Source organism: Siphateles boraxobius, unplaced genomic scaffold (assembly GCF_051911475.1).
Source record: "Siphateles boraxobius isolate OS27281-9 unplaced genomic scaffold, OSU_SipBor_1 31, whole genome shotgun sequence".
Taxonomy (NCBI): domain Eukaryota; kingdom Metazoa; phylum Chordata; class Actinopteri; order Cypriniformes; family Leuciscidae; genus Siphateles; species Siphateles boraxobius.
The window spans coordinates 13,571,310-13,643,398 of NW_027508931.1; the positions used below are offsets into that span (position 1 = coordinate 13,571,310).

General features: G+C 44.0%; 1 protein-coding gene across 1 annotated transcript; it reads left to right on the forward strand.

The window, feature by feature from the left end:
• Positions 1-12,871: 12,871 nt before the first annotated feature.
• On the forward strand, positions 12,872-20,260 carry LOC143697068 (uncharacterized). The gene is made up of 8 exons (XM_077194005.1): positions 12,872-13,015; positions 13,105-13,175; positions 13,269-13,445; positions 13,509-13,561; positions 13,641-13,706; positions 13,787-13,837; positions 13,923-14,045; positions 18,066-20,260. The coding sequence occupies exons 1-8, from the start codon at positions 12,876-12,878 to the stop codon at positions 18,069-18,071; spliced, it is 687 nt and encodes a 228-aa protein (XP_077050120.1). The 5' UTR covers positions 12,872-12,875; the 3' UTR covers positions 18,072-20,260.
• The last annotated feature ends 51,829 nt before the right edge of the window (positions 20,261-72,089 follow it).

Sequence of the window (72,089 nt, forward strand, 5' to 3'; positions counted from 1 at the left end):
GTCCGGTATTGGGAGCTCTTTGCCATCATGTTACGATCTCGACAGATGCTTCCCTCACCGGCTGAGGAGCGGTAATGGAAGGCCGCTCGGTTCAGGGTCTGTGGAAAAGTCATCATCTTTCGTGGCACATCAATTGCCTGGAGATGATGGCTGTCTTCAATGCGTTGAGACAGTTTCTCCCAGACCTGAGGGGCCATCATGTGCTTGTACGAACAGACAACACATCAGTGGTCTCTTATCTGAACCGTCAGGGGGGTCTGCGGTCGCGTCCGCTCTGCAAACTGGCGCACCAGATCCTCCTGTGGTCTCTGGGGAAGGTACTCTCCCTGAGGGCAGTGTATATTCCTGGGGACCAGAATGTGGGGGCAGACATCCTGTCGAGGCAGGAGCTGAGGCCAGGGGATTGGAGACTCCACCCCGAGGCGGTGGAGAAAATTTGGGAGTTTTACGGCCAAGCAGAGGTGGATCTGTTTGCGTCTCAGCACACGACGCACTGTCCACTCTGGTTCTCCCTTACTCACCCAGCCCCCCTGGGGCTGGATGCTATGGTGCAGACGTGGCCGAGGCTACGTCTGTACGCATTTCCCCCTGTTGCTCTGCTCCCAGGAGTTCTGGAACGAGTCCGCCAGTACGGAATAAGCCTACTGCTTGTAGCACCACGCTGGCCGAGTCGGATCTGGTTTGCGGACCTGATCCATCTCTTAGACGGTCCTCCCTTGGAGATCCCGATCAGGAGAGACCTTCTGTCTCAGGCCGGGGGCACAATATTTCACCCTCGGCCAGAGATTTGGAACCTGTGGGTTTGGCCTCTGAGGGGGCCCAACTCATAGAGAGTGGTCTCTCAGCTGAGGCTGCTGAGACCATCCTAAGCTCCAGAGCTCCAGCTACTAGGAAACTATATGCGCTGAAATGGAAAGTTTTTTCTGTATGGTGTCACCGACATCAGTGGGATCCGGTTAACTGTTCTGTGAACACAGTACTCGAGTTCTTGCAGGAGCGCTTTACGTCAGGTTTATGTCCTTCCACACTTAAGGTTTACGTGGCGGCCATTGCGGCTTACCACGCCCTGGTTGGGGGTACATCGTTGGGTCGAGACCCCCTGATTACACGTTTCCTTCGTGGCACACTGAGGCTGAGGCCTGCAACTCGCACTAGGGTGCCAGCTTGGGATTTGGCATTAGTACTAGAAGGCCTGTCTAGGGCTCCATTCGAGCCCTTAGATTCGGTTTCAGAGAAATTTCTTACCCTTAAGACTATCTTTCTGCTAGCTATTTCGTCCCTTAAGAGAGTTGGAGACCTTCAGGCCCTTTCGGTTTCCCCCACTTGCCTTGAGTTTGCACCGGGGATGGTCAAGGCATTCTTATATCCAAAACAGGGATACGTCCCTAAGGTGCCGACCTTGATTCCGAGGCATATCGTGCTGCAGGCTTTCTGTCCTCCTCCTTTTACATCTGCGGACCAGGAAAGGCTGAACCTCTTGTGTCCAGTGCGAGCACTGGATACTTATGTTCATCGGACATCTTCTATGAGGAAGTCCGACCAGTTATTTATTTGCTTTGGATCACCTAAGAAGGGTCTTCCTGCTTCTAAACAGACGGTTAGCAAGTGGATAGTCGAGGCTATTTCACTTGCATACGAGTACTCTGACCATCCGTGTCCCTTGGTGGTCAGAGCTCACTCAACGAGGGGTATGGCGGCCTCTAAAGCCTTGTTATTTGGGGTTTCCCTCCAAGACGTTTGTGATGCGGCAGGCTGGTCCTCACCGCTCACATTCGTCAGGTTTTACAGTTTGGACCTGGATGCTGCCCCAGGTTCTCAGGTGCTTAGTGCTTAGTTACAACAGACTGACACTCAGGTACTTGGAATTCTGGCGCTTTGGGTATTCTCGTTCCCATGGCGTCGATGGACGCATCGTTGAGTTCCCTTCGTAAGGGAACGTCTCAGGTTACTATTGTAACCATAGTTCCCTGAGAACAGGGAACGAGACGATGCGTCACCCTGCCATACTTCCTGCATCCCTGTGATCGGCTTGCTTCGGCAATTTTCGAAGCTAATGCCGGTTTGCACCGGATGTGCTTTTATCAATTCCTGGTCATGACATCACCCGCCCGTGACGCTCATTCTTTCCATTGGACTAGTTGACATAGATGCTTCAGACGCAGTCACGCTGGGGGCGTTCCCATGGCGTCGATGGACGCATCGTCTCGTTCCCTGTTCTCAGGGAACTATGGTTACAATAGTAACCTGAGACGTTTTCTTTAATCACTTCCTGCTCAGATACTGTTCGGATGCTCTTGCTTACTGCTCCGTGCTTTGCTCTATCGCTTTTATATGTTATCTCCTTTATCACCCAATTTTAACTTCAGCAAATCAGCACAGTGCTCAAACGCTTGGATTACTACAAAAAAAAGCAGAATTATTTTATTCAACCAGCTTCCCACTGAAAGCTTACATTCCGGGGAAGAGAAAACACAACTGGCTACATTCATAAGGATAAGAAAATGCCTCTTCTGGAATCTACTTGCTGCTCTAACTGCTACAGAATTTTACAAAGAATTGCAGTTCTTGAAAAAAAGTTAATTGCGGGACCACCAAACCAGACGGAACACACAACAGGGCTTCGTCATGGATGCCCTCAGCATACAGCCGGTGAGTCCCATGAATCTAGTGCTCCTCGACAGACCATACTGAGTGTAGAGTAACAAGCCGATCGACTTACACATCGATGGCACAAACAGGGAGTGAGACCCAAAGGCACTCGAGACATCAGATTGTCACGAGCATCACATATTGCCGCAGTAGCATCCTCTACCCCATATACGGCTATGACAAGGATTCTAAACAAACCAGATACAAACCATTTTCAAACCAGATGTCCTGACCTTCTGATACTCCATGACGTTCAAAGCTTCAAACGTCATCCGTCATGTGGTGTTGTCATTTCGATACAAGCATCGGTATAGTGTGTGATAGAGAAGTGCTTTGTAAACTGCGTCGGAAAATCGGATGCCCGATATCACCCATACCATAGGCTACTGCACTTGGATCCTCAACCTTTGTGTCTCAGAGCAGTTTGTGACAGACAGTAGCCTATACAATAATTTTGTATAAATGTATTACATCTGAGAGTGCATAAATGGAAAGCAATAAACATGTTATCTTGATTCCGGAGGAAAATGCTCCTGTTGGAATGCAGTCGTGTAAGAGTTCTGCAATGCACGTTTTCTTATCAGATAAAAACATTTTCCGACTCAAACGAGCTCATAAGTTTTTATGAGCATTTTTAGAATTTATGCGCATCATGGCTTTTACATCCAATGTTATTTGATGCAATATCCCCAAATGCTCATAAGGTGAATTTAAACAGTGACAGTAAGTCCCACCTTCATTGACTTGATTGGTCATCTCTAATCATTTTGACATTGACGAGCGCTATTAGACTGGAAAGGCAAATCTGCCTAAAAATGTAATCAGCCTAAAATGTTTTACTTTTTAGACTTTTTGTCATCCTAATATCAAACAGCTTTACTCATTCTTTACTAAAATGATAAGTTAAGACAAATGAAATGAGAAAATATGAATACTATATATTTTTTTTATTCATAGCTCAGATAAAATCTGAGCTATGTCCAAAATGATATCCAAGAGCAAAGTTTTTTAGAAATGACAGCTAAAAAATGTATATACTGAAAGAAAATTGTATAGGCTACATAATTTATAGAATGAACACTCAGAGGTCAAGTTCCCTCCACCCTGCTATTTTAGGCCTACATTTTATGCTACGCAAAACATAGTGATCAAATTCCTTCTCCTTAAAGCTACAATATGTGTTTTTATTTACTTACTATAACAAAGGCGTAGGTTGATGACACAGTGATATGGGGAATTATGGGACTTGCGGTCATGCTGATTGATCTAATAATGTTTATGAATGAGTGAATACATTGATGTTTTTACATGACTGTGGTATGAAGCACGGGGCGATTGCTAATGAGAGACAGATATCAGCGCCACACGCAATTCCTGTGGATATAAAGGAATAAGGACATTTAATTCTACCGAACTACCTGCAAATGCTGAATTACTACTCACAAAGGTCAGTTTATTTGACTAATTAAACTTGTGAGATAACGCAGCGCTGTTTCATTTGGCCTAATGTTACACTATCATACTAACCAACATATGAGTGTGTTGAAAGTTATAATGTTATTCTATGTGTTAGTATGTTTGGTAAATGAGACTAGCAGTAAGCTAGATCAACATTAGAATAACATAATGATCATATTCTAACATTGCATCATGTTGAGCTATATAACATTGATTTGTTTTATGTATACATTTGCTCACCTGTCTAATAAACTACATGAAAGAGCAGGTTCACTGTCAAGTCGTGACACGAAATACCACACTGATATTGATTCTTGTTTTAGTTCTCCTTTTGTCCCAAAGTCTGCATGCCATGGTCCATAATGTTTGAACGAAAGAACAACAGGGTGCCGCTAGACGTTACGCACTTTGCAGTTGTCCACGTATGTCGCCATTGGTTATTAAGGCAGTACAAGCGGAAACCAGGGATATTACGTCATTGACAGGCGACAAGTGAACAGGGATGGGCACTTTTTAAAATTGTGAATTTCTCTGAATTTACAAATTCTTGGAAACATTTAGAATAATGGAAGTACACAATTGAAAGAAATATATAACACTGTGCAAGTGGTTTTTTGATATTTTGATAAAAAATTCTTATATATTGTACCTTTAAACTGTCTCTGGTTGTAGGCCAGTTCTGCATCTGCACAAACTCTTTCTTCATCAGAAGTCAAGTGCTGCTCAGAAAGAGAGAAGAAAAATCAAAGCAAAGACTAACAGAAACAAATATGAGCAATGTGAGTAACCGTGTCTGTATTTAGCTGCCGGTTCCTCACACTGCCTGTCATTTCTCTCAGGAGCGCTTGTGAAGAAATTCACTCAGCTTTATCCCTCAAGGTAAACCGTTTTTTAAATCACGTTTCATACATTTTGTATGGCAGTTATATTTGCCCCTGTTCACTCTTTACAAGAACACAATGTCACTGCTGGAAATAACAACTGTCACAGCAACACGCAATTACGTCTGGTTATCAAAACATTGTCCTTCCAGTAAAGCTTCCGGTTGACAGAATAAATGAGTTAAATAATCCAGAGCACAGGTTTTAGAAATGTCAGACAAAGAAAACACATGAATGTACCGAAAGGATATTGTATACCTAATTTACAGAATGAAATATCAAGTTTGTGAACAACTTCACAAATGCATTTGACAGTTGTATATGCATTAAGAGGTTTGATCTACTCCCACAGAGGTCTCAACCTTTGACTGGCTGTTCAAGCCAATCAGCATGGCATTGATCTAGTCTAGTTCTCCATAGAAACATCCAACCTCCAACAGTTGTTTTACAGTACAAGTACAGGTATATGAAAGTATGAATAGTACATTTAAGCCCCTTTCACACAGCGCGTTGATCCCGGGAATTTGCCGGGAAATTGCCAGAACGCCTCCTGTGTGGACGCAAACACGACCCGGGATTGATCCCGGGATCGATGCCGGGTTGGGGACCTAGTAACATTGCCGGGATCAGTCCCGGAACGCGCGCTGTGTGAACAAAAGCCGTAATCAATGCCGTGTCGTAATGATGACGCTGAAGTGAAGTGAAAGCATGCTAGTGTAACGGTACGCAATGCGCTAGTTTATAATAATAATAATAATAACTAGAATGTACAATTCCAGAAGAAAATGTGAAGTGGTGCTTGCAGTGGCAAAACTCGCCACTCGGTTGGGTCGGGTGTGGTACATGACTGCATACGAGCCAACAAACATGTCTTTACCATGTTCTGGTGCTGAGATTATTCATGTTGTGCAGGTGGTTGCTAGGGTGTTCTGGGTGTTCGCTATGGTGTTGCTAGGGTATTATGGGTGGTTGCTAGGGCGTTGCCACATGGTTGCTAGGGTATTCTGGGTGGTTGCTAGGGTGTTCTGGGTGGTTGCTAGGCGGTTGCTAGGGTATTCTGGGTGGTTGCTATGGTGTTGCTGGGAGGTTGCTAGGGTATTCTGGGTGGTTGCTAGGGCATAGCTAGGTGGTTGCTAAGGTGTTCCTATGGTTGCTAGGGTGCTGTAATTGGTTGCTAGATTGAGGCTATGAAGATTTTAGACCATTACTTATTGGCTGCTTGATAATATAAATCCTCTGAGGGAGAGAGAGAGGGAGAGAAATGCAGGGGTGTCAGGCCCTTTGTGTCTGTGTGTGTGAAAAAGTCGGTTGGGATTTGAAATTCTGAACATTCCGCAATGTTAAGTCAATGGGATTATTTTGGCCGCTTTTTCGTCCGCTGTGAGAACATCGTACACCCGATCGCTTAGAAAGTCATAGCACACCTCTCCTCAATGAGCCGCATGATTTGACGCCTCACTCAGGGGTCTGTGACAATCGGAGCAGGAGGAGTTACGCGCCAAACTTTGTCCAGAATAATAAGTATAATAATAATAATAATAATAATAATAATAAGTATACAGAAGAACACTAGTGATGCCTTGCCTTTGGCAAGCACCACTAATAATAAGTATACAGAAGAACACTAGTGATGCCTTGCCTTTGGCAAGCACCACTAATAAGTATACAGAAGAACACTAGTGATGCCTTGCCTTTGGCAAGCACCACTAATAATAAGTATACAGAAGAACACTAGTGATGCCTTGCCTTTGGCAAGCACCACTAATAAGTATACAGAAGAACACTAGTGATGCCTTGCCTTTGGCAAGCACCACTAATAATAAACTTTATTTTGTATAGCGCTTTTAAAAGTTAATTCTCAGAGCGCTCTACATAAGCGAGAAAAAAACAGCATGATAAACAATACAAAGCAAAGTAAACCTATTTAAGACAAGTTTACAACCCTAAAAAACAATGTAAAAAATAAGTATCAAGACATATAATAATCCCATGTAATACATCACATAAACCACCACTGAAATCACCTTTCACTCAAATGCTTCCGTAAAAAAATTAGTTTTAAGAGATGATATAAACATATTCAAAGATGATGCATTTCTTATTTCGGAAGGCAAAGAGTTCCATAGCTTTGGGGCAACTGAAGAGAACGCCCTATCCCCCATAGTTTTTAGGTTCTTGAGCCCTGAGGAACACCAAATTTTACTACGCCAACCTCTGATCTGCAGCCACCCAGCACAACAATTTGTTTGCGATCGGAGAGATAAGACTTAAACCAGCTCAGAGCAGAGTCAGATACACCAAAAACAGACTCTAGACGAGAAAGTAAGGTACAATGATCAATAGTGTCAAAAGCGGCACTGAGATCAAGCAGAATCAGTATTGATAAACATCCAGAATCGGAAGCCACACAATAAGTCATTTGTGACTTTAACTAATGCTGTCTCAGTGCTATGCATTTTACGAAAGCGAGATTGAAGAGGCTCAAAGAGGTTATTTACAGACAAATGAGAGAGCAATTGTGAAGCAACAATACGTTCTAAGATTTTAGCAATAAAAGGCAGATTAGAGATGGGACGAAAATTTGATAGATTCTCAAAATCACGGCTATTTGTTTTTGGAACAGGGGTTACAGCGGCAATTTTAAGTGCAGCTGGCACGACACCAGAAGACAGAGTCATTTATAATACTCAATACAGCCGGACATAAAGAAGAAAAGCATAACTGAAACAAACCAGCTGGTATAGGATCAACATTTGTAGAGGTAGCTTTCATTTTTAAAACCACATTGCACAGGGATTGATAATCCAACATGGAGAATTCAGAAAGATAAACACCAGAAAATTCAATGTTACTTAATTTTGGGGTATCAATAGTATAGTAGTAATCTGATCTCTTATCCCCTCAATCTTTTTGCCAAAAAACGTGTTACATAATTGAACAGGAGACATTGGAAATATTATTTCTGTTTAAAAGATTGTTGATTGAGTTAAACATTTTTTTGGGGTTATCTTGATGACTTGCAATAATCTGGGAAAAGTGATCGAATCAGAGAAAAAAATGCACAAGTGTGGTTTCTCGGGAGAGAAATCGCAGCTCATAAGCAAACTATAGACGCTGCTGAGACATTGTCACATCGATGTCACGTGTCTTTACGGGATTTGTACGGGTTGTGTGTGAACGCACTCTCTGATTTCGGAAAATCACTGAATGAACCAAAATCAAATGAACCCGGGTCAAAGCCCGGGTCACTTTATCCGTGTATTTTCCCGAATCTCTGTGTGAAAGGGGCTTTAGTCAAGTGAAATGTCCTCTTACTGATATCCCATGCTGAGTATTTATGGAGCAGTGAACACTGGGAAGTGACCAGTATGTGCTTAGTATTTAGTGTTTGGGACTATTGTGAAAATGTTTTTTTTATGTTGACATTGGACATGCTTTTTTTCCTACAGAGTTTCAGACATGTTTGTGACAAATACGTGGTAGTTTTACTGTACTATTACGCCCTACAAAGGCAAAAGACCTTAACTCGCCAGAGTGTGGAACTGAGAAAAATGACTTTAAAGAGTTTTAGTTATCCCGCCAAATTAATTATAGGTAGGACACTGAAAATCGGGCAATTAGATGTTTAAGTAATGAAAATTATCTACATAAAAATATCTTGAGCTCAAAGTTGACTTTTGACCACTATTTTAAAGTTACTGTACTCTGCCTTTGTATTGTCAGCAAAAAATTGAGAAGTCATGCCAAGGCAAAAGGCAGTAACTTCCACATTATCAATATTTGGTTGCTGATCACCACTGACAAAATCATTATAGCAACACCTGTATAAAATCTAGTTATCATGGCATTTATTTTGTATGATTTACAATTATAGCCATCTACTTATTGCTATCCTGTGCTTTGGTTGCATTCTGGTGGCCCTATATTAATAGCCTATATTAAACAGGACAAAATACCTCCATGGGATAAAGAGTATTTTCAAGTGGTACTGCGGCGCGTGGCATAAAACTTGCTAAACATGCGTTCAAATGATCACAATAAAACAGATCCTTGCGCACATTCAACCCGGAGACTGGTTTAGCGGTGGATCTGAAAGGTGCATACATTCACAGGCGCTTACCGAGATTCTTGTTCGAAGTGCTTTCCCCCTTGAGACTCAGTAGGGAGCGCATTCTGGACTACCTAGAGACGACTAATGCACTTATAGCACAACCTTCTGTGTTTCGCGTCTTTACAGTATGCGGTGGTTTCAGCTGTCTGCCCTATTATTGTGCTTGTGCACTTCGCTCACCCCGCAGATTTATTCCGGACGCTGTGATTGTATTTGTAACCTGCTTGTAAAAGCTGGTCTGATGTTGTATGCACCAGCACTTCTTGCTTCCTTATGTTGTAGGCTATGCACCAATATACCCTTGTTGTTTCATTATTATCACTCCCTGTCGTGATATATTGGTCCTGCGTCGGCTCGACCGTGTTCAGGGTGGTGCTGAAGGCGCCCGCAAAGTTTTGGCACCCTGCCAGCTGTTATCCGAACTGGGTGAGGCGGGGCTTTAGTTTTTTTTTGTTTTCACCTGATATGGCATGTAACATTTTTCTGTCATCTCTGCATATATCCTTCGCGATCGTTATTGCACGTTTGTCGATGGAGCGGTTTCAGACCATACTAAATGTTCTGACCGCATTAGTGCAGGACAAAGCTCTGAGGACATCAGAAGACAGGGATTGATGGCAGCTGTACACAGCTCTACACAGGCTACATCGTAATTTAAATTTTAATGGAGAGTAAAACAAAGGCAGACCACTGTATAATCTGGTAGGTAGCATTATTTGATAGAACGCTGGCACCGTAACTTCATGTTGACGCACGGCTAAACAAAGGCAGAGTACCGTAACTGGTGTTACGGAGTTCTGCCTTGGTTTCTCATGGGCTTTTGGCTGTTACGGTTAAGACAACCCATTATTTTCTCGAAATAACAACGGATCTGACTCAAGCTACTTATCCACATGATAAGGAGGTCTTGAATGTGCCAAAAATGTAAATAACTCATTTTCTACCAAAAAACGAGGTTATCGTATTTTGTCTTTGCACGGCAGTATATGTGTACAACCAGTATATGGTTTGTTTTCAATTAAAAAAAGATTGAAATGATCAGGATACTGAGTCCGTTTCACGGACGCTATGTGAAAGTGCCCGCTCACTTTTGCCCAGGCCCGGCCAAAAATAAAAATATCAAGCATAGCATCAGTTCTGGCATGTCACGTTAGTCAAGCTTGCATCAGGTGACTCTCAGCTGATCCACGTCTACCTTCAGGAATACGACGCCTATCACTGTATACATACATATAAGCTCCTTCAGTATTATCAGCAGCAATCGCGTTTCTTAGGAGCTAATTACCCTCCTCCATCTCCAGCTCCTCCTCTTTCCCAGTCAGGATTTGGCATTCTGATTCCCCTTGAATCAGAATAAATTCTCAAATAAATTCTGAATACATTCATGTTGGTTCTGTTCTGTTTACACTAAGAGAGGTTATTGCTGCTCTCCCTGCTCTTATCCATGGTAGGCTGCATGGATGCGCAGGGAGTTCTCGCCCAGAACGGAACCATACCGCCAATCCAAACCGTATGCTAATTGTCAATAGTATTTGACGATAGTGGTCCTGACAGAACTACCTACACCATTGGATGAGACCTTACGATTTTGAAAGCAGCTTCACTGTCAGCACACAAAAGAAGATATAGTCAAGAAAGTACAGGTAATCTTTGCAGCCATTCCATTAAAATTTATAAGCAGTTTCTTTCTTTTCCTTTTTACCTCTTCTTGCTGTGTGAGTTTGATGTATTTATTTAGGCACATCTATCTCACTCTTTGTTACTGACAGTGCAACGCTCACTGAACCTGACGACGAGTTTAATTTGGGGACACACCATATTTTTTCCACTTCCTTTCTCATAACAGTCTTTCTGCTGTGACAGTGTGTTGTTTTGTTATTCTCAGCCAACTGCATCTGTTCTCCTCTGCCTTGTTAGTGGAAAGGCCAAAAAACCTATAACCCTATAGTATTAAACTTCAGCCCACAATATAACCATCACCGCTTGTGCTATAGACATGAATGTTGAAAAATGGTGAGGAAAAAAAACAACAACAACAAAAAGACCGTTTCATTCAGTAAAGGAGAAACTTGAGCCGTATAGACTCCAAAATATTATAGACTTCACTTTTGGATGAACACATTTGAGTTGAGCGATAAGCAACCACCCAGAACACTCTAGCAATCAACACACTAAAAACAAAGCACAAGACTAGCATGTAGCAATGGACTAAAAATTACCTAAACAAACCACACATTATTGCTCATGTAACCACCATTAGAGCAGCTGCATTGCAACAAGCCCAAACTATTCAGAAAATGTCAGGACCCTTATAGCACCCATTAGCAACAATCTAGCAACCACCCAGAAATCATTGGCAACCACACAGCAACACCTTGGTAACCACTTAGAACAAACTTGCAAAATCATACAAATTCATACCCAGAAGACTAGAGAAACCATTTAGCAACACCATGGAAACCACTAAGAACATCTTGACATATGAATAGAAATGTGTTAAAAATAAATATCACCTTTAAATAACTAACTTATAAATAAATAACTTTAGAAACCACAACACTATAGAAACAGCCTAGGAACATCTGCTTAGCAACCCCACAAAAATCCCACAAACACCCACAAAATCCTTGCAACCACCCTCAAAACTCTTAATATTAATGAACAAAAAACCTATGGTGGCCGATAGAGCTCAACATGCTGCTACTGAAGAAAACGCATGCAAATAGAAAAATCACCGGCAAATTAAGAAAACATTTTCATAATTTTGACAACACATGTGCTGCGAATACAGATAATGCAACCAAATACAGAAACGCGCTGCAAATACTCACTACACAACCAAATACAGAGGCATGCTGCAAATAATACTCACAATACAACCACATACAGAAATGTGATACAAATGTTCACAACACAAGCAAATAAAGAAACACACTGCATATACTCACAACGAAACCAAATACAGATATGAGCTGCAAATACTCACCACGCAACGAAATACAGAAACCCACTGCAAATACTCACCAGACAACCAAATACAGAAACGAGCTGCAAATACAACATGAACAAATACAAAAAACGTGCTGCAAATACTCACAACATAAACAAATACAGAAACATGCTGCAAATACTCACAACACAACCGAATACATTAGCATGCTGAAAATACTCACAACACAACCAAATACTGAAACGCGCTGCAAATACTTACCGCAACCAAATACAGAAACGTGCTGCAAATACTCACAATGCAACCACATACAGAAACGCACTGCAAATACGTACTCACAATGCAACCAAATACAGAAACACACTGCACATACTCACAATGCAACCAAATACAGAAACACACTGCAAATACTCACAATGCAACCAAATACAGAAATATGCTGCAAATACTCACAACCCAACCAAATGCAGAAACATGCTGCAGATAAAATGCAACCCAATACAAAAATACTGCAAATAGTCACAAGGCACATATGATCAATATGTTAAAATAAACAAAGAACTGACCTTTCAGAGGGTTGTTTCATAAAAGAAGCTTAGAAAAGCGGGTATTAAGCTCCAAAACCCGACTTGAATTAACCTAACAAATCAGTTGGGGTTTAAGGCGGTTTCATAAAAGGTAATTCAAGTTCACGCAATCTCACTAATTTGAACCAGGTTTATCTAGTCTAGATAATTGCGCGTGCACGCTATTCTTAAGAAGCCCTGATGGTGGAGCATAGATTCATAAATTTAACATGGCAACTAAAGGGAAGGAGAGAGCAGCGATGTTCACGACAACTGAGCAGCAATTACTTCTCGAATCTTACGAAGAATTTAAACACATGATTACAAAAAAAGGAAATACCGCAGCAATTAATAAAACGAGAGAAAAAGGCTGGCAGGAAATTGCTGATCGTCTCAATGCGTAAGTAGCAATTAATGTAGGCCTACATTACTATATTTTATTAAAGTTAAATTAAATGTTTGTCACAATACATTGTGTAACTTTTACAGCAGCAAATTAAGTGAAGAAAAAAGAACATGGCAGCAGGTGAAAATAAAATATAAAAATATTGTTCAGAATGGTAAGTATTACTCATAAAGTAGCTATGCAAGTACTTAAGCATAACCAGCTTGATGTTACAACTGTCCAGTCTCATGATGTTTAATAATTGCAGCTGCCAAAAAGAAGAGTGAGGTTGCTGGCACTGGGGGAGGGCCACCAACAGCCAAATTTACTCCTGCAGAGGAGCTGGCGTTAGACCTGAATAAAGGGAGGCCTGTCATCGAGGGAATAGAGGGGGGAACAGCATCTGGATCCATTCCATCCAGTATAAGAGATCACTACTTAAAAGGTATTTTGTTTATTTTATTTATTTTTATTCTTGCATTCCTAACTAAATCTTATTGTTTTATAGTGATGCCAAATTCTGTGTGCTTTCTGGATCCACCAGATATCATGCTGAACCCTGTGAGTATGACAGTATGAGTTTAAAGCACTGATTTTTCAAGTGGTGATTTATTAAACCAAGTTTAATTAATGGTTTTAGGTTGAAGGCCCATCTACTTTTGAGGAGGATGAGGAGACTGTGTCAGTATGTTCAAGGAGGCCTGAGGTAGGCACAGATTTCCACATTATATATTTAATAGCCTACCTGTGAGGTGCTAAATTGTGTATTTCCATTTTTGGCAACAGGATGCTGACACCCTTCTAGAGCCCTCTCAGTCTGGGACCACATGTGACCAAGTGAGTATTAAAAAATTACAAAAAAAGTGCCAAGAGCACTAGATCAAACTGAGAAAACTTAAATGTCTGCTCCTACAAAACCCAGAACATAAAGGGAGTCTACAAAAGGTATCTCCTGAAACAAATGGAGGCCATAGATACTGACATCCAATATAAAAAACTCAAGATGAGAAAGTTGGAGCTGGAAATCCAACAGCTTGAGAAAAATGTAAGTAGACTGCCATATTTAAAACAATGACACATGACCTTTTTGTTTTTTGGCCACATTTAATTGTATGTTTTCACCCCCCAACAGCCAGCTTCAACCTAAATAAAATAAAAAATTAAATATGACTTGTGTGTCTGGTAAATTAAGGGGAAAGTGAAAACTTTTAACATTTGGACAGTATTAACCAAAATAATTATTGGCATAACTGTCTCTTATAACCCTGCCTATTTCATTGTCATCAAAAATGCCTTCAACGTTCCAGTCTTGCTCTATAACCATCCTTGGTTGCCTCTCTCTTCTCGGACAGGCAATGTTATGTAGCACAACACATGCAACTACAATGTCACATGCCCTTTGTGGAATCACTCTGAGGTAATTCAGGCACTGGAACCTTGACTTGATGAGCCCAAATGCCATCTCTATACGAGCTCTTGTGCGTGCATGGGCAATATTGTAGTTGTGCTGTGCCTCAGTCTGCGTCTCCTGATAGGGAGTCAAGAGATAAGGCAGGCATGCATATCCCTTGTCTCCCAGCAAAACTCCTGAGAATTGACCTGAATAAAAAAAAAAAAATAATAATAATAATTAAGCTCTGAATTTGGTGAATGTATTTTAAAGCTGTAGTTTTTGCTATGTTAAGTGACTAACATACCTTGTGCCAGTTGGTGGGAAAGAGAAGAGGCCCGAAAGATTCTGGAATCATGCACTGAGCCAGGCCATTTTGCCTCTACATTTGTGATGATGCAATCTGCATCACAAATCATCTAAATAATTAAAAATGTAGGTCACTACATTGGACTTAAATATATATATATATATATAAATATATATATAAATAGATTTGTTAATGCATTTGCAATAAATAGAACACTGGTGCCCAGCTTATTGTAAAGAACAATCGCTTCTAGCCTACAATATAATCTCAGTGGGACTGTACCTGTACATTGATGCTGTGTAATGATTTCCTATTAACGAAGTCTGCTTCATGCGGACCAGACGGGCGCTTTATGCGCACGTGGGTGCAGTCCAGAGCTCCGATAACATTTGGGAAAGCTACAAAAGTTAAGTTTTTTTTAAGTGCATTAACAGACAATAAATATTTCCATTTTCTATATAGTTCTTATTTGAACTTACCAGCGATTCCATAAAAGGCCTGTTTAATACTGTGAATCGCTCTGTGGCCAGGGAAGGTGATGAACACATTAAGCATTTTTTTTAAAGACAGGTACACAATCCGTACAGAGCGGCAAACCGATGCTTTGCTGATATTCTCTGCATCTCCGACTGTGTACAAAAATGTTCCGCTGGCAAAAAAGCGAAGTGCAATGCACACAGTCTGTGGGACTGTGAGCGCTTTATTGCGCCGTGTGCTATTTGCGACGTGTGGGCTCAGTAATCTACAAAGATATGTTATCCCTTCCCTCGAGAATCTATACCGCTCATGCAGGTAATTTTCAGAAAAAGCCAACGGGTCTGCCCTGTCCCTGAAAGTACGTTCTCTTTGAAATGCCCTGCGTATGATTATCACTCCCTCATCCACCACCTCATCAATGAAAGGACACGCCATGACTATGCGTCCTCCTACACATATGGGTGGAGCTCCCTATTTATAGACGTTTAATTGATTCATTACAAAAATCACACCAACTAAACAAATAGGCCTACCTTTACTTTACATTTGTTTCACTTTTTGTATTTTCGAATGTATTACATTTATTTTTAAAGTGCATTTGTTTTCATTGTTGGACTGATAGTGGTTACATGAAATAAAATGGCAGCATGCCAGAGAGTCCGATGTCACATTCCCAGTGGGTCAGTATTAAAACGGTAATCATTTCAGGCTTAGCCTGACAGTTAGCCTGCCCTGGACCAGGCTAGTTTCCCAGCATAAGTTTCCAGGGTAACTGAGTTTGAACTATTTTAAGTTTGCTTTATGAAACAGAATTCACAGACAATAAGTCTGACTAACCAAAATAAGCCTGGCTTATTTTCTAATCTTGTTTTATGGAACAACCCTCGGGTCATTGACAACATCTCTGACATGCAGGCATTGAACAATAAATTGAACATTTCCGTGCTTTTAGCAGCGTGTTTCCGTATCTGGTTGCATTGTGAGTATTTGCAGCAAGTGTTGTCAAACTGATGAATGTTTTCCTAATTTGCTGGTGTTTTTTTCTTTTGCATTGTACTTTTCAGCTGCATCACGATGAACTCTTTTGGCCACCATACACAACACCCTAGTATCCAGTAACTCTACATAAATACTCAGAACACCTTGGAAACCTCATAGCAATGCACTGGCAACAACCCACACCACCCTAGAAAGTTGGCAGTAACTTTATGAAGCGCCACTTGCATTTTCTGCAGAAATTAAATCTGGTTCTGTGTTATGTCTGGCTCCAGCACCTGTCACTGCCATCTCGCCTGCACGGGTTTGTTTCGGAATGCTTCCCCACTCTTCAGTCAGCCGTCTGCTTGTGCTAGAACTAGAGAACTTTTACCACATGGTGATTGTAAAACTTTAAACAGCTCTCCAGGGCCCGGGCCATTTCCTCTGTCCTAGCAGTATGTGCATAGCGGCCTGTTATTCCACAGCTTTTAGCAAAGCTCCACCGTATCCACCAGCTCTCCCTCAGGAGAAAGAATACAATGAATCAGGCCTTGCAGGGTAGCAGAAATTAGATGGTGGGCAGCCCTGTGTGTGTGTGTGTGTCTGTGTGTGTGTTTTGATGTGGCGATAAATATGATAAACTTCTTACAATGGTGCTAAGAGATTACACACATTAACCACCGTTTTACACAATGCAGACACTGGCCATAAGGAAGATGTTTACACATGTACATTTGCTAATGAGATAAACGTGCATAATTTAAGTGAAGGAAAGAAAATATATATAATAACTATTGTTTAATCTCTTGTACTCACCAAGGCTGCATTTATTTGATCAAAAATACAGTGAACAGCAATAATATAAAATCTGATTACAATTTAAAATAACTTATATTTTGTTATATTAAAATGTAATTTATTTCTGTGTTGCTGTTACAAACTGCTCCGAGACAAGAAGGTTGAGATCCAAATGCAGCTTTTAAAAATGGGGCAATCCAGACACGCAATCCAATGTACAGACAACAGGTCAAAACACAGGTAGGCAGTCCAAACAAACAAAACACACAAGGTTGGGAACAAGGCAAACGGGTAATCCAAAGGCATGCAGAGAGTCCAAAAACCAAAATACATGGAACCAGAGAAATGCTCAGAAATGCAGCACAACAACATACAAAACTTCACAGTGAGTGATAGGGTGAACCAGGCTTTTATAGGGTGTGGCTGAGCAAACAAGAAGATGAGATACAGGTGAAAACAATGAGTGATGATGAGTCTGGGCAGTGAGTTATGGGACATGTAGTTTGTGAGGGAATGACAATAGTCTGTTGAGGAGTGTCCTTTGGTAGCTTTCAAGGGAACTCCAGCTGGTGCCCGTTACAGTTGCAAAGCGACATAGCATTACTTGAGTCTTCAGTGTCACATGATCCTTCAGAAATCACTTGAATATACTGATTTGCTGTTCAAGAAACATTTCTTATTATTATCCATGGTGAAAACAGTTCTGCTGCTTAATATTTTTGTGGAAACTACTACATTTCTTTCAGGATTCTTTAATAATTAATAGAAAGGTCAAAAGGAACAGCATTTGAAAAATGAATGATTTGTAAAATGATAATATTATTATTTTGCATTAAATTCATCAAAAGTGACAGCAAAATACATTTATTAATACTACTACTACTAATAATAATAATAATAAAATCTTCTTACTAATCCTAAATGCTTCAATGGGAGTTTTAAAATGAACTTGACAACTGGGAAACTGAGCAAATGGATAACTCTATCTCTTTTTGAACATCTTGTCCATTGAAATTAGGTCATAAAAAGCAGTTTCAGTGCCTGAGCTTAAGCATAGTGTTAGTATATATATATATATGCAAAACACAATTTTTATTTATTTTCTCCCATAGGAATGATCCTGCTAATTTTCTTTGGCCATGTCGCTCGAGTGTTGCTCCATCAAAGCTGATCCTCAGCTGGTCTTTGATGGAGTGTTTCCCTGCCTTCACCTCTCCACACCATCTGATTCTCACCTGCTGTTCACTGATCCGTGAGTGATAGATAGGAACTCTCAGTATCACGTCCGCAGGGACGTGCCGACACCCTTGCTAGCTCTACACAGCCAGCCATCAGCAGATGGCCATGCCACCTGCCATACTCCATCAACAAAAGGTCCAATTATCCCATAAGCCCCTGCACTCACCTTGATATCCCACAATCCCTCTTTCCCACTCCTGTCCACTCACATTACAGCCCTCACTAGTCATCATACTGGAGTTTACCTCCTCATAATGTGGGTATAAGAACACATGCTTGCTTTGATGGCCAATTTGATGGCAAACTGTTTTGATGAAGTTTTGTTATATAGGTCCTCATACTCTGCCAAAAAATTATTAGTTGATCTAAAACAATCCCAAATAAATATATGTAATTTTGCCATCATATCAGATTTTTTGTTATTGGTCAATGCCGATAATTTCAAAATAACCAATGTTAACTATAACCATGTTGCATGATATATTGGTATCCATGTCACTACATGTTTCATATCTGACGACTTACTGAACCCTCTAAAGCCTACTGTATCATATTTGATGTTAAAAATTGTTTACACCCTCTGCTTCTAAATTATCAACATGATCAAAATTTGTGAATAATGCACTTTTTCAGAAAGTAAAAAGGCTTTTAACATAATTGTAAAAATGTCCACCTTCAGGTCATGGTACACAGGTCATGTTTTGACCCCCACAATAAAGACTACAGAGCTTTTATTACACATATAAGCATTTCAATGTCATCTTCTAAGACACATTATTGAGATATATGGAGTGACAGTGGACATTTAAATGTAGCCTATTTATTATGCTGTGGGCAACTGCTATGGATTCTACATAAAATCATATTCAAACTTTGTTTTGGATTTAGTCAAAATGTTTAATAAATGGTTAATATCTGCATTCGAATAACCCAGAAGAAAGTCTAGTGACACGTGCTTTTTGCTCAAATTCATGAAGCATTATCTCTTATTCTGCCAAACGCAGAAGTAACACTAATTATATGGTATAAATGTCAGATTGTAAATGCGGAGAGAGAAGGCATGTGGTAATGGAACCTGGTTTTGAAGAAGAATGAAAGAAGTCATTAGCGGATAATGATTTTAATTACACTCTCTTTGTCAGCTACGGCATGCGCGCGACGCAGCGCTTGACAAGAGGTTCCCCCTCCGCATGATTACAGTGTGATTGACATCCTCAATAAACAGGGTTTGAATGACACTGACGGCACGCAGTTGCCAATAGCAACAGGTTGATCTAGGAACTGGAAAATACACTTTGTGATTAGAGGCTAACGGTGCGCAAGAAGCTCCATTTTTATTAGACTCTGGCTAAGATATAATTTTGTGGATTTAGGTATTAGAGCAGCCTGTGGAGTATATGAACTTACAGATGTACACGCCATGACATTTTTCCAAATGTCTCATTGCCCAGAGGACAACTTCATTGCTTAGAGGTTGCTTTTTCATAGTTTAGAAGACTTTGTGAAGTTTTATGCTCCAGATGTTCTCCTAAAATTATTTAGGACAAAAAGCAGACATCATGATGAGGCAATAGCAGTTTTTTTACAGTCGCTAGGACACATTTCTCAATACTTAGGTCACTTTTTCAAAACTCTTCACCCAATGAGCACCACAGAAGTATATGTGGGCTAAACTGTGGATCATTTATCATTGATTTGGCACAAAATGCATTCAATGACTGCATCTTTAAAATTACATTAATTATTTTCTCACTTCGACACAACAACCGCCAACAATCTGTGTACTTACAGGCCAATTTGCACATGCTTACATACTGTTCTCAAAACTGGTAAACTTAAGTTCAAAACAATAACATAATACAAAACTGAATATGACAGCAATTTGCTACATTTCTACAGTAATATTGTAATGAAATATATTTTAAATCTAAAAATGAAATGCTATAAAACAATTGGACAGCTGATTCCTATTGTATTTGTATCGGTGAATGGTGTGTATACAAATTCTTGTATTTTATAATTAGTCTGTGCAAAAAAAAAAAAAGACAAAATATATGGAAGCATACTGCATCATGTCTGATTCATTCCAGTCTCACATATTGTAGTGAATTCTAAACAGTAGAGAGGTGTGCTTGTTTTACAGAAGAAAACATTGTATCATGCTACCTGTTGTTGGTGTTTTTTAGGCCATTGTTTTGTGGGTGACAACGTGCAGGGCCGGCGCGTCCATATAGGCGAAATAGGCAATTGCCTAGAGCGGCACTTTTGTAAGGGCGGCAAAATGTGTGCCAACCGGGAATGAACAATTCACAAAATAGGTTATTTATATGATTTACTGCGCTGCCGCCGTCCCGCAGCGCCGGCGCGCCCCTGCTCTCACGAGTCATGACTGGGTGATGGGAAGTTCGGATCATTTTACTGACTCTCTTGAGTCATTCAAGTCATTTAGTTTATTTACAGTTTTTTACAATCGCTATGACAATTTTTTCAATACTTTTAACACAGGGTTTCCGCGGGGCATTAAAAAGCATTAAAAGTCCTTAAATGGATTTTGCGAAAATTAAGGCCTTAAAAGGCATTAAAAAGCATTAAATTTGATTCCTACGGGCATTAAAAATTATGATAGTTTTGAAGAGAATTTTATATAAATTTATTTGAATATAGCCTTTATAATTCATAATTTTTATTTGCTCTCGCAAAATATGTACGTTAGTATGATAAACACGCGGAACCATTTTGGTAATTGCTTCCGGCCGGAGCAAAATTGCCGTGATGCGGAGGTGACGCGGACATTTTATACAGCAGTAGACAGGTCTGAAACTACGAAAATGGGAAAGTGTAAATTTCAGCTGAAGTGGCTGGAAAACGAAGATTTCAAGACATGGTTGCAGCCCGTTAGTGGCAAACATTATGAAGGATTTTGCGGCGTTTGCAAAAAAGGATTTAAGTTGGGGACAATGGGAATCAGCGCCGTAAAATCCCACATGCAGTGTGACGGCCACAAATCGGCGGTAAGAGTCAGACAGCAAACAACTAACGTTATGTCTAGTTACTTTGGTGTGACCGACAAATCTACAAGTAACGTTACGACGACAACAGATGCTGTAGTCACCTACGTTTGTGGAGCAAAATCGATCGACCTTCGATCTGCGTTTGGCTCAAATGCGACTTTGCAGGCGGAGGTGCTCTGGTGTCTGAACACTGCGGTCCATCACCACTCTTACGCGTCCAATGAAGGTGTTTCTGAGTTGTTCCAGACAATGTTTCCTGATTCTGAAATCGTCAAATCCTTCTCTTGTGGCAAGGACAAAACCAGCTACATGTTAAAATTTGGACTTGCCCCATACTTCAAAAATCAACTGATTACTGCAGTTAACAATGCAGGATCGTTTGTGCTGATGTTTGATGAGAGTTTAAACCACTCAACAAAAAATAAACAACTAGATGTCCATGTTCGATTTTGGTAGGCTGGTTGTGTCCAGTCTCGTTATCTGGGATCACAGTTCATGGGACATTCAACGAGTGAAGATCTACTGCACCATTTCAAAGTAAGTATAGTTCTTTTGTTCATGCATTTATGTCATTATAACTGATACTCAAAAGGAAAAAGATTAGGCTTCTTATCCTATGCCTCCATCTAGTGGAAAACCTTAGTATTGCACCCTCAATTTTGTCAGTTGTCTGATGGTTTATTATTTGCTGTTAGGGCACAGAGCATCAGAAATCCATTAAATTAAGCATGTTTCCTCAGAATAACTTGTTCTCCATATGTAAAAAGTTTTTAGGAGTTTGGAAAATGCACTTTACAGGGTTAGTTCACCCAAAATGAGTTGTTAATTACTCACCCTTATGTCATTCCAAGCCTATAAGACCTTGAAACACTTTTTTTTTTAAATTTTACATTTTTGTTCAGTTTATTCAGTTCATTTATTTGTGTTTATATTATTACTGATGGTTTATTGTCTTTAATAATGTTTGAAATTTATATTAAGTTAGGCTAGTTGTTTTTGCTGTATTTTTTGTAAGTGTTGTCCAAGTAATAAATAAAAAAATCTTGCCGACTTCAGCTTTAATTTTTTTGTTGAAGCAAATTTGCAATAACCAAATATGTCTAACATCTTTTCAGCATTTTTTGTTGGTGTCTCATCATTTATTTATTTATTTCTGTTCTCAGAAATCTGTGCACCTACTAGACCTGAAACATCTCATTTCCATCAGTATCAGTGCGCCAGCCTTCAGAAGGACGCTGATCAACTAGCTGAGCAGGCTGAGAACAAATCTAACACACTCATGGCTCAAATGATTACAAAATCTAATACTCTAAGGAGGAGATTCAAGGAAAAGTGCGATGAATTAAAAAATGTTGAGTCAGAGTTGGAACTAAAATCGACTAAATTAAGGCACATGCCATAATTAACTTGTTTACAGTTAATTCTATAGCTACTGTAAATTCTATAATTTACACAATAAATTCTATATGCAATTTCTATAGCTCTTGCATACATGTATGTACTTTGAATACATTTAGTTTCAGCATTTAAAAAGTTGAGCATATTGAAGAGCTGTTTTTGTGATTATAAAATAATTATAAATAAAATAATTCTGTTTTTGAACTCCAAGGTGGCAGTGAGCTTACATTTTGTTATAATTGCACTTTTTTTTTTGGTTACAGTTACTGGTTTGTTGTTTTGCACACTCTTTTACGAAAGCAAGCTTTTTGAATAATTGTGGGTCTCAACTTAAAGAAGTAGAGTTCCTGCTAATTTTGAAATATCTCCAAATAAAATGGACATTTTTAGCGGCTTTAAGAGCCATTTCTAATTCAGTTCAGAATGATATAGATTCATCATTGCATCATTGTCAAACTGAATGGTTGCAATTCACAATTTGGGACATGTCTATTTAAAAAAAAAAAAATTGTGTGTGTATATATATATACATATATAGATATATATAGATATATATATATATAATATCCGTTGTTAGTCATGGGTCGTGTATGGCATTAAATTTTTTAAAAATGGCCTTAAAAAGGCATTAAAAAGGCATTAAATTTCATTTGAAGATACCTGCAGAAACCCTGTAACAAATTTCCTAAACTCTTAATACAGTTAGCACTACATCTATCTGTGTAAGCTATACTAGTAAAACATTTCTTGTTGCTTTACAGTTTTGTACAATCGCTATGACAATTTTTTCAATACTTTTAACAAATTTCCTAAACTCTTAACGCACCAACACACCTACAACACACAATTGGCAAAACAGTTAATTTCATGCTAAAAATCACACATTGTAAACTAAACTCCAACACTAATTTTCAAAATTCAATAATACACTAGCAACAATACACTATGTCTACCAAAACACTGCAAACATGTCTCAAAATCAAATAATTTTTCAAAACATTAACATGTTCTCGTCCAACAGGAAGATTTAGTCAATCATAGCACAATGTCATAAAAACACGAACATCAGATGGAATTACAGAAACTGCATTATTTTTTATGTGTCAGGTATGCCCTTATACAACAGACAGTATATTGTATTGATCATAGATTGTGTTTTGCACTGCAGTTTCTTTTGAAGCGTCTCTACATTTTTGTTTTGTTGGGTTTAAATTCAATAAAAAAGACCCATCTCAGAGTGCTTTATAGAATGTACGGTTACTGTAATGAAAAAACGAAGACAGAGACAGAATTGCTGAAATAAAGAAAATAAAGAAAAATAAATGTATATATTTGCATTTTTCAATCAGCTGTTTCTCAGTAACAATAGAATAAAATACAGGGGATATATTTGTTTCAATTCACAATATAAAAGCTGTTTACTTGACTTTAGCCTGGGTTAGGTTTAGAACATGGTGTTATCTGTTCTGACATACAGTGTTAAAGCATTGGTAAATTTGCCAGTAAAAATCCATTGTTTTGGTCTTGTTTGAGCTTGTGTGTAAAATGTTAAATGTGTGTTAATTGTATGCATTTTGTGTTAAAGCAACAAAAAAATGTGTTAAATAGAAAAGTCACCGCACGTTCCCTGGGTCGGCGATGTCCACACTGGTGGTCCAGGAGCGCCACCTGTGGCTTACCCTTGCGGATATGCGGGAAGCGGAGAAGAACAAACTTCTCAACTTCCCCATATCCCAAGGGGGCCTCTTTGGCAAAGCGTTGGAGAGCTTCGCCCAAGAGTTCTCCACCGCCCAGAAGCAGTCGGAAGCGATACGGCATGTCCTGCACAGGAGACGGACTGCTGCTGGTCTGTCCTCTGTGGCCATAGAGCCTCCGGCTGCTCGTCGCCGAGGCCGCCCTTCTGCGGCCGCTCCTCCTTCAGGGCAGCAGTCTACCCCTGGGGGACGGAGGTCTGGTCGTAAGAGGGCAGTCAGGCCTGCTCAGACGCCTCCGGCCCTTTCCCGCAAGAAGAAGGGCGGAAAGCGTCCCTGAGACGGGCGACCTGGAGGAGAATCTGGATGCTGCTCATCAGGAGGGTGCCTCTGCACACCTCCTTCCCCCCGGGGGAGGGCCGGGTGGAAAATCTTGTGTTAAGTTTTGTTTCTGGTACCCAAGTTTTCAATAAAAGAGCAGTTTCTACTTCCTCTTCTAGGTCATTCACGGCCGAGACTGGTGGGCACACAGTCTCCCCTGTCCGAGAGGGTCAGAGTGGCAGTACGCGCCGCCTCCGAACGGTGCCACTCCCGCTCCCCTCTCCCCAGCTCGCAGATAGCAGTGACGCGGCCTCAGCTGCGGCCTCAGCTGCCGTCTGCCCACAGGTGGAAGCAGGTTGGTGTCAAGGTCCACCCCCATACCCCGCTCCCGGTCGCTACAACGCTACCAGAGCAGGGTCCCTGTCTTCCACCTCGCTGCACCTCCACGGGTACGCCGGTGGTTCGGGTGGGCTTGTTGGGACGTTATCTGGAAGCCTGGCTAGCGCTTCCGGGTCCGTCCCGATGCCTCATCCGCACCATTCGGTTTGGCTATGCAATTCAGTTTGCACGCCGGCCTCCCAAGTTCAGGGGCGTGCACTTCACCTGTGTGCGGTCGGTGGAGGCACCTGTCTTGAGGAAAGAGATCGATGTCCTGCTGAAGAAGGACGCAATCGAGCCGGTCCCTCCTGCCGAGATGAGGTCTGGGTTTTACAGCCCCTACTTCATTGTACCCAAGAAAGGCGGTGGGTTACGGCCAATCCTGGACCTGCGAGTTTTGAATCGGGCCCTGCACAAACTCCCGTTCAAAATGCTCACGCAGAAGCGCATTTTCAAATTAATCCGTCCCCAGGATAGGTTGCAGCGATCAGCCGGTTGGGGCTTCAGGTCAACTGGGACAAGAGCAAACTCTGCCCCGTACAGAGGATCTCTTATCTCGGTATGGAGCTGGACTCGGTCGCCCAGAATGCTCGCCTCACGGAGGAACGCGTCCAGTCAGTGCTCACCTGCCTCAGGTCCTTTTCGAGGCAGGACAGCGGTTCCACTGAAACAATTTCAGAGGCTCCTGGGGCATATGGCAGCCGCAGCCGCAGTAACGCCGTTCGGCCTGTTACATATGAGACCGCTTCAGCGCTGGCTTCACGATGGAGTCTGAGGTGGGCGTGGCACAGCGGCACGTTCCGGGTCAAAGTGACCCCGCACTGTCGCCAAACCTTCTCACTGTGGTCGGATCCTGCGTTTCTTCGGGCCGGAGTGCCCTTAGTCCAGGTTTCCAGGCATGCTGTGGTTTTCACGGATGCCTCTGCCATGGGTTGGGGGGCCCCGTACAATGGGCATGCAGTCACGGGTGTGTGGACGGGGCCCCAGCTGCATTGGCATATCAACTGCCTAGAGTTGCAAGCAGTACGCCTAGCCTTGCGTCGCCTCAAGGGGTTTCTCAGACACAAGCACGTACTGGTCTGTACGGACAGCACTGCGACCTTTGCGTATATATAGGTGGTCTACTCTCCCGTCGTATGTCGCGACTGTGCAAGGTCAGGGAGGACGAGGAGCAGGTCCTTCTAATGCCGCCGTATTGGACCACCAGGACTTGGTTCACGGAACTCATGCTCCTTGCGACAGCCCCTCCTTGGCCGATTCCTCTGAGGAATGACCTCCTTTCTCAGAGAAGGGGCACTCTTTGGCACCCGCGTCCAGACCTCTGGAAACTCCATGTCTGGTCCCTGGACGGGACGCGGAGGTTCTAGGTGGTCTACCACAGGCAGTGGTAGATACCATCACTTCCGCTAGAGCCCCCTCTACGAGGCGCCTCTATGGGTTGAAGTGGAACCTGTTCGTCGATTGGTGTTCCTCCCGTCAGGAGAACCCCCGAACTTGCCCGATCAGAGTCGTGCTTTCCTTCCTGCAAGATGGGTTGGAGCGAAGGCTGTCTCCCTCCACCCTCAAAGTGTATGTCGCTGCTATAGCCGCACATCGCGAAGCATTAGAAGGTAAGTCCTTGGGGAAGCACGACCTGGTCATCAGGTTCCTTAAGGGTGCCAGGAGGTTAAATCCACCTCGTGATTTGCACTCTGTACCCTCTTGGGACCTAGCTCTGGTACTTAGAGCTCTTCAAAGTCCTCCCTGTGAGCCTTTGCTGACAGTAGAGCTTAATATCCTGTCCATTAAGACAGCGCTCCTCTTAGCATTGGCCTCTTTCAAGAGGGTCGGGGAACTGCAGACTTTTTCAGTCGACGAATCGTGCCTAGAGTTCGGGCCGGGCCTTTCTCAAGTTGTATTGAGACCCCGGCTCGGATATATCGACCAGGTAGTGAACCTGCAAGCGCTGCCCCAGGAGGAGGCAGACCCAGCCCTAGCTTGTCTCTGTCCCGTCCGCGCTCTGCGGGTTTATATTGACAGAACGTAAAGCTTCAGAACTTCAAATCACCTCTTTCTCCTTTACCCAGCAGAAGGGGAAGGCTGTCTCCAAGCAGAGGTTAGCCCACTGGTTAGTGGATGCTATCACCCGAGCGTATCAGTCTCTGGGTGAGCCTTGTCCTCCCAGGTTGCGCGCTCACTCTACTAGAGGTGTTGCCGCTTCCTGGGCTTTGGCTCAAGGCGCCTCGCTGACAAAGAACTGTAGAGCTGCGGGCTGGGCGACACCGAACACGTTCGCTAGGTTATATAGCCTTCGTGTGGAACCTGTTTCCTCCCGAGTTCTGGCTACGGCCAGTGGGTCGAGGGAATAGGTTGTGTTGGCTTGCTACGCCATTCCGCCTGGCTGCGGATACGTGCGTTCTTTGCTCCGTATGGCACCCTACATTGGTGAGCCTCGTGAGTTCCTCCGTCACCCCTCGGTGCTGGGCGCGGCAGCCCGCCCGGCGCCAGGTCTGCTACCTCTAGTAGGGAGTTGATAGTAGACTGGGTGCTTCAGTGGTCTCTACTGTGACCCATGATGCCACGTGCAGTTCAGCCGTGTCTTCCCCTTGACGGACTCGTTCGTCGTCCCTGTTGAGTTCGCTCCCACTTCCCTCGGATTGGGACCACCTCAGGGACTGTCATATGTTTCACTATCCCATTGGGCTAGTACATATGTGTATTCCTGGCCTTCCTCAGTCAGGCTGGGGCTTCCGCAGCGTCCCCCCCTTTCTTTTGGGGGGGATGCTTTCCCAGTGTTATCCAATATCCACTGAGCGGATCTTGCGGAACAGCAGTGTGATTCCCTTGCTAGATTCCGCAAACTTGTTCAAGAAACTGCTGCAGGGTAGCTTAGCTGGGCGCTGGAAGGGGCCAGCACCATGGCGTTTTATTAGGGATCCCAATTCGTCAGGGAACTCCCCCGACGACCATATGTTCCCAGTCTCGGTTAAGTATGTAACCCTCGTTCACTGAGTACAGGGAACGGAGACGTGTCGTCCCTTCGCCATGTTGCTGTACCTTCGCGGAGGACTGGACACTGTTCGGCTCCTCAGCGAAAAGCATTGCGCAATGTTTACTTCCGCCTTTTATACTCGCGCTGGTAGGCGGGCTGCGGAATGCAACTCTTGCAAGCCAATGTCCATTGGCTCGTTTTTAATTCTCTCGAAGGCAATTGGCTCCCTAGCATGATACCAATTCGTCAGGGAACTCCCCCGACGACACGTCAGAGTTCCCAGGACGAAAGGGAACTCAGAATATTACACAAACATATTAAATACTATAAATATGCTTAATGCATTTAATCTCACTTTATAAGCAATGTATTCATGGTGACCTTTGATTATCAAATTCAACCAATACACAAAAATGACTTTTGATAAACATCACATTTGTGCTTCAGTATTTTGTTTTTCAGGATCTAATTTTCTCTGTCTATATTCTTTTCATGTGAAGCTGTGTGGATTTTAGTTAGTGGACAGGTTAGTTAAGGCGACCTGTTCACTGCAGCAACCAGATTTTTGGACGTTTATGTAACATCAGGGTCCATTTCACCGATGACAAACACATCTGCTGATGGGAGCCATCTGGGACGTCTGGCCAGACAGTGGCTCTGGCCCTTCTGTTCATAAAATCTCATCACTGCAAACTGATTTAGACTCAGAGACACGTGGCCTGAAAAGACTGTACATTTAAATTAGGGATTACAAACAATGAGGATTTCTAAATCTACTGGCTATGAGAAAAGTATTTAATCTGGTATTATGATGGGACATTTTGGAAAAAATTTCATGGACCACAGGGGGCATGCAGGAATATGCATTTCAAACATCTTCTGTTGAATTATAAAAACTTTTATTTAAATGTACTTTCCTTTATGGAAAGACCATTTCAATAAAGGCTGATTTTTAATTAAAAAGATCATATTCTGACTGACAAGTGCTTACAGTTTTTTTCAATTGCTAACAACCTTTTGTCCAATCTGTAATCACATTTTCAAAACTCTAAACACAATTAGCACAACATCGGTCTGTTGTGACCATACCATTAACACAATTCATGTTGTTTTCACACAAAATGCAGTCAATTATCACATTTCTAGAATGCCTACATTTTCTTTACATATAAGCATACCCAATACCAAAATCATGGATCTTTATAGTCTTTTTTACAAATGCTTAAACGCAGCATGCCAGAAATTAAGACCTATTGTTCCAAACCATAGATACAGTATAAAGCCTCTACTTCTGCAACAATATCAGCTCAAAATTATTGAAACAAATATTTAAAAAATATATTCAAACAGCTGATAAGCATTTTTAAATTACTGATAATTAGAGTAAGAAATAGCTGATTCCAATCTCAATCAGAGACATAGCCAGGTGTTGAAGACTTTCCATTACATGAACATACACAATAAAAAGGCCGTCTTTGGATTGGTTTTGTTCAAAGCAACACATAACAACACAGAGGAGCAGAAAAAGAAAGAAAATGTCTGCACGAGGGAGAGGACTAGTTAGACGAGGGAGAGGACTAGATGGTCGAGGGAGAGGACAAGTTAGACGAGGGAGAGGACTAGATGGAACAGGGAGAGGACTAGATGGACCAGGGAGAGGACTAGATGGTCGAGGGAGAGGACTAGATGGACCAGGGAGAGGACTAGATGGACCAGGGAGAGGACTAGTTGGACCAGGGAGAGGACTAGTTAGAACAGGGAGAGGACTAGTTGGACCAGAACAAGGGAGAAGGAGAGGTAGGGGAAGAGGAGTAAGAATGCGTGGTGCTGTTCAAAGGAGAGTAAGAGCTGTTGTCACGGATGAAATCAGAGCCACCATCATAGACCATGTGATAAACCATGGTCTATCATTGAGAGAGGCTGGTGAAAGAGTCCAGCCTAATCTCAGACGGTCAACCGTTGCTTCCATTATCCGGATTTTTCAACAAACCAACAGGTAAGTCATGCATTTCATTAGGGCTATCAATGCGGTTGCTATTTACTGTATTACAGTAACTGCTGGACAACACTAGTTACAAATGCAAATATTGTATTTTTGTTCTTCTAAAGGACACAACGACTTCCTCGCTCTGGGGGAAGAAGAAAGCTTCTCAGTGAAGACCAAGAACATGCCATTGTAGGATGGGTCATTGCTGACAATGCAATAAAACTGAGAGAAATTCAGACCAGAATTGTAGAGGACAACCTGGTATTCCAAAATGTGGAAAGCATCAGCCTAGCTACCATTGCTCGGACTCTGACCAAACACAGAATTAGAATGAAACAGTTGTACACGGTTCCATTTGAGAGAAACAGTGATCGGGTCAAGGAACTCCGGCACCAATACGTCCAGGTATGGTGTCTATACACCATGTCTGATTCTACAGTAACTATTCCATACTTCCTTTTTTCACTATTCTCTATTGCTACTCTAAAACATTTATGTAAAAATTGTGTTTGTTTTTTATTTCAGAGAATTATGGAGTTGGAGGCTAATCAGACTCTACATGAATTCATTTATGTAGACGAGGCAGGGTTTAACCTGGCAAAAACACGTAGACGAGGAAGAAATGTAATTGGGAAAAGGGCCACCGTTGATGTGCCGGGTCAGAGAGGAGCAAACATCACAATGTGTGCTGCAATCTCAAGTGCTGGTTTGGTCCTGCAGAAAAGCCAGATTGGTCCCTACAACACAGAGCGCCTTCTTTTGTTTTTAGATGATCTCCACCAACAACTGGTCCCAGAAGCAGAACCGGTGGGAGGAAACATGAGGACATTTGTGATTACATGGGACAATGTAGCATTCCACCATTCACATGCAATCACAAACTGGTTTGCAGCACATCCAAGAGTGATTTCCCTTTTTCTTCCTCCGTACTCTCCTTTCCTCAACCCCATTGAGGAATTTTTTTCTGCTTGGAGGTGGAGAGTTTATGATCATCGGCCTCAAGACCAACTGTCCCTCCTGGATGCCATGGATGCTGGCTGCAGAGACATCCACCCCTGACAGTCTTCAACTGAGATAAGGCATGCCAAGCGTTTCTTTCCAAGGTGTATAGCGAGAGACAACATACGATGTGATGTAGATGAGAACATGTGGCCAAATGCTGAAGATCGTATAGATTAGAACAGGACTTTTTTTTTTCTGGGCCTTTTTTTCCCTGTCATTTTGTTTTATTTTTGCACACTTTAAATCAAAGGCCATGTATGTTTGTCCTTGTTTCGTTTTGATCACTGACGGCAATTTCATATTGCTATTAAAGTCTTTACTGCAGCAATTCTGTTACTTACTGTTTTTTTCCCAGTTGTACATTCTATTACTGTAAGTATTGATGACTCCTTTACATTTAGATATTATGTTGTACACATCTAAGTCACCATGAATTCTCTCTCTCACACACACAGCTGAATGAATAATTTAAAAAAAATGATTTCATACTGTATGTTCTATACAGATAGAACTGAAACATGACAAGTAATGCAGTTTTTGTAATGCCACGAACTGTTAGTATTTTGACAGTCATTACACTATAATTGACTATGTGTTTATGTTGGATAGAAAACGAGTGCTAAAGTTTTGACCGAATGATTCGATTTTGAAACGAGTTTGCAGTGTTTTGATAGAGTTAGTGTATATTGAAAAGGTTTTTTAGCGTTTTGAAATGTAGAGTTTGTATTTATTTAACAAACTCTGGTTTTGGTCAGAAAATTAACTATTTGGCTAATTGTGTGATGTTGGTGTGTTGCTGTGTTAAGAGTTTAGAAAAAGTATTTTAAGAATTGGCAAACGCTTCTTAGCGATTGAAAAAAACTGTAAATGATCTTTTTTCACCACTCATTATTACACATACGATAGAAATGAAAACCCCCTGTTTGACAATTCAAAAATGTACTCCCTGTATTAGACTTCCCTGATATTCATACATATATGAGGACAAAATTGACAATGACAATGATAATTGATTCGTTTGGATGTTTTTTTGTTTTTTTTGTCGCTAACAAGCGTTTGTCCAACCAATTGTCACATTTTCAAAACTCTAAACACAATTAGCACAGCATCGGTCTTTTGTGGCCATACCATTCACACATTTCATGTCGTTTTCACACAATATGCAGTCAGTGAACACATTTCCACAATGCTTACATTTTCTTAACAGACAAGCTATACCTCCCAACAAAATTATGGATTGGTTTTGTAGTCTTTACAAAGGTTAACACACACCATCCCACAATAGCAAAAACAATATTCCAAACCTTATATACAGCATAAAAACCTCTGCTTCTGCAATGATATCAGTTCAAAAACAATATATTTCAGCTGATAATAAACAAATAATTGAATAATTGACACACAGCTGATTTATGTTGGGTAAATTGGGCCAACCACAGCTGATTCCAGTCTGGCATAGACTCAGTGGCAGGTTTTTTTTTTTTTTTTGCTATTACATTGATACATATACAATAAAAGGAGGACTTTGAAGAGTGCTTTTTGGAAACAGAAAAAGACAAACACTGTAATGTCTGGACGAGGAAAAGTAAGAGCAAGGGGCCCAGGGAGAAGAGCAGGCCCAGTGAGAGATGCAGTGAGAGGTGCAGGAGCAGTGAGATGAGCAGGTGCAGTGAGAAATGCAGTGAGTGATGCAGTGCGAGGTGCAGGAGCAGTGAGACGAGCAGGTGCAGTGAGATGAGAAGGTGCAGTGAGAGATGCAGTGAGTGGTGCAGGAGCAGTGAAATGAGCAGGAGCAGTGAGATGGGCAGGAGCAGTGAGATGAGCAGGAGCAGTAAGGTGCAGGAGCAGTGAGATGAGCAGGTGTAGTGAGAGATGCAGTGAGAGGTGCAGGAGCAGTGAGATGAGCAGGTGCAGTGAGAGGTGCAGGAGCAGTGAGATGAGCAGGTGCAGTGAGATATGCCGTAAGAGGTGCGGGAGCAGTGAGAGGTGCAGGAGCAGTGAGAGGAGCAGGTGCAGTGAGATATGCAATGAGAGATGCAGTAAGAGGTGCAGGAGCAGTGAGAGGAGCAGGTGCCGTGAGAGATGCAGTGAGAGGTGCAGGAGCAGTGAGAGGAGCAGGTTCAGTGAGAGATGCAGTGCGAGATGCAGTGCGAGATGCAGTGCGAGATGCAGTGCGAGATGCAGTGCGAGATGCAGTGCGAGATGCAGTGCGAGATGCAGTGAGAGATGCAGTGAGAGGTGCAGGGGCAGTGAGAGGACCAGGTGCAGGAGCAGGGAGAGGAGCAGGTGCAGGAGCAGGGAGAGGAGCAGGTGCAGTGAGAGATACAGGAGCAGGGAGAGGAGCAGGTGCAGTGAGAGATGCAGTGATTGGTGCAGGAGCAGTGAGAGGAGCAGATGCAGTAAGAAATTCAGTGAAAGGAGCAGGGCCTGGGAGAAGAGCAGGCCCAAGGTAGAAGGCAAGGTAGAGGTGTAAGAATGCATGGTGGTGGCATTCCAAGAACAGTAGTCAGTGATGAAATTCCTGCCACTATCATTGACCATGTAATCTACCACGGTCTTTCACTAAGAGAGGCTGGTGAAAGAGTGCAGCCCAATTTGAGGCGGTCAACGGTTGCCTCCATTATACGCATCTTTCAACAAACCAACAGGTAAGTATTGCATTTTACATGGATTGTTTCTATTCTCACTTGAAATGTCAATAAGGTCATACAGTAGTGCATATGTTGAATTTTTTGTCCCTCTAAAGAATGCAACGTCTTCCACCCTCTGGGGGAAGAGGAAAGCTCCTCAATAATGATCAAGAACTTGCCATTGTAGAAATGGTTGTGCAATAAAACTGCATGCAATTCAAACTAGAATTGTGGAGGACCATGAGATATTTGACAATATTTATAGCATCAGCCTCACAACCATTACGCAGACATTGTCCAAACACAGAGTGTGGATGAAGCAACTCTACACTGTTCCCTTTGAAAGGCACAGTGAGAGATTCAAGGAGCTACAACGACAATATGTCCAGGTATAGGGTATATTCTATTCAATGTCCAGTTCTATAAGCTTTGCACTTTGCAAGTAGGTAACCTACACAGTAATAGGTTACAGTACAGTATGGTATACAGTACTGACATGATTTACATAAACTTTGTTTCAGAGAGTTATGGAATTGGAGGCCAACCAGGCCCCTCATGAATTCATATACAGTACATAGATGAGGCAGGATTCAATCTGGCCAAAAGGCGTCGACGTGGACTAAATGTAATTGGAAAAAGGGCCACAGTTGATGTGCCAGGACAGAGAGGGGCAAACATTACCATGTGTGCAGCAATTGCAAATGCAGGATTACTCCACAGATTTCAAGTTGGACCCTACCGAGTGCATCCTTGCCTTTCTCAATGATTCTCCACCAGCGCCTGGTTCCAGAGCAGGATCAGGAGGGTGAAAACATGAGGACCTTTGTAATTACCTGGGACAATGTGGCTTTCCATCATTCGCAAGCAATAACAACATGGTTTGAAGTCCACCCAAGACTGGTAAGTCTCTTCCTTCCACCCTATTCAACTTTCCTCAACCCCATAGAGGAGTTCTTTTCTGCATGGTGGAGGTGGAAGGTTTATGACCATCAGCCACATGACCAAATGTCCCTCCTTGAAGCCATGGATGCGGGCTGCAGGGACATCACAGTTTATGATTGCCAAGGGTGGATCCGATATACCAAGCGGTTTTATCCCAGGTGCAACGCCTTGGATAATATCAGATGTGATGTTGAGGAAAACATGTGGCCTAACCCTGAAGATCGCAGAGATTAGATACAGCAATTTAGTGCTTTTTTTTTTTTGTTCCCCCCCTTTTTATCTGGGCTTTTTGCTTTTTTTTTTTTTTTTTTTTCAGAATGCTCTTGTGTGTTTCATGGATATTTTGTTCACTTTAAGCAATACTGTAAACTTTTTCTGTTCCATCATTTCTACTGTACCTCCTGTAGTAAACACTAAAGGAAAAAAAAATGATTTGCTTTTTACTGGAATGCTTTTGAATGTGAACATTACTGTACATGTGGACATACAGTTCCCAACCAAGAAATTTAGTGTAAAAATGGTGGATTGCATGTTTTGCATGCAAATACCTGTAAAACTGAAACATAAAAGTCTCTGCAGTTTTTGTAATGTTAACAATAACCAGTATTTTGAAACCTGGTGTACTTTGACTGCATGTACCTTGTGAAGAATAATGACAGAATAATTTCATTTTGAGTCATATTTCCAGTGTTTTGGTAAAGTTAGTGTGTGCAGAGAAAGATGTGTTCTATTTTGAAATGAAGAGTTATGTGTTTCTTAGAAGAAAATTATCCATTTGGCCAATTGTGTTTTGTAGGTGTGAGTCTGTGTTAAGAGTTTAGAAAAAATATCTGAAGAATGGGCAAGCAATTGTTAGCGATAAAAAAAAAAATGTAATCAACCAATTCACTGATTCATTTGATCCCTGTGGTGCATTGTACATATATATTATTATGCATATCACAAAAATGAATTAATACAATTATTTTGATACATATTAAAATAATTTGACAATTTTAAAATATTTAGTCTCAGTCTACACCCTCCCTTTAGCCAGTACCACTGAGGAGCAGACCAGAAACCAAGCAGGACAACGAGATAAAATTTGAACAGACTTTATTGACTTAAAGAATTTGTAATTCCTAATTTTAAAACTTCTTTTTTTTCCTCAGGATCCAACGGGCCGCAGGGGAATGCCACTCCTCAACGGCGGCACGTACCTTGAAGGTTGAAGGGGCATTGACTGGCCAACAGGTAAGTACTCTAAGCACGGTTGGCTCTTCTCAGTCTCTCAGGTGCCAAAGGCTTACTCTCCAAAACGGTGAACTCTTCTCAGTCTCTCAGGTGCCAAAGGCTTACTCTCCATACGGTGAACTGTTCTCAGTCTCTCAGGTGCCAAAGGCTTACTCTCAGTACGGTTGACTCTTCTCAGTCTCTCAGGTGCCAAAGGCTTACTCTCAGTACGGTAAACTCTCCCCAGTCCCTCAGGTGCGGAAGGCTTACGGCTATGAAGGGGCGTCGACTGGACAGCAGGTAAGTACTCTCAGCACGGTTGACTCTCCTCAGTCCCTCAGGTGCAGAAGGCTCACGGCTGTGAAGGGGGCGTCAACTGGACAGCAAGTAGGTACTCCCCGTACGTTTGGTCTTTCCCAATTCGTTGGGTGCAGAAGGCTTACGGCTGTGAAAGAGGCGTCGACTGGACAGCAAGTAGGTACTCCGAGTACGATTGGTCCTTCCCAATACGTCAGGTGCAGAAGCCTTACGGCTGTATACCACTCAGAACAACAGATACCTGGGGTTCCTCCCTTCTCCACAACTGCAATGATGAATAAGAATACAGCAGGCTTTAGATGTGCAACACTCAGGACAACAAATACCTGGGCTTCCTCCATACTCCATGACAGCGATGATGAAACAGAATGCGGCGGGCGTCAGATAGGAAACACTCAGGACAGCAGACGACTGGATTCCCTCCATTCTCCAGGATAGCCTCAATGACGAATCAGAATACAACAGGCTTTGGAAATACAACACTCAAAACAACGGATACCTGAGTTTTTCTCCGTTTTCCCCAACAGCAAGGATGAGACGAAATGCAGCGGGCTTCAGATGGAACACACTCAGAACAGCAGGTAACTGGATTTCCTCCGTTCCCCAGAACAGCATCAGTATTGAATCAGAATACAGCAGGCTTAAAACCCATTGTCACTTAATCTCTTCCTCAGAAAACTCCGGACTGTAACACAAGGCAAGACCGATGGGCACGTGACATAATTCTGTACAGCAAGCATGCAATTACTTCACTTCAACCACACACAGTGGGACACAGCATTAACACACGTCACTCATCCACTCCGTGAAATTTAAGGTCGCGGCCCAACTCCTCGCTCTGAACAGTGGGGGCGGTAAGACGGAAGAATTCAGCGACATCATACATCACAACAGCTTGCATCTCATTCAGACGTCTGGACTCCTTTATTCCCTATGCCGCTCCTCCTCATATACGATATCTTCATGTGAGAATCACATTCAATACAGCCAACAGAAGGTTGGTACTTATCTTCACCCCAGTGAGTAGACTCGATGATAGTTGGTATAAAACTTCGCCTCTGCCTCTCTGTTCTTCGCCTTCAATTCTTTGTAGCAGATCCCTTTCCGCAGATCGATCTCGCCAGCCGATTCGTCCCACGGAAATCTCTCAGCCCATCTTAACAGGAACCAGAAAAAGGGACAACAATAACCCCAACCCCCCCACCCCTGCTGTACGCTGCCGCGCTCATGTTCCCCGTCTGCTCGCACCGTGCTGCTGCCCCGTACTGCTCCCCCTCCGTCTCTCAAAACTTTGTTTTTATTTGGTTCTCAAGGCTGCGTGTCCCAATCATCAGACGGCCGCTTAATCCGCCGCACCTGTTGTCACTCTGCCATCAGCAGCTGTTGTTACTATGGTAGCGACACATCCGAGGCTGGCTTGGTGTCGGTTGAAATCGCTCCGGGTGGAAACATCCCTCCGCAGACTGTTTAGTTCCATCTCCATTTCGTCACCTCGTGACATTTCCATCTTATCATTCTAAGAAAAAGTAATTTTCTCTGTGTTAATAGTCTTCATTTTCCCCCATAGAGAAAAAGAGCGTAGCTTTCCATTCATTTTCTAAAAAGAGAAAATATATATTTTTCAAGACTTATAAGTTCTGATATGGCTATGCTTCAAGCCACAAGTCACTGATTTCAATTCATTTTAAAAAAGAAAACGCTTAATATACATGTTTGATAGCCAAACTCCACTACCAATGAATATTCAAGAGAGATCTACCAATCAAAGAAGTTATCATGCAAATGGAAATCAATGCACAATTTGCATTGCAAACAATGTGCAAGTCAGTTTGACAGACTGAACAGAGAGACGATGGATGGATGGTTGGATGGATGGATGGATGCTAAAATGCCTGATAAACATGATTTAAGTCCTGGTGTCTTTTGCAGTTGACGTATGAAATCAATGCCCTTTTGTAACAGAAAGTCATATTTTGATTAGAAAACCCATACCATTTTCCTGCAATGTTGAGGTATGACAAACAATTATGAAATCAGTCAGATTGAAATGATAATTACAAAAATAGTATCATATTTCCATAATAGTGAAAAGCCCTGAATGTACTCTTTACAGGACACCCAGAATTACAACTGTGAAATTCACTAAAATATAATGTCAACTAGTGTCTCAAGGTAGATAAGGCCACTGAAAAAGTGGGATTTCACTGTTGTTCTTTTCTTGCTTGTTTCAACGAGATGAAATACACCACTAACAACGCAACCTACTCCCTAAATCCAATAATATTTTTTGAAACCAAATTTATAATGCAACAATAATGCATTAAATTATGCTTTTAACCTATATTAATGTTGTGCAGAGGGAAATATTTTTGGTATAGAGCATTCAAGTCTATTTGTGTAATTATAGAGGAACAAAAAGAGTGGTTTTAACTGATGTTAGGCTTTCAGAATAATCACAGAGAGAGCGATTTACCACTCTTCTGTCTGGCTGGGAAGTGCATGACACCTGACCGACTTCATGGAGAGGCTGTTCTTAATGGATTTCCTGATGAGCTCTTTTTTTGCTGTAATTAAAATGCCCAATCTCCCACGTTTGAGGCCTCAGTCCTTCATGGAATGAGTGTGAATTAGGGCTGTGCGATTGATACGATACGATTATCAAAACAAGATAATCAACATGAAATGATTATTGTGCCGCAACCACATTCCGTCCCACGCAACTTCCTTTCCTTCACAGCTGTCACGATTCCTGCCTTATGTTTTCCTTGTCTTGTCTGGACTTTTGTTTATTCCTGTTCTGTGCTATGTTTTGATCTTGCTGGTAGCTGTTCCGTGTTCCTGTCCTGAGTCCATTGGATTACCTGTTTGTTTTATTAAAGTGCTTGCATTTGGATTCTCTCTCCGCTTCTTCCTTGCTGCATCGTAACAGAACGACCGACCAACAATATTAATCCAGTAGCACAAATTATGCGCCTCCGTCAAGGAGATCGACCCATTAAGGACTTTGTAATGGACTTTTTGGAGCTGGCTTACTTGACCTGGATGGATGAGGTATGTCTCATGATATTTTTTCGTGGCGGACTATCTGAGCCGCTCAGCTCCTTAATGCCATTACATGACCCTAGCTGGACTCTTGAGTTTTACATTGACTTGGCCCTGCAACTGAGCGGCTCAGCTTTTACTGTGGGTTTGGTGGACAAGGCTGAGGAGCTTCACCACGACATGCCTGAGCTTCACCACGACATGCCTGAGCTTCACCACGACATGCCTGAGCTTCACCACGACATGCCTGAGCTTTCAGAGCCTCGTCACGTCTCAGCAGAGCTTTCAGAGCCTCGTCACGTCTCAGCAGAGCCCTCACCGCTGGTCCCGTCCAGCCCAGAGCCCTCACCGCTGGTCCCGTCCAGCCCAGAGCCCTCACCGCTGGTCCCGTCCAGCCCAGAGCCCTCACCGCTGGTCCCGTCCAGTCCAGCGCCCTCTCGCTCTCGAAGACGGAGGAGGAGGAAGAGGACTTCCTGCGTCCCACAGTGCCCGGAGGTCATTTCTGAGCCTCTTGTCAGCCCAGAGGCCGTCTCCATATTCCTGGCCCTGCCGGCGCCGCCCAAGCTCCTGGCCCTGCCGGCGTTGCCTGTGCTACCTATCAATCCAGAGACTGTTCAAGTCACGTCTGCCGATCCAGAGACTGTTCAAGTCACGTCTGCCGATCCAGAGACTGTTCAAGTCACGTCTGCCGATCCAGAGACTGTTCAAGTCACGTCTGCCGATCCAGAGACTGTTCAAGTCACGTCTGCCGATCCAGAGATTGTTCAAGTCACGTCTGCCGATCCAGAGACTGTTCAAGTCACGTCTGCCGATCCAGAGACGGTTCAAGTCACGTCTGCCGATCCAGAGACTGTTCAAGTCACGCCTGAACCTGAGTGCTCAGCAGAGCCGGTGTCTGTTCCTGAGCCTGAGCAAGTCACGTCTGCCGATCCAGAGACTGTTCAAGTCACGTCTGCCGATCCAGAGACTGTTCAAGTCACGTCTGCCGATCCAGAGACTGTTCAAGTCACGTCTGCCGATCCAGAGACTGTTCAAGTCACGCCTGAACCTGAGTGCTCAGCAGAGCCGGTGTCTGTTCCTGAGCTGGTGACTGCTCCTGCCTATGACCCCGTAACTACCCTTAAGAATTTTTTTTGGGGGGGCAGTAGGTCCTCGCCATGGCAACTTAGGGGCCCACGGCCACCAGAAAGAGCCTCACCGCCATGGCCACCCGAAGGGTCTTCACCGCCCTGGCCGCCTGAGGGGTCGTCTCCGCCCTGGCCGCCCGAGTGGTCGTCTTCGCCCTGGTCTTCACCGCCCTGGCCACCCGAAGGGTCTTCACCGCCCTGGCCGCCCGATGGGTCGTCTGCTTCGCCCTGGCCGCCCGATGGGTCGTCTGCTTCGCCCTGGCCGCCCGATGGGTCGTCTGCTTCGCCCTGGCCGCCCGATGGGTCGTCTGCTTCGCCCTGGCCGCCCGATGGGTCGTCTGCTTCGCCCTGGCCGCCCGATGGGTCGTCTGCTTCGCCCTGGCCGCCCGATGGGTCGTCTGCTTCGCCCTGGCCACCTGAACTGCCTGCTCCACCCTGGTCGCCTGCACATCCTGCTCCATCCTGGCCTTCTGTCCTGCCGCAGTCTCCAGGTCCTCTTCCGCTCCATGGGCCTGGCCCTCCATCCCACCCCCGGGTCCGCCTCTGCTCCACCTCCCTCCTGGACTGTTCATGAGGAGCGTCTGGAATCCGCTCCTTAAGTGGGGGGCTATGTCACGATTCCTGCCTTATGTTTTCCTTGTCTTGTCTGGACTTTTGTTTATTCCTGTTCTGTGCTATGTTTTGATGTTGCTGGTAGCTGTTCCGTGTTCCTGTCCTGAGTCCATTGGATTACCTGTTTGTTTTATTAAAGTGCTTGCATTTGGATTCTCTCTCCGCTTCTTCCTTGCTGCATCGTAACAACAGCGGTGCACCATCGTTCCTCCCGAAAAGCCCAAACTTGATATCCAAATCAGCCAAATAAGTGAATGTTTGAGTGATAATGTGTAAATGCAGTCTATTGTTGCTAAACTGTGGGATGTGCTTGACATTAAACAGTGTTATTAAAAGCAAATTAAGCGTCGAAAGAGATAATGTTCCCTAGGAGGCCTCCTGTGCACGCATTCGGAGACGGGGCCAAACACGCATATGCAAAGTATACTGTGGGCTTCAGATACGTGCATAAATGTTCAAATAGCCCTACACTCAAATATGTTGAAATGCCGTTTTGGTAAGTATCCTCGTAAACACAGTCGGTTTTATCTTAAGTGAATGTAAACATTGAGAAAGAGCACGTGTGTAACAGTATATTGGGTCCGTGCGTTAGCTTTTAAAATGACAGCAGCCTAATAAATCTGCTTCAGTCATTATTGTTATTCAAACACCAAAAGACAAAGATAAAATCACGTACTGCTCTTGAATAAATATAGACTAATTCTTATTAAAACTACAGTTATTCAATGTATACAGTGTGTTTTTTTTACATTTGATTACTTCATTCAATTTATGTAGTATGCTATTACTTAGAATACCACTCTTAGTATATCTTACTGAAAAACCTAAAGCACTATTTATTTAATTTGTATTTTTGTTCTGTTGTATTTTTTGTTGGTTTTGTTTGTAATTGAGTTTCTTTGTTCTTATTGTATTGCTGACAGTTTACTTGTCTTCTGTAACTGTTTTGAGGACTTTTACTTACATTACTTAATCTAGTATTATTTTTTCTTTTTTATTCTTTAGTGAACATGTTAAAAGACTACAACAAAAACTAAATAAGAACAAACAATCAACAAAAAAAGATCATCAGCAGAATATCCAAATAACAGTCATGTTCAAAGGGGTTAGGAATAAGTTTATATAGTTAGTTAGTTAGTTATTGTTTATTTGAGTGTCAAACACCTTTTATGGTGCCCAGCCCTCATGGGCTTATTAGACACAACAGCTTCACACATATCACCAAAATAGCCACGTGATATAAGACAAAATCTCCAACATAGTATAACTAAACCACAAAGATAAATACACATACAAATAGAGATGACATACGGGATATCATACAGGATACAGAATACTTTGCCGTAAACACCAGGCTTTTTCTATACATTTTGCCAAAGCAAAAACATGATTATCAAACAGCCAGCACAAAATCTCCCCTTCATATTTCCAAAATATATCAGGATTTTTTAACTGAACTAATTCAAAAAGATAGTTCCTTAAATCATAGTATAAAGGGCAATAAAAAACAAAGTGAAATTCATCTTCCACAACCTTGAGATCACAGAATTCACATAAACGTAAATGTTCAGGTATACCCTTAAATCGACCCACTTCCACTGCCAGAGGTAAGGTACTAGTTCTCAATTGCGCACAGAGAGACCTCTGCCTTCTCTTTAAATTAAGGAAAATATAAGGTTCTGTTACAAAATCATTCTTAAACTGAACATAATTTCTGAGTTTTGGCTTCTTCCATATATCTTGTTTCCAGTGATTTTCATATTTACTTAACAGTCTTTGTCTGACATCCTTTATATTACATTGAAGCTTATTGTAGTACCTTATATGCAAGTCAGACACAGAAAATATTGACAAAACTTCTCCACACCAGGGGTGATGATTTGCTCTGTCCCAGTTAAAAATTTTCTTCGTTAGCCTTTCCTCTGGCAGACTAACAAGACGGTTCCACAATCGCACCATTTCACACCTTTGTTTTACAATACATGGATCCCATCCTGCATCTCCATTCACAGCTACCTTCGCTGCATATTTATGTACCCCAAGAAAACATCTCAAAGCACGATTTTGAACAGAATTACAATCATAAACCTCTTCAAATCCCCAAACTCCTGCAGCATAAAACAAAACTGAGTCAACCAAAGATTGATATAGTTGTGTAAATGTCAAAAAACCAAGATCTGTACATAGTTTCATTTTACTCAACACAGAACCCAATGCCCTTCCAGCAGACTCTGCTAGTATTTTTCTTCCCTCTGTAAACTTCATATTTTCATCAAAAACAAAACCAAGGTATTTATAATGACTGGTATATTTTAAGGACACAGGCCCAAACTGAAATATATAAGTACTCTGTAATTCACTTTTTTTCCTAAATTGAACAACTTGTGTTTTTTCATAATTAATAGTAAGACGCCATTTCCTACACCAGGAACTCATAATATTCAACATATTTTGTAAACTTACTTCATTTTCAGCTATCAAAACAATGTCATCTGCGTAAAGCAGAATACTTAGATTCATGTCCTCAATTTGTACACCCAGATTTCCCTGCTTAATTTCTTGGGCTAAATCATTTATGTAGAAAGCAAACAGGGAAGGGGAAAGTAAGTCACCCTGCTTCACCCCAAAAGGTGTCGGAAACCAGTCTGTTCTCAAATTATTTATCTGTACACAAGCAATGGGGTCTCTGTAAAGGAGTTTTATAGCATTATAAAATTCCCCATTAATACCAAATGAAAGTAATTTAAACAGTAAAAGGTCTCGATTAACACAATCAAACGCCTTTTTGAAATCAACAAAGCAGGCAAAAGTACTTTTACCTCTATCCAAACGCGCTCTCACCACCGAGGATAGCACATAAATATGATCAATACAGGACCTGTTTTTCCTAAAACCATTCTGTTCATCTACTAATCCCCCATAAGCCTCCAAAAAAGCATTAAGTCTGTTGTTAAGGACTCCTGAGTAAATTTTATAGACTGTACTAATCAAACTAATCCCTCTATAATTCAGCGGGACCCTATGATCATCTTTTATGGATTTCGGGATAGGTTTGATAATTGATCGATTCCACACAGATGGTATAATACCATTCTGAAAACATATACGACATAAACAATGTAGAACATTACACAAGCTAGGGATCCTAAGCACCTCGTTAGGGAGATCTTCAATGCCCACAGCTTTATTTACCTTGGCTCTATCTAGTACTTTAAGTACTTCCTCTAACGTAATATCACTGTTCAGTATATCATTTTGATAGTATATTGTGTTCATCCCGGTTTCCAACTCCAATTTTACTTTACAAGTTTCTTCTAAGAAATGATCATCAAATAAAGAGAAACTACTATAGGAATATAATTCACGATAATCCTTTTCCCACTTTTTTAATATTTGTCCACATTCAAAAGAAGATTCGCCAGTTTCAAATAAAACTTATTTTCTTTTTTGGACCTAACTTAAGTAATTCCCTCCAGAATTGCTGAGGGTTACCAGTTTGTAACTGTTCTAATTTGAGGGCCTGGCCTCTTTTAAACCTTCTTTTACAAAACCTAAGCTTTCTATCAAAGCTAGTCTGGCACTGTACAAATTCACTATGCAAAGCCCTCCTCTCCCCAAATTTCCCAGGATTACCCTTAAGAAATAATCTTTCTGCCGATCGTAACTTCGACCATAATTCATTTAATTCATTATTCCAGTAAGGTTGTTTAACTCTGTAATATTTCTTTGTAGCACCCATATTCTTTACAGGACAATATTTGTCCATCTCAGCATGTAAAAAATTACAAAGATTAGAATAACATTGGTCCATATTTTCTTGATTTTTATGTACACTCTGTAATTGGCCTATTACCTCCAATAGGGCCCTACAACACATATTTGAAGACAGGAAATCAACAGGGTAATTCCTGTCTCGTCTTGCATATTGTGGACAGTCAGCCTTACTCTGAATATTGACCACCTCCCTCGCTTGAAAACGTAAACAAAGAACTGAATGGTCAGGGATTCTGCTTTGATCATCAATCAGATCAAGACTTCCTGGACCAACCCTGTCAAAAAGTTGTGAAGGTAGATAAACATTAAATCCAAGACATGTATTCAAATTAACATGAGGCGTTACAATATAATCCACAACAGCTTTGCCCCTTACAGAGATGGAAGTAAAGTTATCATTTTCCGGATTCAGCCTCCCATTAAGTATACAGCATTTAGAATCCTTCAAAAACTCAAGAAAGGTATGACCATGCTTATTTACATTGGCATCCAGAGCTAATCGAGGAGGAAGATCATCTCCTTCCACATAGTCCTTAAGCGCCCCGATCCGGCTATTAACATCACCACATATATAGATTGAGTCCACCTTGTCGGTAACAGTATATATCAATGCCAATAGATGGTTGAAATAAAGATCTGCATTCCTGCCCCAGACAGATGATTCTGGAGACAGGTAACATGAAATTAAAATGAAAGAATATTGCGATTCTCTATGCTCAAAACATAAACAAAATATCCCATCAACTGTTTTATCAACAATGCAAACTAAATACTGCTCCAACACAGCATTTTTAACCAAAAATCCCACTCCACCCGAGGCTTTAACAGCCCTCTTATGAGCAATACGATTGTGTCCAAACCAGGTGAATCCATCAAAATCCAAAATGTCATTACATAAGTGAGTTTCATTCAGAGAAATAAAGTCAGGCTCTAAAGATTTAAGTAACAGTCTCCGGAGTTCACAGTTTGACCGCGTCCACCCATTAACATTCCAGTGGACTAACAAAAACTGTTCATTCACAAACCTGACGGGCTGGGCAAGCCCCTCTCAAGCATCTCCACTAACAGCAGTCGATCCCTCTCTCGTTGCACGGCGAGGCACCCGCGTCTGCTTCATCATGCGTCCGTTGGCTGCCAAATAGAAATCCCTCCCAACCGCAGTTTCACGGATCAAAGTTCTAAAGTTAAATTCCATCATCCGTTCGGCATGAGTTTTCACTGAAGAGACGTATACATCCTTGAAGCCGTCGTTATCTTTCAACTCCGATTTTCTGCGTAACACGGCCACTTTTTCTCGAACCGAGCTCAGCTCCACTTTAACAGGTCCCGGTCGATTTCCGCGCGCCTGCACCCGCTCCACCGCGACGGGGCAGAGCGCAGTATCGCATCCAATGCCGACGTGCAACAGGTCTTTCACTTTAGCCATTAAATCCTCTCCCTCTAAATGAGGAAGCCCCACGACGATCAGCGAGACATCTGGATCAAAACTATTCTTCTTCGCCTCTTTCTCAGCCATTTTCTGCTCAATTTTTTCCATTCGTGCACACAGAATTCCCACCTCAATGTCCAAATTTGTTTTCATGTCTTTAGAGGCCTTCTCTATCTCTTTCAGCACAGCGTGTTGACTTTCAGCCATCATTTTCTCCATCGACTCACACAACTTATCAATTCTCGCATTGACTTGCTTTCCCATATCAATTTGTATGCGGTCCAGTCTTGTGTTAATTGCTTTCAGTTCTTTCATCACCGCCGCGCTGCTGCAACACTCAATGTCATTTTTATTGCTATTTTTTGAGGTTCGCCCTTGTTTATCTTGATCCCCCATCCTTTCACTTCACGCCACAGAGGGAAGGTATTAACTTTAGAATCCCGAAAAGATCAGTTTTAACCAATAAATCACAGGTTTAACAAAGAATTGTTCTAAAGTTTAAGAGCATCAATACACCAAACACGCTCACGCGGCCATCTTGGATTAGCTATCCAATTAGAAATAATCTTATTATTTATTATATAAGTACTTAATAAGTATAACTTTTCTTGTCCTACCCCCACTTCAATTATATATTTTAGCTACTTAAATTGTTTGCATCACTTAGATATTCAAACTAAATAATAAAAAAATAAAAAAAAAATAATAAAATCACTGTTCCAGCTCATATCCATCTAGGATTCTTTTTTAGAATAAAAAATTCAGTTGCAATAAGTTTTTACATAACTTTAATCATTATTACTGTTGTTCCACAGGATAACACCCTGAGTTGTTATACAGTGGAACTTACTATTTGTTCGAATTAACGGTTTACTAAACATTGATATTCCTCTGAAATTGTACGTGTTTTCTCTCAGTTGAAAAAGCTCTTGGATATTTCTAGGCAATTGGTTATTATGTGCTCTAAAAACAATTTGAATAGTTTTGTAGTCAATCAAATCTTTGAACTTTAAGATTTTGAGTTTAATGAACAATGGGTTTGTTGGTTCTCTGTATGTAGTTTTATGTATGATTCGAATAGCTCTCTTTTGTAGGATGAAGATCGGCGATGTATTTGTTTTGTGAGTGTTCCCCCATACTTCCACACAATAAGTCATGTATGGGAGTATGAAGGAGCAGTACAGAATACTTAGAGAAGCTTGATTCAATAGTTATTTGGCTTTATTTTATATTGCTAATGACTTGGATATTTTGGTTTTAATATACTTTATATGAAGTTTCCAGCTTAATTTGCTATCAATAACGACCCCAAATAATTTTATTTCGGATACTCGTTCTATACCATTTATCAATAGTTTCTTATCTGTATCGGTTGATCGGTTCCCAAATATTATAAATTTTGTTTTACTCAAATTCAGTGTTAGTTTATTTTCATCAAACCAAATCTTCATCCTACTCACTTCCTTTTCCATGGTATCCAGTAGCTTCTCCAAATTTTCACCACAGCATAATAGGTTTGTGTCATCAGCAAAAAGAATGGTTTCCACAATTTGTGACACTTCACATATATTATTTATATAGAGGTTAAATAATAATGCCCCCAACACTGAACCCTGCAGCAGTTGTGATTTATTGTTTTGCATTTCAACATACTGTTTTCAGTTCTCTAGGTAACTGGATAACCAAGTCAGTGCAATTCCTCTAATACCATATCTTTGTAGTTTTTTAATCAATAATTTGTGATCTACAGAGTCAAAAGCTTTTTTGAGATCTAGAAATATCCCTACTGCATATTGTTTCCTGTCTATTGCGTTTGTAACTTTTTCTATAAATTCTATCATTGCGAAATAAGTTGATCTGTCAGCTCTAAAACCATATTTTTGTTCACATTGTGATGAAATCATCTAGCCTTATAAATATTTTTTTTTCCATATTTTGGAGGACTGTGGAAGCAATGAGATGGGTCTGTAGTTGTGTAGTATATGTTTGTCTCCAGTTCTCTTACGAGAGTATCTCTCGTACTGCGTAATATCTTACGCTATGGGGAAAACCTCTTTTCCACGAGATACTGAAGCCAAAAATTATCCTTAATTTCGAATTAATGTAAAACCCTGTGCGGCAGCATGCAGAGATAGGCAAGACGGCTCGCGCGCCTATTGGCTGCCCTTTGACAACAGCAGCAGCCTATCGAGAGAGGCCCTTTGAGACACCATATCCAATGGGGGCATTTCTCGCCCATTTCGTCACGTCCCACCAGAAAGGGCGTGGCCTCATCCTATAAATATAGCTCGATGGGCTGATACAAACTGATTTTCATCTCTTCAGCGAAGCTGGATCCAGAGTGAGAAGCCGCGCCATTGACACAAGCCTTCTGTGGGCAGCCCTTGAACCTGAAGCCGCTGGCCTTCACCTCGCCGCCTTCAGTCGCCGTACCTGCTACACTTTCCGGCGTATATATCCTTTACCTCTGCTGAGAGTGTTTGTTCGCCGTTGCAACTCACACTTCTCTATAACTCATAAAATAGCTAGCGTCTTTTTCAAGATGCCATCTTCCTGTGGCTCGTGCCGATCTTAACTCAGCACGGGGACCGCCATGTGATCTGCGTTTCCTGCCTGGGTGAAGATCATGCGGCTCTTGCGCTCTCTGACGGCAGATGCCCTCACTGCGAGCTGATGCCTATGGTGACTCTGAGGACTCGCCTGGCATCCTTCTCAGAGCCCGCACTTCTGCCTGCTGTGGTACCGCGCCCCAAGAAGTGCCGTGCTCAGCGCGCCCCTGAGCTCTCTCCTGCCCGCTAAAGCTCGCCAGTTCGCCCGCCAGCTTCGCCGGCATCGCTCGAGTCACTCACCGATGGACAGCGGCCGCCGTCCGCCACCGCTTCCGCCATTGAGCTCGACGAACCAGCCGAGGCCTGTTCTATCCTGGCATCGGACAGAGAGGACTGGGCGAGCTCTGTGGACCTCCCCCCGCTGCCCGCGAGCCTTCTGGGAGACGAGCCAGCATTGAATCTGAGGTGATGCGTCTGCTCTCTCAAGCCGTCGACAACCTCGGCCTCGACTGGAAGGCGCCCGCCCAACCAGCTGGATGGATGCTTCCTCAAGAAGTACACCGCCCCATCACAGTCGAGACCCGCGCCTTTCCTTCCTGAGCTTCACGAGGAAGTCGCGAAGTCTTGGAACGCCCCCTTCTCGGCCTGGATGCGTACCTCTGTTTCTGCAGCATTCTCCACTGTGGACGGTGCGAAAGATAGGGGGTACCTTTCTCTTCCTCCAGTGGAAGCAGCGGTAGCATCCCATCTCTGCCCGCCCTCTGCTGGAAGGCGTGCTCTGACGCCGCTACCCTCGAAAGCCTGCCGAGTGATGTCAGCCATGCACGGTCGCGTTTACACCGCCGGCGGGCAAGCTGTGTCAGCGCTGCACACAATGGCTATCTTGCAGATTTTCCAAGCCGACCTTCTCCGTAAAATGGACAAGGAAGGACCGGAAGCTATCTGCGTAGCGGATTTAAGAAGCGCTACGGACCTAGCTCTACGCACTGCAAAAGCCGCTGCACAAGCCGTAGGGAGCAACATGGCCTCTCTCACCGAGGCTGAGAGACATTTGTGGCTAACGCTGTCTGAGATGACGGAAGCGGAGCGCTCTGTGTTCCTCGACGCGCCCATCTCCACAGATGGCCTTTTCGGATCTGCCGTCAAGGATTTCACGGACAGATTCTTCGAGGTGCAGAAGACATCACAGTCTATGAAGCACGTCCTGCCGAAGCGCTCTAGTTCCGCAGCAGGCCGCTCGAAACAGCAGTCTGCCCAGGGCTCCCAGCCGCAGCCTGCACCACCCACCGCCGCCGCTTCTCAGCGCCGCCAGGCCCGAGACCAAAGACCGCGCTTTCGCTCTGCTGGATGCCACCCCCCTCAGCGCGGGCCCCGGACGATGATTGAAATCAAGCACGAGGTCTCAAAGCCTTCCTAGCCTCGCTAGGAAAGCGACGTTGTTCAAATCCCGCTGCGGCCGGATTTTCACCGAAACTTCTCGCTCGTTCAGTTCAAAACAATGCGACTGTCCCAGCGTACTTCGCAGTAAACAAGCCGGTTCCACAGCCCGCTTGCCTGCACAACAAAAGCCGTTTTTACGGCTACCCAGATAAATCCTATAAAGATTGTATTTTCTGGTGTTCCGGCCACGGCCGATGGTGTTATGAGTGTTGTAAGAATGCCCACGTCTCAGGGCCCATTCCCACACACAGAAACAGCCCGCCACAGTACAGGGCTAACACAAATAAAATAGACTCATGTCGATTGTGCAATAAATGTAGTGAATGTGCCCACGACACAGTGCCCACAAACACTACATGATGCATGTCCCACGGTTTCTGTAAAAACGAAACCAACACACATTCAGTCGGTGCTAGCCGACAGTTTTCTCAGTGCAGTGAGTGTGCCCGCTGTCCCGCGCCCACATTCCCTCACAGACATGCCGAACCCCACGGGCTCCTTCTCTCCACAACCTGTCATAGTGAAGCTGAGCGCGGTCGGGCTGCCCGCTGTGATCAGCGCGCCCCCCGCCTTGCACACTGCAAACACAGTGGCAAAGGCAAGATGGCGCCAGGGTGCGTGGCTAGCCGTCTGCCTCGTCTCCTTTTTTTAATGCAAATAATAGTCTTGCTTTGTGGTTTCTGCCAAGTAACCCCTACTTTATTCGTGTATGATCGCGAAGCACTGTTTAATATCAGATCAGTTTGCTCATCACTGTTAAATCACGAATTTGAAGACAAAAACCACAACTCCCCTCCTCACCTGGCACTAGTGCCTCCCTACCTGTGGCGCACGCCAGTGAAATTGAGGAGGAAGCGGCCTCGAAGACGCGGAAAGCGAGGTGGAGTACTGGTGAGATTTCGATCACAGTGGAGGTTGAACTGTGTTGAAACGCTGGGAGTTGAAACGCTGCTTTAGGCAATGTAGGCAAATCTACTGTTCTGGTGCTTTTAGACTTAACAGCCGCATTTAACACTGTAGACGATGCCACACTCTTATCTCGCCTAGAGCATTACGTGGGCATAAAGGGTACTGTTCTTCAGTGGTTTAAATCGTTTTTATCTAACAGAAGTTTCTCAGTTCAGCTTGGTGACCACTCTTCTTCAATAATGTCACTAAATTTCGGCCTGCCTCAGGGTGCAATTTTAAGCCCTGTCTTATTTTCACTGTATATGCTCCGCTTGGGGCCATTTTTAAGAAACACAATGTGGATTTTCACTGCTTTGCAGATGATATTCAAGTATACCTCCCACTGAGCACAATTGACTTTACAGCAATTAAAACTTTACAGGACTGCCTTGAGGAGGTGGTATTATTGTTGGACTCAAATTTTTTAAGTCTTAATAAAAACAAAACTGAAATTGTAGTCTTTGGAAAAACAGACTGTCTGCAGGGCTGGGACAGTGCCATCGGCCCACTGGCTTCATTTTCTCGCTCAAGCACAAAAAATTTAGGAGTGATTCTGGACTGTAGTTTTAAATTCGACAAACAGGTCAGTGCAGTGGTAAAAAGCAGTTTTTATCATTTAAGACTACTTAGTAAAATCAAGCCCTTTCTCCCCAAGAAAGACTTAGAGAGAGCAGTCCATGCCTTTGTGACATCGCGGCTGGACTACTGCAATTCGTTGTACTGCGGACTCGAACGGCGCTCTCTCCGCCGCCTCCAAGGGGTACAGAATGCGGCTGCTCGGTTTCTGAGAGGGAAAAGAAAAAGGGACCAAATTACCCCTGTGCTGGCCTCATTACACTGGCTCCCTGTATCTTTTAGAGTGCAGTTTAAAATTGTATTAATAGTTTTTAAATGTTTAATTAATACTGCGCCACCTTATCTTTCGGATATGCTGCACTCCTATGCTCCTGCCAGAGCATTAAGGTCAGCAGATCAGCTCCTTTTGACTGTCCCTAAAACTCGACTCATCTCCCGAGGGGACAGAGCCTTTTCAGTGGTAGGACCACGGCTTTGGAATAGGTCTGTGTTTGTGTTTGGAGCTCCGTCGAATTGATTCATTAATCCCTGATTTTCTTCTTTACCACTCATTTATAAACAAGCACTTTCTATTTTTATATCATGTGAACTTATCCTCGACACTATTCCTTATAAAAAACAATCGGATTGCTATGATATCGCTACTTTGATCCAACTTTCCGAATCTCGGCTACTAGCCTTTAGCCCGCTAGCATTTCACGCGTGGCCTCGCGCCTATCGACCCTCTCATTTTACACCCGTTTCACTGAAAGGATACGGGTTATATCCATCATTTCAGTCCTAAATTAGTAGTGATATTGGTAGTATCACTACTAATTTACTGTTCATCTGTTATAATGGCGAACATATCGGATGTGTGTCTAACGTTACCTCTGAGTGCAGGTGAGGACACATTCGAGCTGTTTTCGGTACGATTGGAGCTGGAGTCGGTGGAGAAGCAGATCCGTGTTCTGCTGGTGAAGCAAGCCGAGCTGCGAGATCGGCGATCAGCGCTTGAAACATCACGCGGCGATGCTCACAAGTCAGTGGTTAGTAACTTTTTGACTCCGACTTCGTCTACTCCGTGCGTTTCTCTGCCCAGGAGGACGCGATCATCTCTGCCTTCACTCACTCCGGCACCGAGGCAACACCATGGACCCTGGTTGATCCCACAGCGGAAGACACGAGCCAGGACCAGACCAAGGACCTCCCCGCCCCTCCCGGTCTTCGAGATCTCCACCCGGAACCGCTTCTCCCCTCTTCGCGAGTCGGAATGTGACGCCGCCGTGATCATCGGCACTTCCATGGTCCGTCATGTCCGTGCTACCTCAGGTAAGCGTAAGGTGCGCACTCACTGCTTTCCTGGTGCTCGTGTTCTTGATGTCGCTGCACAGATTCCCGAGATCCTGAAAGGTGACGAGCGCGTCAGAGCTGTGGTGCTACACGCGGGAACGAACGACATCAGGCTGCGGCAGACGGAGGTTCTGCAGAAGGTCTACAGAAGCCTGATCGAGACGGTTCGCAGCACATCGCCTGAAGCAACGATCATCGTGTCTGGACCACTTCCCACGTACCGACTAGGACAAGAAAGGTTCAGTAGATTATTTGCTCTAAATGAATGGTTAATGTCATGGTGTAATGAACAGAAACTGCTCTTTGTAAATAATTGGAATCTGTTCTGGGAGCGACCTAGGCTCTACCGTGCTGATGGCCTGCACCCCAGCAGAATCGGAGCGGCTGTTCTGTCGGACAACATCTCCAAGACGTTACACACCATATGACTAGTAAGTCAAAGTCCAAATCACAGTCTTTGCTGTCCCAACTTAATTGATATAAGTAGTGTAGAACATTATATAGAAACTGTGTATATTCCTCGCTTAGTGAGGCCAAACAATAAATCTAGTGTAGGATCTAGCAAAAATCTTATTGTAATTAAACCAGAAAATCTAAATATCAGTGAACAAAAACAATTTCTAAAGCTAGGTCTTCTAAACATTAGATCGCTCACATTTAAGGCGGTCATTGTAAATGAAATGGTCACAGATAATAGTTTCGATGTACTTTGCCTTACTGAAACCTGGCTTAAACCAAATGAGTATTTCGGTCTAAATGAGTGTACTCCACCAGGATACTGTTATAAGCATGAGCCCCGTCTGATCGGTCGTGGCGGCGGTGTTGCAACAATCTATAGAGATATTCTTAATGTTACTCAGAAAACAGGTCACAGGTTTAATTCATTTGAAGTACTTGTGCTAAATGTTACGCTCTTAGATGTAACACTGCCCCTTGGCCAATACCGTTGAGGAAAGACCTCCTCTCTCAGGACAAGGGCTCGATTTGTCATCCTCGCCCAGAACTATGGTCCCTACATGCATGGGCCATCAACGGGTACCCGCTAACCTCCCGGAGGGAGTGTTAAACGATCACGCAGGCGAGGGCCCCGTCTACTAGACGGCTATATTCCTCGAAATGGTCTGTGTTCTCTGCCTGGTGTCAAGCTCAGGGCTTTTCACCTGTAGACTGCGGGGTCACGGAAGTATTCTCCTTCCTTCAAGAGCTGCTGGATAAGGGCAGAACCCCATCCACGCTCAAAGTGTACGTGTCGGCCATAGCAACGTTTGCAAAACCTATGTCTGGCCAGTCACTGGGGAAAAACAACCTAGTTGTGCGATTCCTCAAGGGAGCTCGGAGGCTGAACCCTCCCAGACCCCCTTCAGTGCCGGTGTGGGACCTTTCTACGGTTTTGGAAGCCATGAAAGGTGCCCCATTCGAGCCAATCCATTAGTCAGACATGAAGCATCTGTCTTTCAAAACGGTGTTTCTTATGGCTCTCGTTTCAGTGAAGCGCATAGGGGACTTACTAGTGCTTTCAGTAAACGCGTCATGAATGGAGTTTGGGCCTAATGACTCAAAAGTCATACTCAAACCAAGGCACGGGTACGTGTCCAAATCCCTCAACACATCGTTCAGGGCCCAGGTTATTTCCCTGTGCGCCCTCCCGGTTTATGATGCTGAGGAGAAAGGCATACCAGTACGCGGTTCTCCCTTTCGGGCTAGCCCTGTCTCCTCGCATCTTCACGAAGGTCGTCGAGGCTGCCCTTGTTCCCCTTCGGGAACACGGGGTTCGCATCCTGAGTTATATCTACGACTTGCTGATCCTAGCTTACTCTCGAGATCAGGTTTGCGAACAGAGGGACCTAGTGCTTCGGCACCTAGCTCGTCTGGGCCTTCGGGTCAACTGGGAGAAGAGCAAACTTTGCCCCATGCAGAGGATCTCTTTTCTCGGTATGGACATCGACTCGGTCGCCATGCGCCTGCAGTCACTGCTGACTTGCCTGAGACAATTCGAGGGCAGGAGTGCGGTTCCACTGAAACTCTTTCAGAGGCTCCTGGGGCATATGGCATCTGCAGCCGCGGTCACGCCGCTCGGATTGGTTCATATGAGACCGCTTCAGCTTTGGCTTCACGACCGAGTCCCGAGGTGGGCATGGCAACACGGCACGCTCCGAGTACCAGTTACTCCGACCTGCCATCAGTTCTTCACCCCGTGGTCGAACCTCAGTTTTCTCAGGGTGGGTGTCCCCCTGGTACGAGCTTCCCGGCATGTTGTTATCTCAACAGATGCCTCCACCACGGGCTCGAGCGCCATGTGCAATGGACATGCAGCTGCGGGCTCCTGGACAGGACCCCAGCGGCTTTGGCATGTCAATTGCCTCGAGTTGTTGGCAGTACGCCTTGCCCTGCACCGCTTCCGGGCGTTGCTCAGGGGTCAACACGTACTAGTCCGTTCGACAATACCGCCACTGTAGACCATCAAGGTGGTCTACGCTCCCGCCGTATGTCACAACTCGCCCGCCACCTCCTCCTATGGAGTCAGAAGCATCTGAGGTCGCTTCGAGCCATTTTCATTCCCAGAGCGCTGAACTGTGCAGCCGACGAGCTCTCATGGCTTCAGCCACTCCCTAGAGAATGGCGACTCCATCCCCAGTCGGTCCAGCTGATTTGGGACCAGTTCGGGGACGCACAGATAGATCTGTTTGCCTCCCACGACTCGACCCATTGCGCCCAGTTTTATTCCCTGACCGAGGGTGTCGCTTGTCGCAGGGCCGCAACTATGCGTTTCCCCCAGTTAGCCTTCTTGCGCAGACCTTACGCAAGGTCAGAGAGGACGAGTAGCAGGTCATCCTGGTTGCCCCTTACTGGCCCAACCGGACCTGGTTCCCCGAACTAGTACTCCTCGCGACAGCACCTCCCTGGCCGATCCCTCTGAGGAAGAACCTTCTTTCTCAGGGACGGGGCACCCTATGGCACCCTCGTCCCGATCTCTGGAACCTCCACGTGTGGCTCCTCGACGGGACGAGGCAGGTTTGAGTACCCTACCACCAGCGGTGGTGGCTACCATCACTTCCACTAGGGCGTCGTCCACGAGACACGTCTATGCGTTGAAGTGGAACCTCTCCGTCAGCTGGTGCTCTTCTCACCGAGAAGACCCCCGGAGATGCTCGATCAGCGTTGGGCTTTCCTTCCTTCAACAGGGGCTGGAGCAAAGGCTGTCTCCCTCCACCCTGAAGGTCTATGTTGCCGCTATTGCCGCACACCATGACCTCATCGAAGGTAAGTCGGTGGGGAAGCACGACCTGGTCATCAGGTTCCTGAGAGGAGCGAGGAGACTAAATCCGCATCGCCCTCCTCTCGTTCCCTCTTGGGACCTCTCAGTGGTTCTAACAGCCCTGAAGAGTGATCCATTTGAGCCCCTCCAATCAGTCGAGCTTAAATTCCTGTCTTTGAAGACAGCGCTCCTGGTTGCACTGGCCTCCATCAAGAGGGTAGGGGACCTGCACGCATTCTCCGTTGACGAAGCGTGCCTGGAATTCGGGCCGGCTTACTCTTACGTGATCCTGAGACCCCGGCCTGGATATGTGCCCAAGGTTCCTACCACTCCCTTCCGGGACCAGGTGGTGAACCTGCAAGCGCTGCCCCCGGAGGAGGCAGACCCAGCCTTGACCCACGGCTCTGTCCAGTACGCGCTCTCCGCGCCTATGTCGACAGGACGCAGTGTTTCAGGACCTCAGACCAGCTCTTTGTCTGTTATGGTGGGAAGCTGAAGGGAAAGGCTCTCTCCAAGCAAAGGTTGTCTCACTGGATAGTGGACGCCATTGCTTTGGCATACCAGCAGCAAGGTCGACCGTGCCCCCTTGGTGTGACTGCCCACTCCACCCGGAGTGTGGCGTCCTCTTGGGTTCTAGCGCATGGCGCCTTGCTAACAGACATCTGCAGAGCTGCAGGCTGGGCGACACCTAACACATTCGCCAGATTCTACAATCTCCGAGTGGAGCCAGTGTCCTCTCATGTACTCGCTTCAACCAGCTAGTACTGGACCCGCTCAGGTGTCTTCGCTTGCTCGCCATTCCACTCCACGGACTGGATACGTGCGATATTCTCCTCAGGTGAGCTTCCCCAAAAGCCCTGAGTTCCTCCAGCACTCCTGACGTTGGCGCCAGTTTCTATTGCCTGCGCGTCAGCTAGGTGCCTCCCGTGTGCATGGTCCCTCCCCTGAGCGACCCCCACATGTGTATTTTTCACTGTAAGCCTCTCTGAGCATGTGTCTTTCCCTTGGCAAGCCACCTTGCCACCCATGGGGTTGAAATATTCCACCTGCGGCTGGATACCCAGTGTTCTCCATATGTTCCTTCGGGTCATATGTGACCAGTCACGGAAACTAGGGACACAAGTCGGTTCTGGGGCATTTTGAGTTATTCATAGATTCTGAGAGTGTAATATCCAAGCTTTCCAACGATGTGTAACATGTGGAAATCTGAAAATATTTGGAGAAGTTGTGGCCATTTTAAAGTAGGCACTTAAAAAAGCTCAAAGAGGAGAAAACGAGCTCTAAAGATTGTGCAGTTCTCACCTGTCTCTGCTGCTGGGGGTGACAATAGGGCTCATTTACATCTCATTTAGATAAGCCATACCCCCTGTAAAGCTCCTCCATGTGCTTTACAGCTTTTTTTGCACTTCGAATGAGTGCACTTCTGCCGCACTAGGCGAAAAACAATTGTGCTGCCCCTCTATTTGCAACGTACCAGCAACAACACACAAAGACCAATAATGCCATATAGCCTGCATATAACGCGAAACCAGCAACAACACATAAAGACCAATATGCCATATACATATAACGAAAAACCAGCAACAACACACAAAGACCAATATGCCATATAGCCTGCATATAACGCAAAACCAGCAACAACACACAAAGGCCAATATGCCATATACATACAGTATAACGCAAAACCAGCAACAACACACAAAGACCAATATGCCATATACATATAACGCAAAACCAGCAACAACAAACAAAGACCAATAAGCCATAGGCCTACATATAGCGCAAATAGTGCGCAACGCTCGTGTGCCCAAAATGTCAACAATATTAAAGTTTATGTAGGAGGCAAATGCCTGCTGGCATTTTTCTTTAAGCAGTCATTTCTGCAATTTTCCAAATAATCACATTTCACCTCCTCAAATTACTGTTGCAAATCTCTTTACACCACTTTCTTATGTGCGTATACACACACAAATGAAATGTCCGCAAGCACATTATATCATCAGCAGGTTCAGCATCTTAAATAACGACTAAAGAGCAAATGAAGCTTAACTTACATTTCAGAAACACGCACGGCAGGCCTTCATCGCAGCAAAGGTCTTAACTGCATCCTCTATTTCGATTCTCCGTCACATATGAAACAGCCAGCCACCACTGTCAGCGAGCCGAGCCGCCGTATCGAAGCACTGAGGGCGCGCGCGCTGCGCCCATACCTCCGGTTCAGTTTCCCGAGCCCACGAAGTGCGGCGAAAACATTTTCGGTGTAACTGCCAGACGGTTCATCTCGTCTGCGACAATCTTTGCGGCATCCATCTTCATTGAATTTTGATATCAGAGAGAGCCGGCCAGAGCACAGCATAATAAGTAGCCATGTGGTTGACTTGGAGGGGGGGGGGCAAAAGCGCCGGGTTATTCAGTATGGAAATACACACAGACAATGACACGCCACGCCCCTACTGCATGCTAGAATCTCCGAAAACAAGCCGATTTCAACCTCAAAATGTAAGCTTTTAAATATACCAATACTGCTATCTCAAACATGGAGAGGCTTCTTCGTGATTTCAATTAACAGATTCTCCAAAAAATTGAAAATCACCAATTTTGAAAAAAAACTCTTCTTTCTCATTTTGCTCGAAAGTTGTGCTGCCGACTTGTGTCCCTGGTTTCTGTGACGGGTCACATATGTGTATTCTCTAAGTCCCCAAGCCCCCTACTCAGGGAACGAGGGTTACATACGTAACCGTAGACGTTTCTCAACGTATTTTTGTTTTACTATTTTCTTTACTAGAGGACAATGTTTGTCATGTAATCCTGATATGATTGTCGGAAATGTTTCATAGGCCCTATTAATGTCACTCAAATCAACTTTTTTTTTCCAGTTTTGTCTTAAAAGGTCTGGTTTAAAAGAGTTTACAGCATCTTGTTTTTTTTTTGTTTTTTTTCATCATAATTGTAGTAGCCTATGTCTTTATTCTTCTGGTTTTGTATAATTGCAAAGACTGGAAAGTGATCACTTATGTCAGTTAATATTAGGCCACTTGTAACCGATCTGTCAATAACGTTTGTAAATATGTTGTCAATTGACCCTTCGCAGGGAGCTTGATTGACAGGTGATCTGACCAAAAATACTTCGCCATCCGCCATTTTGTCAGACAAAGCAGTCAGGAGAGTTAGTAGATTAACATGGGAGGATTTGAACTTGAAAAACTGAATATACTGACGCCTTTCCGCGGTTAAAACAACATTCCTTCTTATGTTCATTCATGTTTATTTGATGCTATAAATGAACTAGAAAGAAGAGATGATCGGTTCATGAGCAGCTTTAACTGAGGCTCTACAGCGATCTGTCACGACACATTAAAGAGCCACAAAACGGTATTTATTGTTTAAATTTCTTTTTAAAAATGACCAAATTTGAAAGGTGAGACTTTGTTTAATATGTTTAATATCAAAAGTAACCGAAAAGTAACCTGGTCTTTCATGTCTGTTAGCGTATTGTCAGTCTCATCTCTGATCTGCGATGTATTTTTCACTGCGTGAGAACATGGTGTGTGCCTGAGAGCTGCGTAGGTTGTCGGACATAGCGACAGTAACTAAGGGGGGGGGGGGGGGGGGTCTTTGCGAAGGGTCAATTAGTGTGGCACTGTGTGTTGTTATTCTAGTTGGAAGTGTAATTGTAGGGTATAGGCAGGGGGGGGATTAAGGTTGTCAGGGGCCCCTAGGCTGCTCTTTGTGTGAAATCAGAGGTGTAAGTGGAAAGAATAGCCTCATAATTGGTTTGTTTTGGTCTTGTACATCCATAAATGTTCCAGCAGATGATGGATATTTAAGCCAGCAGTTGATGATATTAATCATTGCTATATAAAATTAAATAAGCTATGTATTAATATTAATAATAAAAAAAATAATTTAAAAAAAATTCTCACCATTAGCATTGGCGTGTTCCACCTCTTTAGGTGACGGCTTACAAAAGAAATCTGTGAGCGTTCGTTTCATCTTCTTATGGAGACGATCACACGCGTTGTTCAGGTTCGATAACACAGAACAAGCAGTGCGCTGCGTTTTTTATGTTGCTAGGCAACCACCGAAACAGCTGTCCTGTCAGTCAAGTAAACGTCAAATCAGCCTTTTAAATTTCGCATAGTAGTCAGTACCCAAATATATTTTTAGGTCGCACGGATTATATTTCAGGAGCATATGCGACCAAAATGGCTTTGATCTCGAGCATTGATGTTAATTTCAAGCCCTGATGTTTCTTGTAATGTTAGCCATAGTTATTTATTTCTTGATTTTGGTGTCTGCGTTTTTTAAAGCCATCTCCCGCGGACGCAGTAACGTTTTTAAAGCGCGAACCCGAATCGCCGTTGCTTGGAGGGCGCCAGCGCCTCTGCCTCTCAGCGCCTCTGCCTCGCGAGTGGATGATAGCCCTGAAGACGCCTAGCACCCGAATAGTCGACTCGCAAGAAAGCGAACATTTTGACAAAAATAAAAAGCGAGGCGGAAGAAATTTTGCCATTGATGATGAGCTAGCTGCAGGTGTTTCGAATAGCTCTGTTCCGGCAGTCTGCGGTGCATCTTGTCTTTTACTGGATGAAGATTCAGCAGCTTTGAAATATGTAGTCAATTTAGGATTTTTTTTCAATATATCTTGGTCCCATTGTTCTCTTAACTTTAGTAATTTATGTTTTTGTGCTCCACTCTTTTAGCCATTCTGCCACTATGCCTTCCAGCAATAGCAGTAACGTAAATGAAAATTATTGACATGATTTGACCAGCAGCAGCTGATTGGATAACCAATTCACGTCCACGGAGAGCGATCGCAGATAGGTTCGCGCTTAAGTAAAAAAAAAAAAAATGTCTGGCCAATCCGAGGCCCCCTGAACACGTGGGGCCCCTAGGCTGCAGCCTATGTAAGCCTGTGCATTAATACGCGGCAGGGTATAGGCTGTTGCTATACATTGAGTTGATAAATTCTGTGGTTGTTTTTATATAATATTTTAGTTCCCTTTCAGTCGATAACGTCAGACGTAGTCGACGGTCGACTGAATGGGGATCTCGCTAGAGAGCCTATCCTCTTCGAGTACTATTGAACGAGCCAATGTAATTGGCATGCGTGATTCGCATCACACACTCCCCCCGCGGCGCGGGTATAAATACGGAAGTGGATGCACGCACTAGTTGCCTTTCGCTTCGGAGCCGATCGTTCTATGTCTCTGAGAGTGCTGTTGTCTACAACGAGCGAGTGTGTCGGTGTTCTTCAGGAAGACTCTCCCAGTGCTGGTGTTCTACAGTGCGAGTGCAGCTGTGATCGCCAGCTTTGAGCTCTAAACTGCTGTTTTAACAGCAACAAATTTCTAAATGTTTATGTGTTTTGATGGCTGGTTAGAGGGAGGAAAAGTGAGTGCTTCACTGTTTCAGTTCTCTGTTCAGTGTTGCCGCGGTCATTCCCCTGTGTGCTCCGGCACTGGTGACGGTCCTATTTTCTGAAAGAGCAACACGGGTGCGTTTGCGTCTTTTTCAAGATGTCATTCCGCTCGTGCGTTGCTGGGTGCGGTCGTTCCCTGTCTCTCTCTGATGGTCACAACTGTTGTGTCACGTGTTTGGGCTTACAGCACGCTGAGACAGCTTTTGTGGACAGCTCATGTTTTCACTGTGGGAACATGACTGTCGCAGTGTTGAGGGCGAGACTCGCCTTCGTTAAATGCGGAGAGCGAGTCCCCATTACCATGCCCCACCCTGCACGGGTGCTGTGTGGTTTGATTGGATCCCACCCACCCATTGGATGTCCCGCCCGGTAACCATTCCCTGTGGGCTCCTCACTCCTCCCTTCCACTGCAACCACCGGAGCCTCCTGTGTTGTCTGCTGGTCCATCTGTAATGGGTGGGCCAGCGGTTTCACTCGGGGCCCCCCTCCTGGAGGACAGGACGTCGATTGCAGCATCGGAGGGTGAGCTGACTTCTAGAGATGATGACTCGGCTGCATTGTTCCCTCCGGGAGTTCAATGTTGCCCGAGCAGGATCCAGAATTATCAGCTATGCTGAAACGGGCCGCCGAGGCTGCCGGGCTCGAGTGGAACCTCCACCGTGTCCCGTTCAGTCTCGGTTGGAATCTGGAGTTTGGTGTCTTTGGGCGGGCCGCGCTGGTTCTAAGCTCGCCGCCCCAGTGCCATTCTTTCCCGAAATGCATGGAGAGCTTATCAGGTGGTGAACAGCATCTTTCTCTGCCAGAAACTGCCTGAATAGCTTTTCCCCCTCATTACCCTTGATGGAGGAACGGTGAAGGGTTGCGAAGGGTCCTTCGATTGGAGCGGTCTGTCGACACAGGAGCACCTGTGTCCGGTGGCCGCTGCCTTTTGGGGGGATCCTCGTCTCCCCCTAAGGCCTGTGAGTTTCGTCCGTTCCAACGGGCAGAGCTTACAAAGCCTGTGGGCAAGCCGCTTCCTCTTGCATACCATGGCGTTGCTGCAGGCTAGGGCACCCATGGCATGCACGAGGGTAATCCAGACCGTGCGCTCATAGGTGAGCACAGCACTGCATCCGACCTCACCCTCCGGGGCACGAGTGTCGTAGCGTGCGTGATCGGTTTGGCGATGTCCAACGTGGCGGTCCAGTAGCGCCTTCGTTGGCTCAGCCTGGTTGGTATGGCGGATGCGGACAAGGTTCGGTTCCTGGTCTCCCCAATTTCCCAGGTTGGGCTGGTCGGCGACGCAGTGGAGAACTGCATCCAACAGTCTTCTGCCGCTCAAGCACAGACGGAAGTCATCCGGCACATCGTGCCCCGGTGGCCAGCTGCTGCCTCCACCCGCCGCCGGTGGCGGCTCCTCCGCCTGCTCGTCGCCGTGGGCGTTCCCCGGCCGCCGCTCCTGCTGGGCCTCCGCAGCAGCCTCCACCCAGGCCTCAGCATGGAGCCGGCCGCAGTAGAGACGCCCAGCCCGCTCCAGGCGCTGCCAAGCCAGGTGGCAGGCGACAGCGAAAGCATTCCAGAGCGGGCCGCCCAGGAATGGATGAGATGCTCTTGGAGTGGCACGATCACTCCCTCCCCCCGGGTGAGGGCCGGGTGGAGCCTTTTGTTTGTGTGTCTGTCTGTTCCGCCGCTGGATCCCTAAAAAAAAAAAAAAAAGCGGAGCAAGCGGTACCCACACTTCAAAGAGAGAGCAATTTCATCTGTTCCTGGGTCCCAAGAGGTCCAGTCTGGCGGGTGTGGCCCTGAATAGCCTTACACCCCGCACCTCCCCCTTGGTCGCCAGCAGGCAGCTTGGTGCGTTCGAGGACCCGGTCATGCGCCTTCTCACGCGCCCCCTGCCGCTAGTGGAGACAGGTAAGTGTTGCACAGCACACTAACACCACTCTCTCTACTTTGCTGCCCTACCTCAGGCTCGGCTACCCCGCTCAAGTCAGTGATAATCATCACATTAGGTGTTGAGCAGACGTGCTCCTGAAAATTCAGTGATATTCATCACACCGAGTGTTGAGCAGTGCTCCTGACTTGTGTGTGCTTATCTTATCCTGCTGGCGAAGGATTTGATATAGACGCTCCTCCAGCCGGTACGAAGGCCAGTTGTAAACTCGTTCTTCGTGCTACTAGGTGGTGGGTCGTGACCATCTTGGCCCAAGATCGGTCTGCAGCTCCAACCTGAAAGACATGTGCTTCAGATCTCTACCTTCCGCACCGCAGGCCATCCTGTGTGTTGCGTGTAAGGGTGGAGTATCAGTACAGTGTCCTTCCCCTCGAGTGCTCCAGAGCCCGTTGGGTCTTCAGGTCAACTGGAAGAGAGTAATCTCGCCCACGGGCTGAGTATCTCTTTTTCAGTTTTGGAGATGGACTCGGTCTAACACGTCTCTCCAATGAGATTGTGTTCAGCTGGTGTTTGAAGTGAGAAAGGGTCCCACTGATAGGACTTTCAGAGGCTCCTGGGGTATATGGTAGTTGCAGCCTTTGGCTTCCTCCATATGTGACCGCTTCAGCGCTAGCTTCATGATCGAGTCCCGAGGTGATTGTGGCAGAGCAGCTCACCCTGTGTGACTATAGTTCATCCCAGTCTGCTGCCAAACCCTCTTCAACAAAGGGGCCATGTACAAAGGGCGTGTTTTAACGGGGGCCGGGGCAACCCTCGACTACATGGGCATTCGTGCCTCGAGTTGTTAGACATTGCGACCGTTGCGCAAGCTTCCCTTGCATGTCACAATTCACCCGTCACCTCCTCTTTGGAGTCAGAAGCTTCTGAGGACGCTTTGTTCCACTCTTCCCGCTCTACTCAATCGTGCCGCCATCGAGCCTCACGACAGTTATAGCCAGGGCAAGTGGAGACTCCATCCCCTGGGTCCAGCTGGGTCATGACCATTCCGGGGCCGCTCAGTTGCCCCTCCGGTTTCGTCTTCCTGCCAGTGTTTGTATAAACCGAGCGGACTACCCTTGGACAAACACTGGCTCTCAGCTGTCCCAGGGGCCCGCCGAAATGTGTTTAAACCCAGTGAGCCTTCTAAAATGCGACTGCGACTCATGGTCGCCTTGCGCCTGCTCAAGTCAGTGAATTAATCACACTTCATGTTGAGCAGAAATGCTCCTGAAACTCAGTGAAGTTCATCGCACTCAGGTGTTGAGCAGCAATGCTCCTGTAGCTCAGTGAGTTCATCACACTCAGGTGTTGAGCAGAAATGCTCCTGTAGCTCAGTGAATTCATCACACGCAGTGCTGAGCAAAAATGCTCCTGTTGCTCAGTGAAGTTCTTCGCACTCAAGTGTTGAGCAGAAATGCTCCTGAAGCTCAGTGAGTTTTTATCACACTCAGGTGTTGAGCAGGAATGCTCCTGAAGCTCAGTGAGTTTATCACACTCAGGTGTTGAGCAGGAATGCTCCTGAAGCTCAGTGAACTTATCACACTCAAGTGCTGAGCAGAAAATGCTCCTGAAGCCCAGTGATCTTTACATGTTGTGTTGAGCAATGCTCCTGTCTTTTTGTGCCCGTCGCTTGCACCTACGTGCCAAGTCAGGAGAGGAACAGGTCTTCATAGTTGCCCCTTATTGGCCCAACTAGACCTGGTTCCCATCGACAGCCTTCCTGACTTCCCCTGAAAACTCTTTCAGGGACGGGGCACAATGGCACACGCGTTCTTCCCCTGGAGATTCCGGGCGGTCTTACATCTGAACGCGGAGGTTCAGGTGGCTATCACAGGCATGTGATAGTTACCATCACTTCTGCGAGCACCCCCTAGAAATGGGTAGCGTGCTTACGCCTTTAGAAGTGGAACCTAGTCGTTGAGTGCGTCTTCTCTCCAGAGGAGATCCTGAAAGCTTTTCGATCACTTCAGTGCTCTCTTTCCTGCAAAATGGGTTGGAGTAGGCTGTTTTCCTTCACCCTCAAAATGATGTTGCCTCTGTGTTTAAACGCACTCATCGTGTTGCAGAAGTGTGCAGAAGCACGTTCTGATCGTCAGGTTCCTGAGGAGCAAGGTCTTGTAAATCCTTGCGTCCCTCTTTATCCTCTTGGGCCTTGTCCCTGGTGCTTTTACAAATTCTGATTTACAAATTCTGTTATATCAGTTCTCCTGCTCGCGTGGTCTCTACTAGAGGGTAGGGACTTGCTCGCCTTCGGTCAACGTATTGTGCCTGGAGTCTGGGCCGGCTAACTCTCACAAGCTGAGACCCCGGCTCGGATTGTGCCCAAGGTTCCTACCTCTCCCGTAATAGGAGCAGGTGGTGAGCCTGCAAGCGCTGCCCTGGAGGAGGCAGATCTGGCCCTGGCTTCTCTGTCCGTTCGCTTGGACGTGTACAGAACGCAAGCCATAGACCTCAGACCAGCTCTACAAATATCTGTTGGAATTCAGCAGAGAGGGAAGGCTGTTTCCATGCAAAGTCGCACTAGTGCTTGCCTTCATTTCGGTAAAAATCCGAGATGCAACATGTCCACTTAGGTGTTGAGCTCCTCTATGATGAGTGTAAAGTGCTCCGCCTGGGCGTTGACGATATGCTTTGCTAAAACAGATTTTAGAGTTGGGGGCTGGACGACACCTAGTTGAACCGCTGCTTCCGGTGGGCTCCCTTCTCATGAAGCCAGTTTCACCGAGAGCCCGGTTCAAGTGTCGGCTTGCTGCGCCATCCCCCTCCTATGGACTGGATACGTGCGCCTTTCTACTCCAGTTGAGTTCCCTTAAAATTGAACCCTGTTGAGTTCCTCCACACCCCTCCGACGTCGGACGTGCGGAACGTCTGGTGTTAGGCCTACCACTCGTAAGCAGTGTGGAACCTGTGTTAGGCTGGGTCCATATGTTGCGGTCCCTACGGCGACCCCATATGTGTATTCTTCCACGATATGGCTCCCTGCGGTGAGCCCGTGTCTTCCCTCGGCAGAGTCTCTCTGCCGTCACTGTCCGGTATGTCTCCCCCCGTCTTGGGCTGGAGCCACCCCAGTGACATTCCATATGTTAGACTGCCCGGTTTCCGCCCAGTTCATATGTGTATTTTCCACGTTACCTCCCTCTGAGTTGGATATGGCTTCCGCAGCGTCCCTTCCTTCCAATGTACGGGGAACGCTTTCCCAGTGGTCCTGTAGGAACAGCAGTGACTTCCCTGGCCTAAGCCCTGTCCTTCCCCGCCTAAAATTTGCGGGGGCATCAGGAGGCTTTGGTTTAGGCACTGGAAGGTGGCAGCGTTAGTGGCGTTTTCAAAGGTTATCCCCATTCAGTCGACCGTCGACTACGTCTGACGTTATCGACTGAAAGGGAACGTCCTGGTTGCGTATGCAACCCACCGTTCCCTGAAGGAGGGAACGGAGGACGTAGTCCCCTTGCCACTACCCCTGGACCACCGCTGACCCCGGGTTACTCTCGGCTCCTCAGCGAAAAGCAACTAGTGCGTGCATCCACTTCCGTATTTATACCCGCGCCGCGGGGGCGGAGTGTGTGATGTGAATCACGCACACCAATTACATTGGCTCGTTCAATAGTACTCGAAGAGGATAGGCTCTCTAGCGAGATCCCCATTCAGTCGACCGTCGACTACATCCTCCGTTCCCGCCTTCAGGGAACAGTGGGTTGCATACGCAACCAGGACGTTCTTTATAATTGTTAATTGTGAAATTTTGCTGGCATTTAAAATTACTCATATCATGAAATAAGACTTTGATCATATCACCCACTTATAATCGTGATTTCAAAATTGGGCAAAGTAATCGTGATTATAATTTTTGCTGTAATCGAGCAGCCTTAGTGTGAATGCTAATTCATTCAGCCTTCACTCCAGTACAAGTGAAAGCTGATTTTAGCATCTATCTTGAAACTCAATTAAGCCAACTGCGTTTTCTGACGTGCTGTCTTGATTCAGTCAGAAATTAACTTAGCACAAATTCAGCTTTGCATCAACACTTTTTGTTTGTAAGGTTTATGATGTTTTTTTTTTTTTTCCTGTCAGGTAAATGACAAACGTTTCTCATTTCCGATGGCAAGCTGACCCACTTTTTTTGAGTTTACAGTTTTTTACAATTGCTATGACAGATTTTTAAATACTTTTAACAGTTTTCCAAAACTCTTAACTATATCCGCACTATATCCGTCTTTGTAAGCTATACTATTAACACATTTCTTGTTGCTTTAACACAAAATGCATACAATTAACACAAATTTTAAATGCTGGAACTTCTTTTACACACAAGCTCAAACAAGACCAAAACAATGGATTTTTACTGCCAAATTTACCAATGCTTTAACACTGTATGTCAGAACAGATAACACCATGTTCTAAACCTAACCTTACATCAAGGTAAACAGCTGTTTATATTGTGAATTGAAACACAAATATATCCCCTGTATTTTATTCTATCGTTACTGAGAAACAGCTGATTGAATTATGCAAATATGGGACAATGTGGCATTTCACAATTCCAGTACAGTCACACCCTGGTTTGATCCCATCAGAGGATGATGTCCCTTTTCCTTGCCCATTACTCCCCCTTTCCCTTTCTTAGCCTGGAAGTTTTTTGACCATTGTCCACAGGACCAAATGTCCCTCATGGATGCAATGGATGCTGCATGCCAAGACATCCCAGCTGAACACTGCCAAGGAAATTTGATAAGGAACGCCAAATGATTCTTCCCAAGAAGCCTTGCCAGAGAAGTGTGTGATGTGGATGAGAACATGTGACCAAATGGAGAAGACTGGGATGATTAGAAGATGGCTTTTTCTGTTTGTATATTTTGTATTTTCACATACAGTAATACTGTAAATGACAGTTATGCATATTTTTGTTATCTTGCAGAAATGGCCTGTTGCAAATAAAGCCTTTACTGCACCAATTCTGTCTGTCTTCTTTTTTTCATAAACCGTACATTCTATACTGTTACTCTGAGAAGGGTCATTCATTTTTTTGTATTGAATTTCTACAGCAAAAGAAACAAAATGCACACATTTGCTAAACCCAAACAAAACTAAACTGTAGAGAGGCTTCAAAAGAAACTGCAGTGCAAAACAATCTATAAACAATACAATATACTGTACAGTCTATTGTATAAGGGCAGACCTGACATACTGTATATAAAATAATGCAGTTTCTGTAATTCCATCTCATGTTAGTTTTTTTATGACATTGTGCTATGATTGACTAAATGTCCCTGTTGGAAGATATCATGTGTTAGTGTTTTGGTAGACATAGTGTATTATGTTAGTGTATTATTGTTTTTTGAAAATTAGTGTTTGAGTTTAGTTTTCAGTGCTTGATTTTGAGCATGAAATTAACCGTTTTGCCAATTGTGTGTTGTAGGTGTGTTGGTGCATTAAGAGTTTAGGAAATGTGTTAAACGTATTGAAAAAATTGTCATAGTGATTGTAAAAAACTGTAACTGTGAAACATTGCTACAAAAATGAGACCATATCACACCAACTTGCACCAAATCTGTCATTTCCATCTCTATTATGTCCTAAAGTACCCCGTATGAAAAAATGTCAAATAAATCTTTTCCCCTCCATGTTTCCTTCTTATAGTATACATACATGTTTTTCATGAATCATTGTATTTATATATTGTGATAGGTTTTATTAACATCTTCTGCCAGTGTGTTATTTTTTAGATGGTTTGTGCACATACAAATTAATATATATATATATATATATATATATATATATATATATATATATATTATATATATATATATATATGTGTGTGTGTGTTCAAAACTATACATATTTGAATAAGTTAATCAGTTCAATTTGATGTAGCTGAATTAATTTTACAATCAATTAATCTGTTTGTCCAGCGAACACTCAGTATTGATCGGCTATCAACTCTCAGAAAGAATATTTTTCATGGCCGCAGAAAAAGAACTCTTTCTTAGCATGTAGCTTGATCGCATTGTTAAAGTCGCCCCGTGGTGAAAATCAAGCTTTTAATGTTGTTTATCTATGTGATGTTTTTAATATGCTTTAAGAAAAAACATGTCCAAATTCATAAGTCAACACCATTGCTGAGTATTTTCTCCTTAAAACTGTGGTGAACCAAAGATAGTCTCAAAACATGTTTGAAATCGCTGGTGTTTCTGTGAGAGGAGGCAATGATTGGATGTGATTGGATATGATAAGTCCGTGTGATAAATCCCACCCCTTGTTTTCGTGCGTGTTCTCGTCGGCCTGAATGAAGACAACAAAGGCGTTAATGGAAAGACTAATTAAAAAGTAAGTAAAAAACTAGTAAAACATCTTACCGCTTTATGTCACATCAAAATAAAACTCAAAGTTGCCTAATAACATGATGACTGTGGGGGACCCTGTGAGCCTATCAGTGCCGAATGTAGCAGGATGATGTATAACCCTTGCTGTTATTGGTTGGTGTCATGCCAACTCTGTGAGCCTATCAGTGCCCAGTTTGGGGAGTATAAAAAGTGAGTGGTTTGTTGGCCGGTTATGCGTCACTATGGGTCCTACCCATTGTAAACTTCACGTTGTGAGTAACGGAGAGTTTGATGCATCCTCTGGTTTTCTCTCTGGTGTGCACTGGCTCTTCCAATAGCTGCCAGTGTGTTGTCTTGTAAGCGACTACAAACTCATAAGGCGAGTGCCGATGTGTAGTACAGTGCTGTGAACCTCCTGTGGTGTGACTATGTCCAAGGGTTCCTGTAATTTATTTTAGGGCAGGATTTAACTCTCTACCGCATGGTGTTGCCATATGGCAACATACTCTTTCTGTTCATTTGAACTTTCTGTTCACTTCAGGATGCTTACAGAAGTGGGGATAAAATCTTGTATAACCAGGCCAGAAACAGACTGACAAATGAGATCAGAGCTGCTAAAATAAGCTACTCTGAAAAACTGAAAAACCAGTTTTCATCCAACGACCCATTATCAGTCTGGAATGGCCTGAGGAACATCACCAACTACAAGTCACCATCCCCCCGATCTGTGTACAATCAACACCTGGCTGACGATTTAAATTCATTTTATTGCAGGTTTGAAAAGCCCTCATTCACACCACACACCGGCTCTAACCTGCACTTCACACATTCACCATCACCTCCTGCTCTCCCATTACTCCCCCCTCCAGCCATCCAACCTGAGCTTACGCACAGTATGTAACTTTTGGCCACCAGGGGTCACTCAATCAAAATAATAACAAAAGACGTACTTTGATGACGTCGGGAAAGTGCGTGGGCTCATGGCAGTTGTTGTCATTGTCACTGTCAAGCAGCGAATCTGGCATCTCTGGCAGAAAACATGTTCACTGACGAGGTAATGTGTTATATTACATCTCTATTGTTGTTACGTTTAGTTACGGCTTTTCACTTTATATAATGTCAATCTAATGAAATAGCCGCGAGCTACAGTTAGTTAACAAACTTATCAGTAACGTTAGCTAATGTGTGAGACAGAATGTTGTGCGTGTGGTCGCTATGTCAACATACCTATAAGTTGAGTGACTTATATGCATCTTATGTGACCATAATGGTGTGTTCACACCGAACACGAATAGAGTGTCAAATACGCGTCTATCGCGTCTAGTTAGACGCTTGAACATTCGCTCGAGTTCAAATTTTTCAACTTGCGCGGAAGACATTCGCGGCACACGCGACGCCCGGCGCGAATGATGCGTCTATTCACGTCTTTACACTGACTTTGTATGTAATCTACTCGCGCAAATAATTAAATTCACGTTCGGTGTGAACCTCCTTTTTCATAACTGTTCAATAATTTAGTTTATCACTACCAACACATAATACATAGTGAGTGAGAGAACCAGCCATACGCTGTTCATTGGAACACGCGCTCTGTCGCTCCCCACGTTCATCATTCATTCTAATCTAGTATTCTAATAAACATGTATTTTGGAACACAGAGATATATGAATTACCAGACCATTATTAAATCAATATTATATTATATTTACCTTGTATTAACAGGTGATAAAAGTGACGGTCACCTTACATTAATTGAACAAGAGACATGTTACCATGAAGCTAACGTTACTTTCTCCAGCTAGATATAAAACCAATCAATCTGCGTTTTACACATCATCGTGTCACCAAATATACGGATAGAAATATACTTTTAAATCAGTTTTTAAAAAATAGTTTCAGTCTCCCAAAACAAATGGATCCGCCTGTTTGAAACGCCCATACAATACAAAATGTATACGTATTCAGCTAAACGCGTCTCAATGTGGTCAAGATCGCTATGCAATATGCAAACATACAGCATGCTATGATTTTATGATTATTAGCTGAATGGTTACTTAACTTACCTGTTTATTAAAACGCAAGCGAGATCAGCATCTCTCTGCAGTGCGAGCTTGTCACGAAGCTTTCGCCATCTTTCAAAGGCTTCTCCAAGGTTTACACGTCTCTTGCTTCTTCTATGGTCCCAAAATCTACTCGGGTCATTTTTTTCACCCGTACGTTTGCGCTTTGTTGAGCTGGCAGAACGTAAAGCCAAAGAGTAGTCGTGATCCATTATCATACAGACTTTTTTATACGGGTGT

Bases quoted from the DNA above. Each gene is read 5' to 3' on its own strand.
- LOC143697068 (XM_077194005.1), top strand. From the start codon at position 12,876: ATGTTCACGACAACTGAGCAGCAATTACTTCTCGAATCTTACGAAGAA. The intron at 13,562-13,640 runs GTGAGTATGACA...TAATGGTTTTAG, and splicing joins CAGATATCATGCTGAACCCT to GTTGAAGGCCCATCTACTTT. The intron at 13,838-13,922 runs GTGAGTATTAAA...TACAAAACCCAG, and splicing joins CTGGGACCACATGTGACCAA to AACATAAAGGGAGTCTACAA.